The following is a 69176-nucleotide window of genomic DNA, read 5'->3' on the forward strand; positions in this document are numbered from 1 at the left end:
CTCAACGTAATAGCCCTCAGACTAGGTGCAAACACTTCATCATAGTCCTTGTCTGACTGAGCAAATCCTTGAGCAACTAAACGTGCCTTATGGGTAACAGTCCCTGATGCAGTTCCAAAAAAATCAGCTCCTTTTCATGTAGCTCTTGCAGAGTTTTCTTCATTAAGGTTAAATCAGCTAACATATCTCCACCTTTCAGAAGACGAGCTCTAAACAATCTACGTGTAAGGTGTATATGTGCACCCACACTATCACGAACATAGATACAGTACGTCTTAAAGTGTCCCAACACCTAGCAGTAGACTCCTCACCACGAATATGGACAAGCTGCTGGTCATTCAGTGTTAGTCCAATTATGCAAAGAGCTCTTTTGTTATCCCGGGTAAATTGTGCTACCTTCTTTGCGTCTTCGTCATTTGCTGGATCCCAAGCAGTCACATCCGGCGGATCATGAACTACAGCCCATAGCCCTTCCTTTCGCAGAAGTAAGCAACATTTCGTAGAGCAGGAAACATAGTTTGTTCCGTCTAACCAGGTAATCATGGAGATACTGTTTGACTGTTCATGTGCCATTTTCAGTTGAACAGATAACACAAACCCAGCTATCTGAATATGGTACTGTGTACACTAACTCTCAATATGTCCTGGGCCCATAACCAATGACAAGGATGAGCAACCTTATTTTCTTGTAGGTGTTTGCAGATCTGTTGCCTGATTATTTTTCCCAAGATCTCCCCAGGTATGCCAGGATGATTGGGCTGTAATTTCCTGGCTCTCTTCCCCCCCACTTTTTTTTTTTGAAGATGGGGACAACATCAGCTCTTTTCCTGTCCTCAGGTAGTTCCTTGGTGTTCCAAGAACTTTGAACTATTATGTTTTAATGGTTCTGAGATTACATCTGCCAGCTGCTTCAGAACTCTGGAATGTGGTCTGTCAGGATCCAGTGATCTGAATCTGTCTAGAGCTGACAGATTATTTTTGCATCTTTTAACTTGGATTTTTAACCTGTCATTTACAGTTCTGTTTCGGTTAAGTATTGTTTTCTTTTTGTGTGGAGACATGCAAAGTATGAGTTTAGCAGTCCTGCTTACTCTCTACTGCCTGTTGCTTCTTTGTCCTCTTTTCCCATTAGTGGACCAATTGTTTCTTCGACTTTTGTTTACTCTTGCCCAGGTAATAGCTTTTACTATTTACCAGTTGATTGTTTAGTGAAGATTAGCAACAATCTTTGTTAAAATGTATGTATTTGATTACAACACAATTTCTTGCCCTTATTTGTTATAGATGGCTTTGGGGCAGTGGGAAAGAATCACTAAGGCCGTGATTATTCCCACCCGCTTCTCTTTCTTCTGAGGAATCCCACCAGTCTCCTCTGCTGTCAGGCCCAGCAAGAGTTGCATAAAGGTGATTCCGTTTCCCCTTCTCTGACATGGGCCCCTGCGCCCTGCCTGGCTTGCCCTGGTGCGGTTCCCCACCTAATCTGCACAGGTGTTTCTGCCTCCCATCAGCTTTCAGAGCTGAGGCTGGAAACCCCTCCGTTTCCTGCAGAAAGCCCGGCTGCTCAGACAGCGGACTTCAGCGCAGAGGCTCTTTGCTGGCCTGACCTGTGAGAGGTAGGTAAGGAAAATAGAATAGGAAAAAATAGAATAGAGTAGAGCTGGAAGGGACCTTGGAAGTCTTCTAGTCCAGCTCCCTGACCAAGCAGGAGAACCTGTACCATTTCAGGTAAGTCTCTTCTTAGAAAACCTCCGGTGATGGAGTGCCCACAATTTCTGAAGGCAACTTCTGTTCCACTGGTTAATTGTCCTCACTCTTAGGAAGTTTCTCCTTAATTCCAGGTTGCTTCTCTCCTTGATTAGTTTCCATCCATTGTTTCTCGTCCTTCCCTCTGGTTCCTTGGAGAGAATAACGTGACTCCCTCTTCTTTGCAGCAGACCCTCAAATACTAGAATACTGCTATCGTGTCACCCCTATTTCTTCTTTTCTTTAGACTAGCCAAACCCAAATCCTGCATCCGTTCTTCATATGTTTTAGCCTCCAGGCCTTTGTGTGTATTCTAAGATGTGTATTCTGAGCAGGAGACCCAGGAAGGGAGGTTGTATGGGGTGGGTAGGGGTGGGGCAGAGGGCATCAAGAGGATATGCTGTTGGGGGTGTGTGTGTCCATCTCTGGATCTGACCAGGAGAATGTCAGATCTGCCTTCAAAGTACTTCAGCCCTTCTTCACTTCACTTTGATGGCAGCCTGCCATAAAAAGTGAAGAGAGGGAATGGGAGGATAGGAGGGGGGGGGGAGAGAATGACAGGAACCAGAGATGCGTTTGAGGAACAACTGAACGATCCAAGGACCCGAGTCTTGTGTACTGGGTTCTTTTCTTGAAGCAAGAGACAAGGCAAGAGAGTTCAGGCAGGAACATGCTTTATTGGAATGCAGGAACTGAACTGAGAACCAGGGCTGCAACGCAGCTATTTATACTCTGGCCACTAGGTGGCGGCCAATAGATTTAAAGCAACCTATTGCCGCCCTAGAGCCAACCAATGGTGGTCCTCGAGAATGACTGACTGAGGAGCTGACGACCGTTACCTAGCTCCCTGCCTAAGCAATCTCACAGCAACCAAACCCATGTGGTACAACTCAGTTAAGCTAGGTCCAATACATTACACCAAGCCTGGGAATGGAATGTGGAAGGCCCATCCAAACAGGTGCCAAAATGAGGAACTGTTATCAAAAGACCTAATTTGAACCTTATTGGACACCACCAAGATGACCAAGGGGGGAGGGCTTGGGAGAAGGGAAAACTACTGGGGTTACATGGAAAATCCTCAGATCTGGCTTTGCTTGGCTGTAACTGCTGGCCTTTAGTAAAAATGGAGCAGGGGATCTTCACTGCAAATGGAGTCGAGGGTCTTTCTTTCCTGAGGGCCCAAGCTGGGACAGAGCTGACAGAGAGACTGATTGGGGAAGAGATTTTCGGCTAACGGTAAACAGTCAAGGAAGCTATAGACACAAAGAGCATCTTTGTTCCTATGTATATACCCTTCTCACTTGTGGCCTCACACTTCCTCCCAGAAAGCCTGGGCCTTGGCCTTTGATGCTGGATCCTGGAGCATCTGGCAGACCCAGGTCCGGTCCAGCTCTGCCTCTGTCCTGGGAGTTGGCCCTGGGCCCTGCTGACCTGCATTCCTTGAGGAGTTCACACAAGGTGCCTTCTGTCTGGGTCACTGCCCCGTCTCACTCCACTCTTCACTTCTTCCAGACCAGAGAGGCTCATGGCCAAGAGCCCCACTACCAGCTTGACGGCCATTTGGCAAAACAGCGGTGCTCCTAGATCTCCCTCCTAGAGGCATTGGATTCCAGTATCTATAATTCCCAGCCAGCAGGAGGACGCGCCAGCAAATCAGAGGCAATTGCCAGGGGCCAGGAAGGACAGAGAGGCTATGAAGGCCATTTGCCCTATTTAGAACCTGGAGGGGCTTTGCTACAGATGGGGGCCGAGATCACCGAAGAGCGTCAGAAGGATCTTCTGGTCTTGTGGGTGAAGTTACAGGGCCTGTGATGGGGCGGTTGATGGTGAAAACAGGGAGGGGACAAACTAGAGATCAGCTTCCAGTTCCTGTCTTGGTCTGACTGTACTGTGCTTTCTTGACCAATGGGGCAAACTCTGCTCAAAAGACTTAACAGAATCAGGTTTGGCACCAGGACTTTGAACAAGAACCTCTTAGGTGCTCTGAGCTTTGCCTCCTTCCATCCTGAAGGAGAAGCTGCTCAGGCATTCCAGGTCACCCCAGAAGGTCCCGGCAAGCATGAAGGCCTCCGAACACACTTCCCTCCTTGTTGGACCGATTTATTGGATTCGCGGGGCTGGAAGCTTACAGGAATGGCCTGTGGAGGCCTGCCAGCCCTCGTATCTCTGACCAAGACAGCAGCAGCCCCAGGAGAAAGCAGACACAAGCATCTTCAAGGGCAGATCCACACGAGGCATTTTGCAGTAATCCAACTTCGAGGTTACCGCTGCATTTATCTTTGGAGCCAGGCATTTCTCTCCTCTGGGTAAAGCCGAGGAGCTACCTACAAGGGCCATGAACCATGTCAAAATAGTGAGCATGAGCAGAACTGCAAGGCATGTTGCATGCTCCCAAGCAAATAACAAGGGGTGGGACTTTGACTCCCCCCCCCGGTCAAAGTGATGCCCACCATTTTGACATGGTTGACAGCCCCGTGGATGCCTCTGCCATCCACTCTGCCATGGTCAGTTCTGGAAGAGGAAGATCCTGGCTGTGACCCACTCCCTTAGTGGAGGCATCTACCTCTTTGAAAGAGGGCTTCATCCGAGCTCTGGAGCTGGCAGCCGGGATCAGCCACAGCTTCGAATAGTGCAAACTCAATTTCAGTTTGTTCTCCCACATCTGGCCGTTTGTGGTCCAGAGCCTCTCAAAAGTCACTCCACAACCTTGAAGGAAGAAAGCAGAAATGTTGTCAGTGGGAGGGAAACGATGTGAGGGAGACCACTCTGAGCAGCTGGACTGAATAGGACATGCTGTATATGAAAAGGGTCTGGGGTCTCAGTGGATCACAGGCTGAGCATGAGCCGGTGGTGTGATGCAGCAGCAAGAAGGGCAAGGACAGTTTCAGGCTGGATTGAGAGAAGCAGAATATCAGAGTCAAAAGACGTCTTTGCTCTTCTCTGTTCTGCATTGGGCAAACCGCTCCAGAATGCTGCAGCCCCGTTTTAGGAAGGATTTGGGCAAATTGGGGGGGTGGGGGGTGGGGAGAGATAACAAAAGCAGTAGAGATTGGGGGGACACATAGAGTGGCTGAGTCTGGAGAGAGAAGCCTGAGAAGGCCTGAAGGAGCAGAGACTGAAGCTAGGAACAGAAATTTTGGGCTTCAGTTTCAAGGGAGCAGATTTTGGCTGAACATCAGGAAGAATTTCTAAGGGTAGAAATTGGTCCTGTTGGGCCAGACGGAGCTCAGGAGAGGGAGAGAGACTCTCCTTCCAGAGGGACTCTGACCAGAGGGTGGATGACCATCTGCCAGGAGGTTCCCAGGTGGATTTTCCTCTGCAGCCGCCTAATGGAGGGGGGCGGGGGCGGGAAATGAACCAGAGTCCTTATGTCACCTTCTGTAATGTGCTTATTATCCTGGCTATGAAATTAACCCATGTTCTGAGTTCACAAGGTACCCTGAGTTAAAAACTGACCGAAGGGGCTGAGCCCACAACGCACATTAAACCATGAGAAACCAACTAAAGTTAAAACTAACCAAGTTTGGCATGCTCAATCTTAGTTAGCTTAAAATCAGAATTCCCAGATCCCTGATGAGGGTTAGGAGTGTGCACAAAACATCACCCATTTTGTCCTTTGCAGGGAGCCGTCCCATTCTAGACTGATCTGGTTCAGGCAGGTCACGATCCGGCCCAAATGAGCCCCAGATTTAGGGGATCGGCTGACCTCTCTTTGGGCCAAGACAAATGCAAAGGAGTCTTAAGTCAGGGGAGGCTGGTGCCTCTCTTTCTGTCCTCTCCCTGCCCCCACATCATGGCTGTGTGTCAGCTGCCCCCCTACTCCCCCTATGCCTTCCTCCCCTCTCCCCATTCTGGTTCCCCCAACTCTTCCACCTCACATTTCTATTTATTTATTTTTATTTATTTAATTTAATTTGTATACCGCCCTTCTCCCGAAGGACTCAGGGCGGTGTACAGGGCAATAAATACCAAAAATACAAAATACAAAAATGAAAAACAAATTAAACAATTGTGGCCGAATACAATAAATTAATTAAAAACAGTAATTAAAACCCCAAACCCATCAGACCCCAAACCCATCAGACTGCATGCCACCAGCCCACCTTTTCTCCATGGGACTCCTGTACCAGAACATCCATCATGCTTGTGGTGGGGGGGCAGGGGTGTCTCCTGCAGGCTTTGGTCAACAACCCTCCACCACCACCACAAGGGCTGCCTGATTTCTGCATGGAACATTCAGTCGCTCCCTAGAATGTGCCTGTTGGTTTTCTTAAGGGGGTTGCGTACCCATCGCTCGGCGGGGGCTTTTCAGGACTGGCTGCTGTCTCGCAGATGAATCTGAACTTCCATGAAGATCCCTTTCGTGACAGTTGTCCATTGCGCATGAATGCATAGTAGTCATAGTCTCTACCAAGCAGAGTTTCACTGGAATGTTCAAAAGACACTATTGAAGAAACTCCAAAGTCAACATCTGCACAGATTGCTTTCTTTCTTGTGAAACACAAACCCTGCTGCTGCTGAATTTCCAAAGTGGACTAAACCACCAGCAGATAAATGACATCAGAAACAGGGCAAGAGAGTTTGATGCTGCTGAGCAATCGCAAAGACAAGAGTGGGGATCCTCGTGCCACGCAAACGTGGGACTTGTGTTAAAAGGCGTGCAACGGCAACCCCCTCTATGGGCATTGTTTCCCTCAAAATATGATGACGAGCTTTTCACTGAACCCCTGTTGTGGTGCCTTTGAGCCACTCTTGACACCTTCCTCTGTTGCAGTTTCAGAGGGGCCCTGCTCTGCCCTCCCCCCTCCCCAGTACCAGCCCCGGGTCACCTGAAGCAAGACTGGGACTTACATTCTCCCAGTCTGAGGCCTTGAACCAGTGCAACACACTGGCTCTCTCACCTGGGAAATAAAGGTAAAAGTTTCCCCTGTCCAGTCATGTCTAACTCCAAGGGCTGCTGCTCAACTCTGTTTCTTAGCTGAGAGAGACAGCGTTGTCCAAAGATGCTTCCATGGGTCATTGGCCAGCATGGCTATACTCCGTGGCCCATGGAACGCTGTTCCATTCCCACCGAAGTAGCACCTATTTATCTACTGCTAAGTGGGCAGCACCTATTTTTCAAACTGCTAAGTGGGCAGGACCTGGGGCAGGTAATGGGCACTGACCCCATCACGCGGCACTCAGATCTTGAACCTGGGCTGTCAGCTTTCTAGCTGACAAGCTCAGCGTTTTTAACCACTGAGCCCTGGCAGTAGAGCAATATAAAACCACAGTAAACAAATTAAATAAGAAAAAAGCAAACAGGTATTCCATCGGTCCCAGAGAGAATTGGGGCACTGACAGCTGTTGAAAGCCTTATTGCAAGAGAAACAAAAGGTAAGAAAGGACAAATGAGGTTCCAAGAAAGAGCAGTACAGCAGTTGGCATATGTTTCAGTGCATAAGGTAAAGGTAAAGGTTCCCCCGCACATGCGTGCTAGTCGTTTCCGACTCTAGGGGCCGGTGCTCATCTCCGTTTCAAAGCCGAAGAGCCAGCGCTTGTCCGAGGACATCTCCGTGGTCATGTGGCCGGCATGACTAGACGCCAAAGGCGCACGGAACGCTGTTACCTTCCCACCGGAGTGGTCCCTATTTTTCTACTTGCATTTTTACATGCTTTCGAACTGCTAGGTGGGCAGAAGCTGGGACGAGTAACAGGCGCTCACTCTGTTACGCGGCACTCGGGATTCGACCCGCCAAACTGCCGACCTTCTGATCGACAAGCTCAGCGTCCTAACCCACTGAGCCACCGCGTGCATAAAACAGGTTAAATCTGATCTCTCCAGGGAGATCCAGATAAAATGCTCCTCCCCCCCTCCCCAGTAAGTTGTGCAAAGCAGCCTAGGCAAGAGCCCTGGGCTAGGAAATGCAAAACTGGGCTGGGTGGGTGGGGGCATCAGGGCCCAAAAGTCTCCCTGCAGAGCTGATGTGTTGTGATTCAGCGTCAGCCTGTGGTTCTGGCAGCTGAGTCTGATGATTCTAAAGAGGAGGAGGGTTTGGAGATCCTTTGATGTCAGAGGAAGGTTCTGATGCACTGCAGGACTCTCAGCCTGGCCCCTCCAGTCATGTTCCTCATGAGGCTCAGCCGTGTGAGTACGATGGATTGGAAGAAGACGATCCACAGCTGGTTCTGTTCAGGGATGCTAGGAGCAGGAGGCAATCTAGCAGAGCAGAACAGAGGAAGGCAATGAGGCAACTTGGGAGAAGGCAATGAGAAGCCACGCCTTGGGACTGCTGATAAAAGGGTAAGGTGTGGGAGGTGCTGGTTGCTGAAGGCAACCATTTGAAGATCTTCTGCTAGAGTCCTGGTCTGTTATTCTTGTTTAACTCTTGTTTGAACGTTTGGTTTAACTCTTGTTTGAACTTTTTGTTTAACTTTTGTTTGAACTCTGTAAATAAATTTGGTTGGGTTTTTTTCCAGCCTGTTGACTATAAAAAGGGGTTGTCCCTGACATTCAAACAGGGCTGGTCGTAGGCTGGAACAGAACATGATGCTTCTCTATGCCAGGGAGAGTCTCTGCCCTGGTTAACCAGGGAAGGTCCTTAGAGCAACACTTGGAAAGAGACATGGCAACCAGGTGAGTCTTTGCTGGTCACCTGCTCTGGGGATTCCAGCTCTCACCTGAACTTGAACCCTTGAAGAGGCAACAGGCAAAGACATCTTGACCACGTCCAACCCCAATCCCCTCGAAGGACTCTTCCTCCAAGGGCTAATTGGTTAGCTAAGGTGTGTAGGAAGCACACACCATGATTGTAAGGGGGGACTTGAGCTACCCTGCCATCAACTGGGAGATGAGCTCTCCATTCAAGTGGAAGATTGAACAGGTTTCTGATGAACCCGGCAAACAACTTTGTCTCCTAAACGGTAGAGAAGGGAACTAGAGGGTCAAACAGACTTAATTCTCGCTAACAGAGATGAAATGATAGAAGGTGCCAAAGTTACAGGAAATTTAAGGGACAGTGAGCATGCAATATAGGAATTCAAGGTTATGCAAGCACAAGGAATAGACAAAGTCAAACTAGAGTCGGGTTTTAAGGGAGCTGATTTCAACAAACTTATAGAGGGCTTGGGAAGGATTCATGGATGAGAATCCTTAAGGGGAAAACAACCCAGGACGCTTGGGAAACTTTGAAAAGTGACATAATAAAAGCCCAGTCTACTACATCACTGAAGAATAAAAATAAGACATCCAGGTGATGAACAGGTGTAGGAACTGAGTAAGGCTAGTCTAGTGAAGGACTGACATCTTCTTCCAATATCTGAGGGGCTTCCACAGACAGGAAGGGGTTAGCCAGTTCTCCAAAGCACCAGAGGGCAGGACAAAAAGTTACAAGTGGAAACTAATCAAGGAGAAAAGCAACCTAAAACCAAGAATGAATTTCCTGAAAGTGAGAACAATTAATCAATGGAACAGAAATTGCTTCCAGAAGTTGTGGGTGTTCCGTCACTGGAGGTTTTTAAGAAGAGACAGGACAGTCGCTAGTCTGGGAAGGTTATAGGGTCTCCTGCTTGAGCAGGGGGCTGGACTAGAAGACCTCCAAGGTATCTTTCAACTCTTTTTATTCTATAAGGCTGGCAGCTGGACAGGCTTTGCTTCCTCAGGCTGGCGCTCACCTCAAAGTGGCCTCCCTCCTTCAAAGCCCTCCAAAGGGTGGTGTGCAGGAGCCTGAAACCCCCTCCTGGGTACCATCCTACTCCCCTCAGCTGATGAGGAGCTGCTTCTACATCTAGGGAGAAGATGCCCCCCCTCTTTTACTTCCAGCCAAAGAACAGACCCTGAGGAAGCACCAGTGTCTCCAGTGGCCAGCAGAGTGGCCACCAGCTTCTCCAGGACAGCCTCCTCTGCCATTCCCCCCAGCCTCCACAGGCGCCGATGGATGGAAGCCCAGCAAAGGCCTGTCAGCCACACTCACCCTTTGTAGTGGGAGCCATCCACCCACTTCCACATCCAGCTCGTTTCCCTGTCCTTCCAAAGACCAACCCAAAATGACTCCGCGTCCCAGGGATTCTGCAGGGTTTGAAGAGGCAAATTTCTGCTCATGCATTCTAAGCATAGATCGGTGCTACTCCGCTGAGGCTGGGTATGTGTGTGGGGGGAGGGAAATTTTATGGAGAGAACACATCCACCCTCCCAAGAGGTGCCTTGCACCCCCTTTCTCACCTCAGAGAACCGCTGGCCAATGACCTCCCAGAGCTCTCCTGCCGTCCAGGGCGCTGGGAGGACCAGCAGCCGTGTGGACCTCCACTCACAGTGCCCACTGCTTTCCTTCCAGGTCTTCTGCTCACTTGACACCCTGAGGCACTTCCAGCGGAAGAGGATCCATCCGGGGGGGCAGCATCCTAGAGCAGTGATGGTGAAACTTTTAGAGACCAAGTGCCCCCAAACCACCCCTATCTCCCCGCCCACCCCCGCTCTGCACCCCACCTCCCCACCGACCCCCACTGTGCAGCCTCCGCCTCCACGGCCCACCGCAGCAGATCGCCCAGGCAGCCCGGCAGCACCATGGCGGCCACACCCTCTGCCCATGCCCTGCAGCATCATCTGCATGTGACAGGGGGTGAGGGCACAGTCTTGTCCCCTGCTGCCTGGCTGCCATGCCTTTGGCTGTGCTGCTCTGCGAGGACCGTGCTCAGGGGCAACTCTCCTCCAGGGGGGCTGCTGGTGAGGAGGAGGGGGCCACAGGGGAAAGTGGAGCTGGGGGGATGGTGCATGTGCCCACAGAGATGGCTCTGAGTGCCAGCCCTGGCACGCATGCCACAGGTTTGCCACCACTGTCCTAGAGAGAAGGCTCGGAGTAGGACATGTCGGGAATGGGTGAGCAGCATCTGCGGGAACTTCCTCAGGTCCGTCCAGCCCAGCCAAGGCCAGCACAGACGCCCCACCCGAGGTCAGTGATGGCCAAAAGGGGAGGGGGCTCAGGAAGGGTTGGTGCCACTCCAGGACCCACCCCCGCCCCCAGTCCATGCCCCTGTTTCCTGAAGCGCCACTCGCAGCTTGTGAGAAGTTTTATATCAAAATGCATTTTACTCTTTATAGTGTTTCCATTTCCCCTTAAAATATTAACAGAATCCACATGTGTGTGTGTGTGTGTGTGTGTGTGTGTGTGTGTCTGAGAATCATTCTCTCCACTAGATAATTGATGGTCAAACTGAAATTAACTTAATCAAGTCAAAGAGCAAACAGGGGGAAACCCCTTTCTCAAACTTCCTCAAACCCCAAAATAATTTACTCAGACCCAATCCACATATCGAAGGAGAAGGTCTGCAAACACAAAGTGAGATAATTAAATTAGGTCTCCCTAACTGCATGTTCAGAAAAATAAACCTGTCCACACACACACACACACACACACACACATACAGGTGACATCCTGGACAAGCTCCCTCCCCATATAAAAATCTCCTACTGTACCCCATTTCTCTGCAGCCTGCCCCTAGAGGCGAACTGTTTTGCTTTTAGGAATAAATATTTCTTCTTTCCTCACAGCTGTCTGGATCTCATTTTTATTCTCCTGACAACCGGTAAATTGTGGAGGGGGTGGGGGTGCAACCAGCATCTCTGGGGAGCCCCATGAGAAGAAGGAAGAGGCATTTGCAACACCTTCAGAGGAAGCTGGTCATGCTCAAGTCACCTGGCTCAGCCAGAGGAACTGATACTTATTTGGGGGGTGGGTGGGATGGTGCTCAGTGACACCAGAGTCAACACTTGGGGAGAGCTCATCCCAGGAGGTTAGCAAATGTGGAGAAGCAAGCCCACCCCCACAAATGTGGGATTTGCCAGCCCAGACCCTGCTGCCTGCTCAGGGAAGCCCCCCCCCCCCCCCGGCAGTTATCCCCAGCCATGCAGACTGTTCCACTGAAAGAAGCAGGCAGAGGGGAGCCCAGACGGAGCCCGGAACGTACCAATCTGCTGGCAGGAGGTGGCCTGGCTAAGGTTGGCCTCCAGGCTCACCCTCTGGCTCCGCAGGAGAGCCAAGCTGTGGTTGGCTTGATCCAGCAGGAGCTCCTGGTGCCGCAGCTGCCGCTGGGTCCGGTTCTCAGCCACCTGGCTCTGCCAAAGGGCCACCAGGGTGGAGCGGAGCTCCTTCTTGGTGGAGTTGTGCTCCTCCTCGATCAGGCGCAGCAGTTGCCGGCTCTCTTCCAGGCTGGCTTGCAGGAGGTGGATTCTTTCTCCCATGAAGTGGTTCCTGGTTGCGTGGTCGTGAGATGCTTGCTGGAGTTGCTTGGTGGCCTGCAAGTCTGGAAACAAAGTGGCTGTGGATGAAGGTCCAGGATTCTGGGCTGCGAGGTGAGAGGCAGCCCCCAGCTCAGCAGCCCTGCCTCTCCTGGTGGTGCCCTGGCCTCTGTGGTGATGAGCAGGAGGTGGGGGGGGACCCAGAGCAGGAGTCCTGCTATTCCACAGTGGGGAGGCTGAGCCACAGTGTGGCTTGTCTTGGCCTGGGTGAGGACTTTACCTCCCTCGGGTGCAGAGCGGGACATGACACCTCCAGAAGTCCCTTCCTCTCCCCCCTCCCAAGAATTGGGGGGTCTGCCCCCTTATTCCTGGGAGACTGTTGGGGTGCAGGTGCTACTCACACTGGAAGCCAAGCGCGATGTTGGTGGCCAGAAGGAAGAGGAAAATAACCAGGGCTCCCAGCTTTGGCCGGTTTGTCACTGAAAGAAAAATCCAGATTCCTTCTTGATGCATCCTCAAAATTCTTTCTTCCATGATGTGGAATGGAGGAGGGGGTCACCTGGGGTCCTACTTTCCACTTTTATTCTGCTGCTACTAAAACAATTGCTGCGCTTATCCCGCAGCTGAATAAAGCTGAAATAACGTCCAGATGATAGGATGTGATAGAAAAATAATAAATCAGGAAACTCTTCTCCACCCCCCCCTTTTTTCCTTACTTCTCTTTCCCCCCCCCTTCCTGTTCCAAATTCTTTCCCCATTTGCCTCTGCTGTCTTTGCCCCCCCACTTGCACACCTAAACTGGACCAGCCACAGAATAACGCCCATCCCACACACGGTTATGTTTCTGCTGCCAAAATAGCCTTTTCATCCTTTCTCAAGAAGAACAATGCAAAACGCTCCCCTAAAAAAAAGTTTACTTAGGAAGCAGGAGGTGAGAAATCGGAGATATTCCCTCCCCATCAAGTGTGCCAGCTTGGGGTGTGTGTGTCTCAGTATCCCCTCCTTTTAATGGTGGAATCCGCAGCAGCTTTGCTTTAAAGACTTTTCCCCTTTCCTTTGACCAACTTCTCTCACTTGCTCAAAATATCCCCAGGAATCAGCAGATTTCTCACCCTCAAGCCCAAAATATGAAAAGATCTCTGCCTTTTTATTGTCCAGGATCCCCTTTTCTTTCTCACTTTCTAGCCGACCCAATGATGCTTGAACAAAGTTTCTCCTCAGCATCGTGATCCTTTCTTTGGCAGGGGAAAAAAAATCCAGGACAGGGCATTCTTGAATTAAATATTCTTTCTTTCACCTTTTGTGTGAATCTATCCGTCTGTCTTTCCCTTTATTGTCTCTCTGCCTCTGCCTCTGCCCCCTCCCTCTCCTTTTCCCTGCTTTTTCTCCTGTTTTGCCTCTTTTAGTCCTTGCTGGTGTCTAAGCATCCAGCTCCTTTTTCTCAGCTGAACCGAGCGTGTGGCTCTGCCTTGGAAAGAGAGACTGGCTGGGCAGCTGCAGCCTCCTTCTAGCTGTGCAGCCATTGGCAGGAGAGGCTTCAGCCAGCCTGGGGCATTGGGAGGGGGCACAGCTACTCACCAAGTCTCCAGTGGTGACAGCAGGTGGACCACCAGGGCAGTTCTGGGGTATTCTGTAGGGAGCCACACACTGCCACCTCTTTCTCTGGGCCCCGGGGTCCTTGGAGGTTCTCATAGGTGAGTTCCCCCTCATTGGGCTCTGGAAGACAAAGGGGGTCAGGCAAGAGAGGGAAGAGGGGAGCCCAGAAGGACCCTAAGCAGGCTGACCCCTACCTTCCCATTGGTTTTTCTCCGGAGGGCTTCTTGCAAACCTCAGGTCAGCGTAGGTGATGTCCCCAGCCATCAGAACATGCCTAGGGCAGCCCTGGAGCAGCAGAGTCAAAGGAACTGCAGCCAGCTGGCAGAGTCTACTCAATGCTCTCCTGGGGCGGCAGAAAGCAGAAGTAACTCTCTGGTGGGTGGGGAGCAGCCAGCCAAGCCCAGCCCCAAATTTCTGCAACTCTGGCCCTGCAGGGCACCCAAAAGCTTCGTCTCCAGGGACTGAGCCGGCCACCTACTGCGGACTTTCCCAGCCCAGCGAGACACGAGTATTTGACTTCCCCACAGTGAATGCATCTCTTTGCTGCCTCAATGGCAGTGAGCCATAGGTTCTGGGAGGGGATTGCTTGATTCTGCTGCGCCATCATCAGCTCTTAGTGACCACATTGACCCCTCTGCAAAGACCACTGTCCCTCCCTGGTCCTCCAATCTCCCTATGGTGCTTTCATCATCCACAACCCCCCCCCCCCAGTTTGCTGGCCCTCCTCTTCTCTTTCTTAGCCTCAGAGCCCTCTCCGAAGAGCTGGGTCTTTGCAAAACAGGTCTAAACTATGGCAATTTAAGCCTGAATATTTGTGCCTTGTCAGAACTCAGGACTGATTTGTTCCAGGATCCATTCTTTTACTTGGCTGTCCACCATATAATCAGAAATCTTCTCCAGCACCAAAGTTCAAAGTCATCCATGCTTCTGCTTCTTCCGAGTCCAATTTCTGCTTCCATAGAGGGTGCCGGAAGATACTGTGGCTCTCACGATTCTGATTTTCGGACTGAGCCTGTTCTTTCCCAGGCACATTCTTGCCACTGTTCGTGATGTTTGTAGGTAGAGACAATCATAATATCCGAGGATCTTTTCCAAGTCCTTCAGGGTTGACCCTAGGAAACAGCTTCATGGCCAGTTCTAAGGCTGTTGCCGTTTGTTTCGTCTTAGTCCCGTTTTTACTCTGCTCCGTGCAGAGCTTGCAGATCACTTGATGGTTTCAGCCCTCAGAGTAACGTCCTCGGCATAGTTATTGATCTCCCTTCCTCCAGTTTTAAACCCTGCTAATCTTGCTCCAGTTCAGCATCCCTCAATCCCCATTCTGCGTCTAAATTAGGGGAGAGTATTCAGCCTCGTCTTTTTTGCTGTTAAAATGAAGGCATCCTAGAGGGTCCTCCACACAGAAGAAGTACCCCCTCCCTCCCAACCTCAACCTGGCACTGGGAGTGCAACTCAAACTACAGAAACAATCAGCATGCTCTGCCCCACTCCCACCCTTTGCTATCAAGTTTGATGAAATGTGCTTGGTGTTAATTAGAGAACAAAAAGTCTCCAAAATACCAGCAGTCTCCTGGATAGCATTTGCCAGCCCAGCCTCTGCCTCCTCGGAAGGCCAGTGTTACTAGAGCCTTGAACCGTTCCACACTGGGCTTGGTTTCCAGGCCTTCTGTCAGGTCTGCCATTTTCAGCTTGGTGCCATGTTGGCATCCTGCCATTAAAGGCTAAGGGGAGAGTAAGCAAGACAAGAGGTTGCAAACAGTAACATTGCTTTATTGAGGCAAACAGGAAGAGAACTGAAACAGTGGTTGCTGCGCAGCTACTTATACGGTTGGCCACTAGGCGGCGGCCAATAGGTTTAAAGGAACCCCTTCCCGCCCCAAATCATCCAATGATCTTCTTGGAGACAGCAAGTCTGGCTAGTCAGTGACCGTTACACAGACACACCACTTGAGCAACCTTAAGCAGCATTCAAACAGACACGTGAACACAGTTCAAGTAGAATCCCAATACGTTACAGGAAGCACGGGGGAAATAGTGGGCAACAAAACTGTATTAGTTGTGCTGGTACAAAGGAATGGGAGGAAGTGACAGCTTGACGAAGGCTAGAGGAGTTTGGACTCAGTTTGTGCCAGCATCCAAGGCCAGGCACCCTGAGAAAGTATGCGGACTACCCCAAACATCTCAGCACTCTCAAACCACCCAAGCAGATCTTCATTGGCTGAAGACAACCTGGTCATGGGGAGAAGGCTGGGTTGAGGGGAACCTTTTTTGTATCCTTTTAGCACAGGAAAATCCAGTTCTAGCCTGACTTTACTGCAGCCAGCATCTTTTAGCAAAAAAGACCCTGACCACTTCAACCAAATGGAGTCGAGGGTCTTTCTTTCCAAAGAGATCAGACTGGGGCAAGCCTGACACCTTCACCCTCTTGGTGGTGGTCCTCCTCCTCTGAACGTGCTTCCATTTGTTACAGTCCCTTTCAAACTGGGGTGCCCATGGCTTCCAATTCCTGAAGCGCTGCCACAAGGAATCCAGGGGGCGGGGGGGGGCAGGGTGTCAACTTATTTACCAAAGCACCAGGACAAGAAACTATGGATGGAAACTAACCGAGAGAAGCAACCTAAAGCTAAGGAGAAATTTCCTAACAGTGAGAACAATTAATCAAATGGCCTGCAGAAATTACGGGTGCCCCAACACCGAAGGCTTTTAAGACTGGACAGCCATCTATCTGAAATAGCATAGGTCTCCTATGAGAGCAGGGGGTTTGACTAGATGACCTTCAAGGTCCCTTCCAACTCTATTACTGTTACTGTTACATCCCAGGTCCACAACTGTGAATAGAGATGCAGTGGAAACGCTGGCCAGGACAGCCAGGTTCTGCTCATGAAAATCTCTCTGGAGGAAGACAAGGTTATTGGCATTGCCCTTGGAGACCATAGGAAGTGAGTGTGTTGTGCTTGATTATGAGTTGAGTGGTTTGGGAGCTGAGGTTTTTCAAGGCTGACCCTTCATGGGCATCTCACTTGCAAGAGCCTCACTTTTTTAACCAGCTTTGGACTGAATTACTTTGCAACCTAAGAGAGAGATTCCAAATGGCAGTGAAGAACAAAGATCTCAATGAGTGCTTTCTTTGTGATATTAGAAAGAGGAAAAATTTAAAAGATTTTAACTTAAGACTTTAACTTAAAAAAATGACAGGATTGTGAGTTAAGAAAGTTTTAAACTGATTAAGGTGATAGTTTTTTTTTTAAGAAGACATTTTTTCTGACAAAAGTGCCTTGAAAATAGCAATAGAATTTAGATAAACATACCAGGGCTTGGTGGGAATATTGCCTGTTTATCATTAAGGAGAGCAGGGAGTTGGTGAAGAGAATTAAGAGGGACTAAAGTGCTAGAGATAAAAAGAAGCAAAACATAAGAAGGAGGTTTTTTTTATTTCACCAAAGTAACTGCTATACTTTTACTTTCTCACAATGGCAACCACAAGAAAAGCTGCTGAATTAAAATAAGGGGTTTGCTAGAATCTTAACACATAAAGGCATTTCACCAGATTTACTGCACAAAATGTTTGACTAATTTGGCAAAACAGTGACAGAAACCATTAAAAAAACGGAAGAAAGATGCACAGGGATGAAAAAAAAATATGTACAAGTTGAGAAAATTGAAGAATTTGTAGAGGAACTAGATGCAGACTTAAAACAATTTGCTTCCCCTTCCTCAGAAGAGACACTGATGTTATCACTAAAACACACACAGACAAAAACTGGGCTGCCCAGAATTGCACAAGACAGACAGACACACACACACACATACACACGCAGACTGCTTTTCTTCCGGCAAGCCTCCCAGGGGCAGTCCAGAGAGAGTAACAGGATTCCTGGCTGGACTGCTGGGGGGCAAGGCTGGGCAGGACCTGGGGTCCCTCTTAAGTTGTGAGGCAGCCCAAGGCAAGCAGCCAGATGATCCTTGCACCTTCAGCCCCCTTTTCTCCATTGCAGAATCTGCTCTGGAGTGGGGGGGGGTTTCCAAAGGCCTCCTATGCTTTTGCATGTGGTGCCCCATGGCTGACCAGTGGCACAATCGTGCCCAAGCTGGAAACCTCTGGCCCCAAGCAGGAAGGCTTGGTCCGCTGAGATTTATAGGGGTCTTCCATCCCTGGGGGGGGGGGGGCAAGTGGCTCTGAGGTTCAAGTTACAAATGGGAGGAAGCCCCCATTTGCTCATTCCCAGCCAGAAACTTTCAAGGGCATCCTGGCACAGGTTTTCCCTGTGTTTCCCCAGGTGGGGATGGTGCTTCTGCTTGGCAGAGTGGGTGCTTGCTAGCGGGTGCAGCTCAGTCCGTTCAGCCAAAATGCCCACATAAGCATCTTCTCCCCAGGATGGGGTGGACATGCTTACCAGCCCACAGGTTCCCCACGGCAGCATCCAGGGGAAGGAGACAGTCAGTGTTGCTGGCATAGGGAGGGCACAGCCATGCCTCAAAATGCACCACTGGCTGCTGGGCTGCCAGTTGCCTCTTCAGTTCTGCCAGGAAAAGTGAGGCCTTTTCCATGGTAGCCCCTGACCTGTGGGGGAACTCCCTTTCCCTGAGTCCACAGGCCTCCACCCTCCCAGCCTTCTGGAAATCCCTGAAGACCCAGCTGGCACAGGGCCAGGCGTACAAGAGGCTTCAGAGAGGAACTGCAAGTGGAAACTTTGGTGCCAGCCTTTTAACCTAGCTCAGGGGTAGGCAACCTTAATAATAATAATAACAATAATGATAATAATGTTGGAAGGGACCTTGGAGGTCATTTTTTATTTTTATTTTTATTTTAATTCCATTTATATCCCGCCCTTCTCCAAAGACTCAGGGCGGCTTACAAGCTTAGCAGTAGCCTTCATTCTGTGTATATGCCTGCTTATTAGGGCTTTCACACACACACACCCAAGCGGCATTATTACAAAGTCAGCTTAATTGCCCCCAACAATCTGGGTCCTCATTTGACCTACCTGGGAAGGATGGAAGGCTGAGTCAACCTTGAGCCTGGTGGGATGCGAACCTGCACTAATTGCAGGCAGCTGGTGTTACTTAAGGAGGCATCAGCCCACTGCTCCACCAAGGCTCATCTAGTCCAACCCCCTGCTCAGGCAGGAAACCCTATACCATTTCAGACAAGTGGCTCGCCAGTCTCTTCTTAAAAACTTCCAGTGTTGGAGCATTTACCACTTCTGGAGGCAGGTTGTTCCACTGGTTAATTGTTCTCACTGTCAGGAAGTTTCTCCTTAGTTCTAGGTTGCTTCTCTCCTTGACTAGCTTCCATCCATTGCTTCTTGTCCTGCCTTCAGGTGCTTTGGAGAATAGCTTGACTCCCTCTTCTTTGTGGCAGCCCTTTGGCTCTTTTATGACTCGTGGACTTCATCTCCCAGAATCCCTGAGCCAGCATGGCTCAGCTTGGAAACCTCTCCCTTTCCCCTCAGCATGGCTGGCTCAGGAATTCTGGGAGTCCACGAGTCATAAAAGAGCCAAGGTTGCCTACCTCTGACCTAGATGGTTTTAGTAAATACATGTGTTGTTTTATTATTGTTTTACCAGTCCGGTTTCAGACCCGGCTACAGCACGGAAACGGCATTGGTTGCACTGGTGGATGATCTCTGGCGGGCCCGGGACAGGGGATGCTCCTCTGTCCTGGTCCTACTTGACCTCTCAGCAGCTTTTGCACAGGTTTGCCTGGTACGCCAGTTGCGCCCCTTTTTGGACCGAGATGCCCTATGCACAGTCACCCATGCCCTTGTCACCTCTCGCCTGGATTACTGCAATGCTCTCTACATGGGGCTGCCCTTGAAGTGCGCCCAGAGGCTTCAACTGGTGCAAAATGCGGCCACGCGGGTGCTTATGGGAGTATCTCGATACTCCCATGTTACACCACTCCTGCGCGAGCTGCATTGGCTTCCGGTTGCCCTCTGGGTGCGATTCAAGGTGCTGATAATCACCTTTAAAGCCCTACATGGCTTAGGCCCGCGGTACTTGCGAGACCACCTGCTGCCATTGTCAACCTCCCATCGCCCGGTCCGCTCCCACAGAGTTGGCCTTCTCAGGGGGCCGTCGGCCAGGCAATGCTGGCCGGCGACCCCCAGGGGGAGAGCCTTCTCTGTGGGCGCACCGACCCTCTGGAACGAACCGCCCCCGGAGCTGCGGATGGCCCCTGACCTTCGGTCCTTCCACCGTGACCTAAAGACCTGGTTATTCCAACAAGCGGGCCTGGACTGATCATAGTTTTTAAATTTGGTTTTTATTGGTTTAAATTGTTCTTCTTGTATTGTTTAATCCTCTTTTAATTTTTGTATTTATATCTTTTAACTTTTATTGTTGTGAGCCGCCCTGAGTCCTCAGGGAGAAGGGTGGCATATAAATTTAATAAACCTAAACCTAAACCTAATTCTGGAGTGGGAGCTGCTCAGAGTTTGACCGTCAGTTCTGTGTTTTAAATTATTTAACTTAACAGACTATTTTTAAAAAAAAAGAAAAGAAAAGAAAAAGAAAAAGAAAAGGGAACCAGCACAGAGGCCACTCCTGAGGGCTTTTCCCTGGCCGGGAACTTGGGGAAAACACTCTGGGTTGACAAAGTTCTTGTAAATCATTTTGAGGATGTAGCTGGGCTGCCACTTCTGAGCAGCCCGTGAGGGGCCACAGCAGTTCCCTACCAGGATGTCTCCCTCAACCCTCCTGGGAAAAACCAGACGGGAAATTTGATTAGATAAGCCAATTCCACTTTTATTGTAAGGCTACCTTGACAGACTCTTTTAACTATCTGACCCATTAGGGCGGGTCCTTCATTTCTTCCTCTGGCCGTTGAGGCACTGGGGGCCCCTGCCTCTCTTCTCTGAGGGTTCCCTCAGCAGCCTCTCTTCCCTGGGCGGGGGCGACCCAAGAGAAGGGGGTTCCTTTGGCAACCTGAACAGGCAAGGCCGAAATGGGGGAAAAGACAGGCTCCTGATCCCAAGCCAGGCGTGGGTAGCAACCTGTGAGCCACGAGGCAATCACAGCCCTGAATGGAACACATCACGCCAGGGTTCAAACTCGGCACTCCTGATTCTGGCAGCCCCCCCGAGACCCGTGGCTGGCACTGAGGGGTGAAAGCCTGAGCACTGTGTCAACGCTGCTAACATTGAATGTTATTGCTTGACAAGAGATGAAGAAGTAGCTATTTCATGTGTTAAACTTGTGTATTGCTTTAAGACTTGTGTATTGCATTAGTTTAAAGTTGGGAGGAGGGATGAATAGGAATGCACCTTCAAGGCCATCTCTCTAACTAAAGAAGATAAGGCCTCGGGTCTAATGGAAGGGAAACTGATTCTTTAAATTAATTGGCGAATATGATTAATGACAAAATTAGAAAGGTGGAGAATTGTGTTTTCATATATTGTGCAAGGGGCGGAGATTTCAGATTCCAGCTTCCTCCGAGCAAGCATTTGCCGGTGTATTAGGCTAATAAAGGACTTTTAAGGTAAACAATGCCTCAGAGTCACTTGAAAAGGCCATACGTCGGAAACTTGACACACTGAGCCTGTGCAATAGGACAGGAAGTGCACCTCCGGCTTCCAGAGGTGCCAGAGGGTGATGGTCCATTCCTTGGTAGACTGCTCCTGCAAGGAAGGCTCTTCTGCACTGGCCTAGCCTTCCTCTACATGGAGCCACCTTCCATAGTTTTTGTGCCTTGAGGGCAACTGAGTGGGAGGACAGGGGAGCTGTGGGCAGAGACCATGGAGGAGGGGGGGGGGATTCTGCCAATGCCACCATGCTTGCAAGGAAGTTCTGGCCTGAAGCAGCCTGTGTTTCACTTGTCCACTCGCCCCCACCCCACCCCCAGCGTTTGTGCTGGTCACTGGCTCCGTAGATGCCTTTGCCAGGACAGCAGCCAATCCTGGTGCTGAGCTTGGGGGTTTCCACAGGGCATCCTCAGGCAGGGTGCTGGTCCCTGTGGCTGCAACCATAGCAACCCTACCCATCTCCATGGCAACCCAGCATCCTGCTCTGCAGCTGCACGGCCTGCATAGCAACCACTTTGGCACCATATCCACAGCAGCCCTGAGGGTGGGATGGCCAAAACTGGAGGCTGGCTGCCACCCAGCACACCTGGAATGGACGAGGGCTTCACTCCCAGAGGCTGTGCGCCCGTAGCCACAGCTCAGAACAAGGCAGTGGCATTCACACAACCGACTAAACTAAGACTAACTTGGCTAGGGATATTTTATTCTTTAAGCTCAGGATGTTGAGGGGGGGGGCTTGCTGAATCCCGGTGCCTGCTCTCCGAGACTCCACACACAGTACCCCTGCTCCTGCCTTTTCTTGTGAGGAATGCCCCTCCCCTGCTAATTTAAAAAAGAAAACCTTCCCATCAGGGAATAAAACTCACATTTGGTTCTTCAGCTGGCATCAAGGCTGCAGGATCAAGGACCACCGTCTCCCTCCCTCTTTCTTTCTCTCTCTCTCTCTCTCTCTCTCTCTCTCCTCTAGCCAAGAAGGGTGGGGGCATCTATCTCCTCCCCCTCACAGGCTGCTCTGCTGCCCCCCTGTGGCACATCAGACACATGGCTTGCTGCTTGAACTACTAACTCCTTAAAGGTAAAGGTAAAGGTTCTGCCGCACATGCATGCTAGTCATTTCTGACTCTAGGGGCCGGTGCTCATCTCCGTTTCAAAGCCGAAGAGCCAGCGCTTGTCCGAGGACGTCTCCGTGGTCACGTGGCCAGCATGACTAGACACCAAAGGCGCACGGAACGCTGTTACCTTCCCACCGTAGTGGTCCCTATTTTTATACTTGCATTTTTACATGCTTTCGAACTGCTAGGTTGGCAGAAGCTGGGACGAGTAACAGGCGCTCACTCTGCTACGCGGCACTCGGGATTCGACCCGCCAAACTGTCAACCTTCTGATCGACAAGCTCAACATCCTAACCCACTGAGCCACCGCGTCCCTTACTCAACTCCTTACTCCTTACTCCACCAGAATTCCCCTGAAGACTTTCTGGGCAAGCCAGCCCAGGAAGGGCACCGAGGGTTCAAAAACACGGCACATGGCAGAGACAAGATGGTTATCTGGAATCTAGGAGGAGCAACAAACCACGGCAGGACTTACTGAAGGAGGAGACAGAAAAGGGAAAAATAAGGATAGGATCCAATAGACCTAAAATTGACAATGCAGCGAAATGAAAGCAGTTTGATTCTAAAAGGGTTAATATGTACCTTGGCCAGCATGAATTAACCAGGTCAGCTAAATGTTTATGGAGATTCTCAGTCATCCAGATCACTGTTATCCCAAAGATGCTTTTTTACGAGGCAACTGGAGTTGGTTTTTCCTCAAAGATGTTTCGCTTCTTGGAGGAGAAGCGAAACGTCCTCAAAGAAAAAAGAAAATCCAGTTCCTTTGTGAAAAAGCATCTTTGGGATCACCAGGTCAGCCTTTTTCAACCTTTTACCTTGGAAGAACCCTGGAAATAATTGAAAAGAGGAGTCAAAGGCACCATCTGGGGAAGAAACATCCTGAGTTGATGGGAGAGAGGAAGCGAAAGAGCTGAACCAGGACAGCCTTTGCCACTTCAGGAAAAATGTCTGTCCCGAGTCTGTGCTAGGAGTATGCATACCTGTTCACATGTGCACCTGGGTAAGGAATGAAGAGAAAGCTGAAAGCATGGTTGACTTTTATTGTTCAGAGTTGAAATCCAAGGATACTGACCATGGAAGTGACCGCTTTTTTTGGCAGTGCCAAGGGAGGGCCGTGGAAATGCTGGACGTGGAAGGGGAAAAAGCTGAGAACGAAGCGCCTGTGGAGAGATGGGACGAATCCTGCATGAAAAGTGGGCAGGCAGGTGACAGGAGGCTGCAGAGGAGGCTGGGAAAAGAGGGAGGCTACGGTTGCACCCAGGGGGAGCATAAAAAAAAAGAGACCGCGGGATGAGGAAAAGGCTGTTGATAAGCAAAAACGCATGTATTTTTCTACTTGCCTTTTTATGCGCTTTCGAACTGCTAGGTTGGCAGAAGCTGGGATGAGTAACAGGCGTTCACTCTGTTACGCGGCACTCGGGATTCGACCCGCCAAACTGCCGACCTTCTGATCAACAAGCTCAGCGTCCTAACCCACTGAGCCACCTCTTACATTACGGCCTCCCAATAACAGAAAATCAACACAAAACAGCGCAGGGTGTGGCAGGGGTACATTTATGCAATGATCACAAGCATTTCCTCCTCTGAACTTGTTTTTACACCCTCGACCACAAGTCAATCAAAATCATGGTGACGCTATTCAAATCCCTAAAAGCCTACTGTCCATTCCTCGGTCTTCCTCCAGCATGGAGCCCCCCCACCTTTCTGCTTACAGCCCCCTTCCAAATTGACCAAGGTGACCAGCTGACGTTCTGAGTGGCCCCATTTCCCTTTGCTCGGGGCTGCTGCAATCCAACCAAGAGGCCCCAGGGACCTGTGCAGAGGTTGTTGCCCTTTTCGGCTTTAAAGCAATGGATGTCAGAAAGTCACGGCAGCCCAAGGAACAAATTGATGGAGCCTCGACAACAGAGGCTTCCAGCTCAGGTGGAGACGGGTCCAGCAGGGATTTCCGAAGAGGGCTGCATTTTTATTAGCACAGGTGGTGAACCCTTGAACAAGAACACCGGACCCGCCACATCCATCCATTCCAGTCATCGGCAGGGAATCTTTGCCTTGAACAGGTTTTTGCATTCGGAAGCTCTTAAGCTCTTAAGTACCTCCAGGGTGGCATCGGGATTTAAACTTTTACCAGGAAAAGAATCCAAATTGTTAGGAAAGATCTGCAGCAGAACGTCCAGTAATATATACATTTCAGGACTGAATTATGACCAGTGTGCAGAGCAGAGGAAGCTTCAGAGTTCATTGTGCTGAAGGCCTCTAGAAATTCTGCTGGACAAATCTTGCAAGTGTTTCTTGACCTGGAAGGACAAAATAGATTTTATTCAACCTAAATAGATTTGACATATTAGTCATAATTTAACTTAATTTATTTAGTTTAAGTCTTCCAATTTCAAACAACTCTGCTGTTTCACTTTTTAAAAAATGTGTAACATTTCTGCTTCAGGATTTTAAAACTACAGGGTATAAATTTATAAAGTAAGAAAATAAACAGATTTTCCACTGAAGTCCACACTCAGTTTTTAGTTTCTGAATAAAAACATAAAACTTCTTTTCTTGCTTTTAAACTGGGTATTTTTAAACTTTACAAATCCCAACTATGAAGCCATTATTGCGATGAACTCAGCTGCAACTCGAAAGAGGCAGCAAGTCCTCTGAACCAGGGGATGCCGGCACCACTGCCAACCTGACAAAAGAATCTCCCAACATCAGCACCCTGAACTTGGCTTGGAGCTAACCAGACCAGCTGCCTGTCCAGAAATTAAAACAGCTCCATGAAAACCATACATCCAATTGGTGCTTTGCAGGCAGGCTGAGTGGCCAGGCAGCCTTGCCCCTCGCAGGCTTTTCTACCAGATGAGGCCCAGCAAGCTTGGCTGCTGTGCGTTTCAGGTAAATAACCTTCTAATTCTGGCTCCTTTGCTCTGAAGGTCCACGCAGGTGCTCTGAGGAAACATACTCCTGCTGAAGGGCAGGTGGGAAGGGGAACTTTCTGTCCTCTGCAGGGCTTCATGGAAGATGCTGAATTCAGTAACTGCCAGGGGGCCCTCAGTCGGTCCCCCAAGGGCCACATTCCTTCTGCTGCCATGGTTTCGCTCTTGTTGCAGCCCTTCCCCGGGACTTCCAGCTCAGGCTCAAAGCCTACTTGCCACATTGGGGTGGAGGGAAAGGGCTTCCCCTAGCTTGGGGCAGTCACAGAGGGGCTCTGGCCCAAGATGGAAGGGGCTTGGAACCACCTTGCCCCAGACCAGCGTAGCTGCTCGACCCTCTCAATACATTTCAATGATAGTTTAGTGATACCCATTTTAATTCGTGATTTCAGTTATAATGATTTTGTGGTTTGAGATTTTTTTTTCCCCTTCGGCTTGAACCCCGGCAAGAGACCCAGTCAAGAGCAGACAGGGGAGGACGCAGCAGCAGCTCCTTGGTCCCCGAGGAGGGGCAGAAGGCCACGGCAGAAGCCTCCCTGCTGCCCACCTTGTAGCCCAGCTCTTTCGTCTTCTCTTCCAGCATGGCGTATTTCTCTTTGTTTTGGCTGAGGTGCTCCTTGTCCCCCGTTCCTTCCACGTGCTTCAGTTTCTGGTGGGAGATCTCCAGTTGTTTCTGATAATGGTGGTGCTTTTCCACTTTGGCTTCAAAATGTTTCAGTTCTTCCTAGAATACAAAATATGCCCTCATCAAAACGGACACTCGGCAAGCAGCCACCAAAACGAAGCCAGGTCAGAACAGCTGTCGGGGCTGCCATTCAGCTACTCTATGCATTGCCTGCCGACAGCCGGCCATAGCAACGGGGCGGGAGGCGATAAAGGGAGGGTTAGCATGAGGAATCAAAACTAAGCTTTGGACCATCCCAAGCTGCCCACCCATTCCAAGGACACACTAAGGAATGCAGAACCAACCAGCCTGCGAAGACAGGGACTGTTACCCTGGACACGTGTTGATAACCTGGGGGAAGGTGGGAACAAGGGGATGTTAACTATATGCTTTGGGCATGAAAACCTCAGATCCAGCTTTGCTTCATCTGTAACCACTTGGCTTTAGTAAGGTGTACTTTTGCCTAACCACGGGCCTGAGAGTCTTCTAACTGACCAATTTGGGACAGTCAACACCAGCACTTGCCATCTTCCACGTGCACAGCAATACAACCCCACAAACTGTCTCAGGTACAAACAGACCAACCGCGAAAGCCCTTTTCAAAGAGTGCAAGGGGGGGGGGAGGCATGCTGGGGCAGGCAGAAGACAGCCGATCTAGTTATGGGTTCGACTTCCTAACCACGCCAGAGAAAATACATTAGTAAGTCAGCTGAGATCACCCCAAATGTGCAAACTTACAAGTTCCAGAACTTTCATCGGACATTGTCTGGACATCCACCTGTTGGGGACACCTCCAGTGGGACTGTGCACTGAACAGGGGGGGGAAGGTGGGGGGGGGCTGGATTCAATGGCCCCTTTCCATTCTATGAGCCAGCCACAAGTCTGCAGGCACTTTCAGGACCCGTGGGAAGAGGAAAGAGCAGACCCCCCTTGGGACAACTACGCCTGCCCTGTGTCTGAGGCAAAGGGCCCTGGGGGCACCACTGGTGTCTCTGGCAATAAGCAGCCCTGGTCTGTGAGAGAACTGCCCTATTCGAAGGGCAGAGGTCCGGGCAGGGGGCTGGCATCTCACTCCAAAGACTGAGGATGAGCAAACAGAGGTTATAAATACGCCCAGGCTGCCTACCCGAAGTGATTCAAGCTCTTTCTCTGTGAAATTAGTTGACTGAGCCAAATCCCACAAGTCAATCACACGGGGCTCTTCGAATTCTGGAGGAGGAAAGAAAGGCACATTTTCAGGAAGGAACACATCATCAGCTGACTCTACTTATCTGTGTGCATCGAAGCTCACTGGCAGTTCCCTCCCTCCCATCCGGGACATAGCACAGAAGCGTTGCTTGAGCAAGATTGTCTGGGACACGACACATCCTCTTCACGACCTGTTTTCCTTGCTACCTTCTGGGAGGAGGGGGCTTCGTGGTATCCGAAGCAGAACATCCAGATTCAACCATAGTTTCATTCCATACAGCATTAAACGTGTGAACTCTCAGGCTTCCTCCTTCCGTTATATATTCAAGATGGACAGTATTTTAATATTTGTTCGTTATGTATATGTAGGGGTACGGGTCTATACGTATTTTGTATATAGGATGTTTAGATGCGTGTCACGTATATGTTCACTTTGAGAGCGGGCAACTAAATTTCATTTTTGATGTGTGCCGTTGTGCCCACAGTAAAAAAAAATGACAATAAAGGTTATCTTATCTTATCTGGGAAAGATTTCTGCAAGATGCATTTGCGATGGGACATTGGAAGAGGCGGCCAAAAAAAGTAAGACCTCTCTGTGAAAAAAGGTAGAGAAAGAGCACAAGGCCCCTTGGGCACCGGGCAGGGGCGTTTAGAACTGGCTTGGGAGAAGGGCTAAGACCCTCTCGCCTTTCCCGGCCAATCAGAGGTCCTCCCAAGGATGTTCAACCCGGCAGACTCTCCTTGGGGCTGGGGCTCCTCTCACTGCCTGCCTCCTTGCCCAGGCACAGTTCCTCGGGGCCCCTCCTGCAATGCAGTGGACCTCCAGACCAAGTCTTTTCAACCAGTGGTACGGGTACCACCTGTGGTACATTGGCACTTGGCAGGTGGTACCCGACCATTCTAGAAAAGTGGTAGCGGGGAAGGGGAATGAGCTGAACTGGTGGCAGCACTGCACAAGCCTGAGCGAGAGACGGCTGGAGCTGCAGGGCTGAGCGGAAGCACCAGGATCAGCGCCAGGCTCCAGCTGGAGCTCAGCACTGATCCTGGCGCTTATGCGCCCAGAAGAAATGCCAATCAGCTGGAATGTTGCAGCATCTCCAGGATCTTGCGATTTACATTCAGATGCTTGGCAACATATTTATGACGGTCACAGTGTCCCAGGGTCATGTGAAGTGACTAAAACCTGCTGCAACCATCCAGCAGAGGGGGGGAATAAAAACCAAACACCCCCCCACCCCACCCCCGCTGCCAATCCTCAACAATGAAAACCTCGGACAGGAGGAAGAGCCCCGCTGGGTGGGCAGGCAGGTGTCTTGCTCGGCTGTGGCTTGGGGGGCACTTTTTTCACTGCCATTGCAACTTCGAACAGTCACTAAGCGAACAGTTGTAAGTTGAGGACTACCTGTACTTCATCACTTTTTTCCTTTTTTTTGGTCATCAAGTTTTTGACACCTTGCTAGGCGACTGGTGGTACTTGGATATTGCCATATCCTAAAAGTGGTACAGTGGGTGAAAAGGTTGAAAAGCCCTGGACTAGACAGCCGGTGCCACCTGTTCTGTACCAGCCTGCTACCGGCCTTGCAGAAAGGCAACCCCTGTACAAACGGCAGAGGCTGGAATACGCCTGCCAAATTTATTACACAAACAAACAAAACATGAAACAAGATACCGGAGCTTTGATCCTCTATCGGAGCGGTTGCTTTCAGCAAACCAGCCCTCCCCCAAACACTCCCTTTATAAGAGTTCAGGGCGTGGCCTCTCTTTGCCTCCTTCCGAGAAGTCCCACAGCCTTTCTCTGCTTGCTCCTACTTGACTGCCTCCTGCGTCGGGCGTCCTTGAACAGGGCCAGCTGTGGGTCATCTTCATCCACACTGTCGAGCTCACACAGCTGGGTCTCCACCAAGTAAGAGGGGCCTGGCTGAGGGCTCTGCGGAGCCTCCAAGCCATCATCAGCAAGTTCTTCTTCAACACCCCCTTCCTCCCCCTCGTCTGAGTCATCCGAGTCATCCGACCCAACTGCCGAACCCACAGGCTGACCCTGAATCACAACACCACCTTCTAGCCTCAGAGCAGCTGTAGACCTGCTGCTACCTTGGCTTCCTTTGAGAGCCTCCAGGCAGCAAGTCCCACACATTTGGACCTTATGTCAACTTAAGAGGGAGTCCCTGCGCCTGGTGCTTGGCCACCTTCCCCTCCCCACCGCCTGGTTAGCCTGAGGGAGCCCCGGGGGGGGGGAGGGAGCACTTACCGCTGGAGGAATCGTAGCCCTGGTGGCTGACTTTGCGTAGGCGCTCGAAGCCCTGGTTGATGCTGTGCAGCTGCTCCTTGAGCTCTGAGTGCTTGCGATGCAGCAGCTCTGTCTTGGCTATGCTCTCATCCTCCACCGGGTTGATCATGTTTTTGTGGACATCTGCAAGGAGAGGAAATGGCACCAACCTGAGGCCCACCCAGGGCCTAGACAACCGGTCTCACAGCACGGGTGGATACCTCGCTAACCCCACTTGGATAAACATTCACAAAGCTAAGAGGAGAAAACGCAGGCCTCTCCGGTTCAGAATCAGAAAGGGAGAAACACCTGACAATTCGTCAGAGAAAGACCCCGCCTGGGTTGCCTGAATCTTCAGCAAACAGGGCTGTCAACGCTGCTAACATCAAATGTTATTGCTTGACAAGAGATGAAGAAGTAGCCGTCTCATGTTAAACTTGTGTATTGCTTTAAGAGATTTAGTTTAAGGTTGGGAGGGGGGATGAGTAGGATTGCACCTTCAAAGCCATCTCTCTAACTAAAGAAGATAAGGCCTTGGCAGGTTTTCTAAGGAAGGGAAACTGATTCTTTAAATTAATTGGAGAATATGATTAATGACAAAATTAGAAAGGTGAATTGCGTTTTAGTATATTGTGCGAGGGGCGGAGATTTCAGATTCCAGCTTCCTCCGAGCAAGCATTTGCCTGTGTATTAGGCTAATAAAGGGCTTTTAAGGTAAACAATGCCTTAGAGTCACTTGAAAAGGCCATACGTCGGAAACTTGACAAGGGTGAGGACAGGAAGGAGAACAGTGGCTCCCTTGTGCCTTCATGCCAGGTCTTCTTCCCACTGGGCAGCAACCTTGAAGCCAAAAGGGCAAGACTGATTCATCTTGTCAGGCTGGAAAGCAGCCCCAGTCACTGGCTTCCAACTTAAGAGAATGCTTCATGTAATGACAGAACTGCAAGTAACAACTGTAACTAAACGAGGACCACCTGTGTGTTCTAATGTGAGACTCAGCCTGCCTATCAACAGCTCAGGGGGCCTTGCTGCCCCCCCCCGCCCCCCCCCCCCCGGCCAGCTCTTAAGCTCACCGAGGGCTCCTCTCCGTACCTTCTGTCCGGCTCACGGTCTCCAGCAGAATGTTATATTCGTGGACTTTCTCTTTGTGGTGCTGAAATTCCCTCCACAACTTCTCCAGTTCCTCCTCCGAAAACTTCCCGGAGCTTTTGGCCTTGAAGGGAGATAAAAGGGAAAAACAGAAAGGCCACTCCCACAATGCTAAAAACAAACAAACAAAGGTCTCTCCCTGCTCGGTGGAATAATCACTCCCCAAAATTATTCAATAGGATATTGGAAGATACATTTTCTGGGGGAATCTAAAATTAGACATTTAATATTTTAGCGATAATTAATATGAAAATTAAATATTAACATGAATACTTTAATATTTAAATTTTTCTACTGGGCCTCACTCCTGCCCCTAATTGCAACGGAAGGAGCTGCTGGGGAAGGCAATTCTTCGGGGCCAGCAGGAGGCAACATTCCAGCAGCGGGCAGCCCAACAGGGTCTCCCAGAGCGGCCCAAAGGGACTCTGCGAAAGGCAAGACCGGCTCCCACTGGCCCCATGGCCAAAGTCCCAGCGGGACACAAAGGACAGGAAGTGGCCGGATCAGGAATAGGCAGCCAATCTCTACCAAACGGGCCTCTGGGGAGCATAAAACTGGGGTGTATGTGTGTGGGGGGAGGGAGAGGGGAAGAGTATCCTTGTAGTACCATAAGCTCCTAAAAAATGGAGGCCTTAACATCCCACCCAACCGGGTTTTAGCGTGAAAAAAGATCTTTCTTCTCCCTGCTATGAAGCTGGGTGTCTAGTCCCCCGAAGTATGATTTTTTAAAATTCCAACTTTTAGGGAAATAGTAAAGAAAACTCTGAAGCAATTAAAATCGAAAGCCCTCCTCTAAGCTCCTCCACACCTCCCCCCCTTCCATCCCTGCTTTGTGGCTCCAGACAGACCTTGTTCCAGAGTTTCTCCAGCCGGGGGTCATCCAGGTCATCCTTCGCAAAGCCTTCCTTGATGTGGTTGGTCTCCCGCTGCTGCCCCTCCTTCTTCCCACTCAAGCCGTATTTGGTCATAATTACTGGAGGGATCAAAAGAAGAACAAGGTGGTGATTTGGGCACGGGTCGCTAACATTTTGATTTCATGGTTTTGCGAAAGTGGGAGTGAGCAGCCACTAGACCATTTAGGGATGTCAGGAGGATCTAGTCCAGTGTTTTCTGTATTTTGGGAAATTCCACCCAACCAATCGTAAGAGTGGACTGACCTTTAGTCTGATTCAGCAAAACAACATGCATATTTTTTGACAAAAAAATGCACACTCAGGACCATTTTAGTTAGACATTAATTGCTACAATTGTCAGCTGCCACCTCAAGCTTGCTTGCGCCTCGCTACCATGGGTGGCAGTCTGCCATGGACTCAGTGGATGGGAGGAAGGGATACTTGGGGAAAGCAAAAGCAACTGCGGTATCTCCCCGAGACACTGCTTCAAGGTTACTTGGCTGAGTGACCATTGTGAAAACATCTTGCTTCATCCAGATTTGGGGGGAAGCGGGGGGAATCAGTGATGGGAGGCAGTTTAAGGGAGTGAAAAGCTGAACTCAGGGATTTGGGCACGTGATTCTCAGTTCTGGCTAGACTTCTATTAAACTATATCTTTCTCAACAAACGGAGCCAAGGATCGGTTCTAATGTTTAAGCGGTGGCAGGTCCGACAACAATTAAAGATCAACAGGTTCATGCTTTTTAAAAAAGTGCAGTTTCTCTGATCACACGGTAATACTGAGGAGAGGCTTGCAGGTTCAGGAGGATTTTGACCAGCTGGGAAAATGGGACAGATGCAGCCGGGTAAATTGCAGGAACAAATGCAAAACTCTTGATTTGAGCAAGAAGTATCAAGGGAGTGAGCATAAATAAATGGAATTCATCCAGAATGGCAGTGTGTAAAACGGACCCGGGCGCCTTTGGGATCAAAAGCCATACAGAAGCCAACAGCGAATGCACAAGCATATAAAAAAACACAAAGTGACCCCTGATGTGTCCAAATAAGTAGAATGCAAAGACCCCGGGAAGGCACAGTAGAAGCTGGAGCCAGTTCTGGGAGGACCTTGGCAAACTGAAGCACCCAAAACAGAGGTCCCACCTGAACAAGGGGCCAGGAAGGAAAAACGGAAAAGCAAAATAACTGGTTTCAATCCAGTTGTACATTTAGAGTGGAGAAGAGGGCAGACAAGGTGTGTGTCTGTGGGGGGGAACTGCTGCCTTTGGGTATCAGAAGAGCCATCATGCAGAAGTGTTTAGGCTCCTCCAGAAGATTAAAAAAAAGAAACAATGACTTTAAATCGCAGACATCAGGACAAAAATTCCTGACAGCCAGAGCTGCTCCCAGAGGTACAAGGGTCACAGTTTGCCCAGATGGTCACCTGATTTTAATTTCAGAGCACAAGACATTTTTAAAAAGACATAGGGAAATTTCCTAACTTTCTTAAGAACACCACATCTCTAACAATTAATACAGTGAGAGAATTTTTTTTTGATTCCCCTGCTGATTTTGAACGTTTGCCCACCGGCAGAGAAATGACCAGTCTGTAATTGTAATGGTGACCCCCAAGAACACCATCCCCACCACCAAACATGGAAGTGGAAAACATTATGCTTTGGGGGTGTTTTTCTGCTAAGAGGACAGGACTTCACCACATCAAAGGGATGATGGGCAGGGCCATGTACCGTCAAATCTTGGGTGAGAACCTCCTTCCCTCAGCCAGGGCATTGAAAATGGGTCGTGGATAGGTATTCCAGCATGGCAATGACTCAAAAGACTCAACCAAGGCAACAACGAAGCGGTTCAAAAAGAAGCACCTTAAGGTCCTGGAGTGGCTTAGCCAGTCTCCAGACCTTAATCCCATAGAAAATCTGTGGAGCTGACAAACGTCAGCCTCAAAACCTTAACGACTTGGAGAGGATCTGCAAAGAGGAGTGAGGCAAAATCCTTCCTGAGATGTGTGCAAACCTGATGACCAGCTACAAGAAACCTCTGATCTCTGTGCCAACAAGGGTTTTGCCACCAAGTACTAAGTCACGTTTTACTAAAGGGACAAATACTTATTTCACTCATTAAAATGCAAGTCAATTTATAACTTTTTTGAAATGCGTTTTTCTGGATTTTTTTGTTGTTATTTTGTCTGTTAAAATAAACCTACCATTAAAATTATAGACTAATCATTTCTTTGTCAGTGGACAAATGTACAAAATCAGCAGAGGATCAAATACTTTTCCCCTCACTGTACATCATAATCTTCATAAACGATTTGGATGAGGGGATAGAAGGAGAACTCATCAAATTTGCAATGACACTAAGCTGGCAGGAATAGCCAACACCCCAGAAGACAAGCTCAGAATCCAAAATGATCTTGACAGACTTGAACAGTGGGTCCTATCCAACAAAATGTAATCTAATGTGGAGAAAAGCAAGGTTTTACACTTAGGTAAGAAAAATCAATTGTACAGACTAGGTGAAACATGGCTCAATGCCAGTAACTGTAAAAGGGACCTTGGAGTCCAAAGGGACAATCACTTAAATATGAGCTAACAGTGTGCAGCAGCAGCAGCCAAAAAAGCCAACACAATTTTGTGCACTTAGTCTGCATCAATAGAAGTATAGAATCAAGACCACATAAAGTATTAGTACCACCTTACAAAACCTTAGTAAGCCCACACTTGGAATATTTTTTTTATCCCATTTATATCCCGCCCTTCTCCAAAGACTCAGGGCGGCTTACACTCTAAGCACAAATCAATGTGCTTAGCAATATTGCATGCAGCACAATGTAAAAAAGATGTTGAGACTCTAGAAAGAGTACAAAGAAGAGCAAGAAAGATGATTAGGGGACTGGAGGCTAAAATACATAAAAGAAAGGTTGCAGGAACTGGGTGTGTCTAGTTGAATGAAGAGAAGGACTAGGGGTAACATGATAAGTGTTCCAATATCTCAGGGACTACCACAAAGAAGAGGGAGTCAAGCTATTCTCCAAAGCGCCCGAAGGCAGGACAAGAAGCAATGAATGGAATCTAATCAAAGAGAGAAGCAACCTAGAACTAAGAAGAAATTTCCTGACAGTTAGATCAATCAGTGGAACAGCTTCCTTTCAGAAGTTGTGGCTACTCCATCACTGGAGGTTTTTAAGAAGAGATTGAACAGTCATTTGTCCAGAATGGTATAGGATCTCCTGCTTGAGCAGAGGGTTGGACTAGATATCCCCAAGGTCCCCTCCAACTCTGTTTTTCTGTTATTTAACAAAACAAGTATTGTGACAAATATCTACGGAGATTCTCAGTCATCCAGGTCATGGCTGTCCCAAAGGTGCTTTCTCAAGAGGCTTAGAAACCTGGAACTGCCAGATGGGAAAAGGCGAAATGGGAGAATTTTGCCCGTGAAAAAAGATTCAGGCCTTTGGATGGGTTAGGACTTCGAGACAAACCACCACCTTTCCACCGGCTCAGTACATTCTAGTCACCCAGTTAACATGTAACTAGGTCCTCAAACCCACAAACTAAGCTGGAGTTGATATATTAACTAAGCTGGATTTGATATATTAACTAAGCTGGAGTTGATATATTAACGCCGGTAACGTATTAACTGGAAGATGGAGCCCACCTCACAGGAAATAACGAGGATAACCAAACGGCGAATAAGTAAATAAATGACCCAGGATCCTCTTTATCTCGGCTTCACCTGATTTCAGGCGGGATCCTGCACTCTGTCCCCAGCCCCCTTTTTCCCCTCTGCAAGAGCAGCTCGCCCAGCAAAGGGGGGGGAATCGAGGGGGGGGGCGCCGCGATCTGAAAACATACTTGTTCGAGCAAGCCGGCCTGGCCTGAGGGGGGATTGGTGGGGGTTTTTATCATTCTTATTGGGGTTTTTTACTATGTATCAATTGTATTTTAATCGGGCATGCATTTAATTATCTTTTAATTTTTGTAAATTTCTGTGTTTTATTCTTGCCCTGTACACCGCCCTGAGTCCTTCGGGAGAAGGGCGGTATAGAAATGATAATAAATTAAATTAAATTAAATTAAGGGAGTCCAGTGTCCAGGCCGGGGGGGGGGGAGCGAGAGGGGGAGGGGCGGGGAAAGAGGGGAGCGGGGGAGGGGAGGGGAAAACAGCATCAGAAACGAGGCTGGGCGGGCTCCCCCTCCCGCCCCTCCTCACCCTCCAGGCGGCGTCTCAGGCGGGCCTCCCGCTCCCCGTCCTCGTCCAGCCCGGCGGCCTTCTGCTTCTTCCAGCTCAGCTCGTCCTTCTCCTGCAGCCGCAGGTCGCTGTGCAGCTCGGCCAGGCGCACCGCCGGCAGCCCCACCTGCGGGGGAGGGTGGGGTGGAGGGAGAAGAGGGAGGGATGAGGAGGCCGCCCAACCCGCCCGTCGCCTCGCCCGTCCTCGGCCATCCCGGGCCCGCCACACTCACGCGCTGCGCCTTCTCCCACAGCTGGTTCAGGCGCACCAGGCGGAACTCGGCGGGCGGCGCGGCGGCGGAGGAGGAAGAGGAGGAGGCGGCCTGGTTGGCTTCCCGCGAGTAGAGCCCGCCGCCCGCCTCCGCCCTCGCCAGCATCACCACCAGCAGCAGCAGCAGCAGCGGCAGCATCGGGGCCGCCATGGCGCTCCTCGGACTACGACTCCCAGCAGGCACCCCGTTCGCTCTCTCTCTCTCTCTCTCTCTCTCTCTCTCTCTCTCTCTCGGGAGCGCCGCCGGACCAAGCTCCGCCCCTGCGCCTGGGCGGGGCCTCGGCGGGGCGCCACTTCCGGGAGGGCCGAGCGAGCCGGCGCCCGTTCTTCCGGTGGGGGAGGGGTCTGCTGCGTCTCTTGCGAGCGGCTGTGTCCTCGCAGAGCAGACATGGCAAACACAAGGCCCGGCCCGCGAAGTAGTTTCATGTGGCCCGCGAAGCCATCCTGCTAAGCTTGTAAGCCGCCCTGAGTCTTCGGAGAAGGGCGGGATATAAATGGAATTAAAATAAAAAAAAATAAAAAATTAAAAAATAAAAAAAATCCTGGAAACAGTGAGGGAACGGCCTTGGCCCTGGCGCAGAGACCCTCCTTCCGCCAGAGACCCTCAGATCTGTCCCACTCCTGCCGAGGCCCCCATAGGCACCCTTCATGCAACGATGTAGAGCTGGCCACGCCTACCCAGTAGGCCAGGGGGTCTTCAAACTTGGCCCTTTTATGACTTGTGGACTTCAACTCCCAGAATTCCTCAGCCAGCAAAGCTGGCTGAGGAATTCTGGGAGTTGAAGTCCACAAGTCATAAAAGGGCCAAGTTTGAAAAACCCTGCAGTAGGCCATACGCACTCTAGCCACGCCCACCCAGTAGGCCATACCCACCCGGCCCCCTGAGGGCAACCGCAATGCTGATGTGGCCCTCAATGAAATTGAGTTTGACACCCCTGCCACAGGCTGCCAGGAAGCGGTGGGCGGCCTGGCCGGGAGCTGCCGTGGGGCAGCGATGCCAGCGTGAGCGGGGAAGGAAGGGGCCGGGATCCCGGAAAGACGCCGCCCCCGTTGGGAGAAGTGCCTTTAAGAGAACCCGAGGTGGGCGGGCGGGTGGTCAGGGAGGCCGCGGAAGGGAGCGGGCAAAGCAGGGGGCTGTAGGGGTGGGCAGACCTGCTCTGCTTCCTGCAGCAAGCCCGGTTGGGGGTGGGGGGGGGGCTGGGCCGGGCTGCCTTGACTGTCCCGCCGTGGAAGGGTCGCGGCTTTGGGCGCTGCCAAGGGCGGCGTGGAGAGCGAATAAATCGACTCTGAAGTCCCCCTGAGGCGCCTCCCCGGAATTTCCAGCTGGAGACGGTGCCCCGTCGCCTAGATCGGGCGCAGCGGCCTCGGGCTGGCCTCCCCATCAGCCACAGCCGGTGCAACCGGCCGCCCTGGTGGAACCGGGATCTCCCAGGCAAGAGCTGCCCCTCCGCTCGAAGGCGTCGGGGCCCTGTACCCCAAAACGCGGGCGGAGCCGGAGCAAAAACACATTGATGTGCATTTCAATTTTAATTCAAATTAAATACAGCGAGTGCAGTTTTCTCTCGTGTATTGGCTAACTTTCTTCCTACATTAAAAATGAAGATTTGCTGGCACCTTTTGGCGGGCCTCTGGGACACTCCCTCCCCTGCTGCCCCGGAGCCCCTCTTGTAGAGTCCTGTCTAGGCCGGGGAGGATCAAGCGCCCTGGTTTCCGGCCTTCGCTGACCCCTTAGGGAGGTGCTTTTCTTCCCAGCCCCTCTCTGTGGGGCTCCGGGGGAAAGAAGCCACAGTTAATACTGGACGTGGCCCTTTTGTTTCCCCTGCAGCAGCGTGAAAGGCCTGGAAAAGTTGCCAAGCCTGGAACTTGGTGGCCCCCTGCCCAGATAAAGACTAGCCAGCTTAGAAGGCTCCTCCCGCTCCAGGCAGTTGGAGCTGGTTCCTTGGAGGGCTGTGTCAGGTTTGGCTGGGAGGTGGGGAAAGGAGGGTGCCCAGGAGACTTTTCAGGTGTGGGCAGGAGCTGGCTAGCCCAGCATCTGGATCTCAGTGAGTAGGGCAGCTCTCCGCAGGTCAGGGATGACCTCTGGGGAAAACTCACCGTCTGCATATGTGTCTCGGGGGAGCAGATGCTAGCTCAACATGCCTGAAGCGAGGAACTTTTATCAGGGCCTGCCCAGGGCCCCAGCCCAGCCAAAAATCAGAGGCGCTGATGTTCCGGCCGGAGTGCATGATGGGTTTCCCCTGCCATCTGGAATGGGGACACTGTTCCCCACAGACAGGCAGGCAGGGGGCCACCGGCAGCAGCCTGGCCTTCCTGTGCGGATCTGGCCAGACCAGGCAGGGCTTGGGCTTCCCTATCCAGCTCTGCAGGCCGCCCCAGACTTCAGAAGCTGGAAGCAGCAGCTTCTTTGCCCCAGTTTGTTATTCCTTCCCCTCTGAGGATGCGAAGGCCTTCAGCTTGCAGGAGTGGGGGGCTGTTCCGCCTCCCTCCAGAAATGATCTTGCAGTGCAGTGTGTGCATATGGGGGATGGGGAAGCAGAAGGGAAGGGTGTTGTGGGGGAGCCTCGTGATCTGGGAGGAAGACTCTTCTCCATCATCCCTGGGCAGGTAGGCACGTGACAGTCTCCCCTCCCCCGGCTATTGGAGGTCCTTGGGCCAAGGGGGAGGGGTGTTTCATGGTTGGCACAGAGGCCAGAGCAAGAGTGGTCCGGCCGGGGGGCTCTGCATCCTGGCCGCCCGTCTGTCTAAAGGCCCCTAGGCCGCTGCTCTGCATCAGCTGGTGCAGACACTGGTGATGGAGACGCCAGTGCCAGCAGTGCCGGGGTCCACCAGGCCAAGCTCCTCCTGCTCATTGATGCAGAGCTGGTAGCCGCAACCCTTCCGGCGAGGCAGGGGTCCCGCCAGCCTGGATGCCTCCGCCTTGGCCCGAGGGGGCAGCAAGAAGCCCACGCTGCCGGCGATCAGCATGTGCCAGATGCTGTGGATGTAGAAGTAGTTCTCCTCCGTCTCCACGAAAGCGTAGAGCAGCACGGCTGAGGCGGCGATCAGGGCCCCGGGTAGCAGGTAGAAGGTCCAGCGCTGCCAGGTGGGAGGGTAGCAATGGCGCCGGTGGATGCTGCGAACCGTCTGCAGGGGGAAGAAGGTGGCAGCCAGTCTGGGAGGCAGCCTGGCTGAGGAGAAGCTGCTCATGCCCCTCGGCCATTCTGGGGAGCTCCAGCCACCCCTGCCCTGCCGTCGGTACTCCCTGCCACAGGAGCCTGGCCAGAATAGTTGCTGGAAAGCAAGTCCTCCCACCCCCCCCCCCATGTTTGGGGGCCAGGCATGGGCAGCTTGGCTCAGGGAGACGCAGGTGCCTTGTGCTCAGCCCCTCTTTCCTGCAGAGCAAGGAAGGGGCTGTCCCCCAGAAGCCAGGCTGCCTCTTGAAGGGGCTCTCCACTTCACTGGACATGTTTGAGGCCCTTGCTCGGCACCCAAAGGTCTTTCCGCCTGGAAGCACCACAACGAGGCTGGGCAGCCCAGCCGGGGCCTCAGGGGAGGGGAGGGAATCAAGGGCCTAAGGTCCTTACCCAAGCAATGGCCATGACACCCACGGCGAAGAGGCTGGGCCCCAGCAGGTTCCAGAGGCCATGCCGGTCCAGCTGCAGGGCCATGGAGAGGAGCATGGCTCCCAGCAGGTACAGCACCTGCTCAGGGGAAAAACACAGAGAGTTCTTCATGGGTGGGGTGTGTGTCAGTCTGCTGGGTCAGAGGCCACAGGACAGCCAGGCTGAGTGGTCCCCGTACTCTGCCTGTTCTGGCCTCCAGCTGTCCCCAATCGGCGTTCTCCCCAACCCTCGCTGCAGCAGAAGAGTTAGCCCAGCAAGCGAGCCCTGAGCCCCACAAGTGGCCAGCAGCAGCACCCCTGGATCTTCTCTGGAGCTACCTTTCCGGTATGCCAGGCTTACCGCTCCTCCTCGCCTGCCTGAGCCTTATGGATGCTGGGGCTCTCCTGAGCCTTCAGGAAGGGGAGGAGGGCCCCACAGCACCTTTCCCTTCTGATCCTGAGTGAAGGTGGGGCCTATTCCCCACAACAGCGCAGGGAGAGGGCGATTCCCCAGTGCATTCATTTACTCTCGGGGGTTGGGGGGGGGGGAAAGGTGGGAGTCAAAGTTGAGGTGGTGACAATTTCTTGCCTTTCCTACGTGAGCCAGGGCAGCATCCTTAAGGATCCCTCTTTCCTGTACAACAACCCTGTGAGGGAGGCTGATCTGAGAGGACCTCGTTGAACCTTTCTAGGAAGCAGTCTCTGGCCTCCCCGCCTGCCTCTGGGCCAGAGGGCAGCCCTGGCACCCTGATGTTTTGCCGAGCTGGTCTCTATTTCCATGGGTGAGACGTCATCCTGCAGGGCATTGTGTACCTTTTGTTGTGTTGTCTGCCCAGAATCTGCCAGGATTGGGCTGGGATACACCCGTGGGGAGGAGTCAGGGGTTGCTGCTGCCCCAGACTCTTTCAGGCTCCTGCCCGCTATCTCCCCTGCTCAGGGATCAGTAGTGCACTGCCAGCTCATCTCCCAGGGCCCGCCTTTTTCCAGCCTGGGGTCCGAGCTGCTTCTCTCTCTCTACCTGTTTGATGACGGGCTGTAGGCGGGCCATGGCGATGACGGTGACCCAGACAGACATGAGGGAGCCCAAGAAGTCACAGAACTGCAGCACGTCATAGTCCATGATGCAGAACACCACGATGCCCGGCTGGTCACAGGCATGGTAGAACTGGCAGAGACAGAAGGGGTCACTCCATCAGGAGAAGGACTGATAGCTTGCCTCCATCCGGGCCAGCCCTTCCAGCAGCCTGGCTTCCCCTCCTCGCCCTGCAATGCGGCCAGGTGGTCTAACCCTTGGTGGCTCCCTTCAGGGCGAGACCCCCATAGACCGCATCAAGCAGGAGGCTCCAGCTCAGGGCGGGGCTGAGGCCTTGCAGGAGAATCTGGCTTCTTCATCGCTGACCCACTGGATCTTGGGCCAGGTGGAGGGAGGGAAGATAGATCCTCCCCAGGACTCAAGAGTTGCACCACGGGGGAGAAGGAAGCACCTTTTCTGGCACGTTGGGCAGCCGGACTGTCCGTTGTGGCTGTTTGGGGGAGGGTTGCTGGGGAGACTTTCCACTTTGCCAGGAAGAGTCAAGTCTTTGGCCAAGAGGGCAACAGAGCTCCTTCGGAGCTCATCCAACTAAGTGGGTCACCGGGAACTAGAAAGGCTAGGCGGCCCCTCTTCTTCCACCCAGGAGCCTGAGTGGCTGGCCAATCCCAGGCGTAAAGCCACTGCGACAGCAACCCGCTTTAGATAGGTTTGCACATCAGAGCGGGCAGCATGAGGGACAGCAGGCCTTTTTTTCTCATAGAATGCTCAGAACGGAGTTCCGGCACCTTTTTTGGGATGGAACCTTGTAGGGTAGGCAAGGTGGGTTGTATGACATGGGTGAGTTCTGGCACCTTTTTATTTTACAAAAAAAGCACTGAGGGACAGTCAAAACTTCCTTCCACCCCGGGTGAAGCCAGACTCCAGGCGGCCTTCATGCCCTCCCCCTCCCACCTCTCTCTTGCAGGGGGGGGGTTCCATCCTGGCAGCGCTCACCGTGGAGAAGAACATGGTGAAGATGTAGATGGCTGCCTCCAGCAGATAGCCGGTCCGCACCGCAATGGCCACCGGTGGGACGAACATGAGGTTGCTCAGGCACAGCAGGAGGGTGGAGAGCAACTGAAAGCCGTAGGAGAAGGCGGCTGCGTTGTCGGTGCAGCCCCAGCCGCTCCAGCCTGAGGGCAAGAACTGGCATCAGGGTCAACCCCCCCCCCGAGGGTGTACTCTCCCCACCGTATTTCAAGTCAGAAGAGTAGCAGCCTGGAGATGGAGAAAAGTGGGAACAGAGCCCCCCTGCCCCGGACAGCCAGTCCACTGCCCACTCACCTGCTTTGCACTCGCAGGCCGCATATAGGTAGTTGTTGGTGCGCAGAAGCTTGCACTGGCCATAGGGGCCGCAGTCATTGATGCAGGGGGAGAGGAAGGCGCGCAGGTACACTTCAGCAGTCAGGTTCCCACAAGACGAGGGCCTGCAGGGAGGCAGGCCAGGTCAGGAGGAAGCCTCCTGGCAGCATCCCATCTGCCACTTGAGACCAGGTGCCCGGCCCCAGCCACATGGAAGTGAGAAAGTGCCCAGCCATTTGGTGGAAGAGGAGCCGAGCCAATCCTGAGCTTGTGGGGCTGGGCCTATTGAGGGGGGCACAAACAGCTAGCTGGGGGGGGGATCCAGAGTCTCTTCCTGGTATTGGGGGGGGGGTCACCCAAGAACTACCAGACTCTCACTGATGGGTGTGAAAAAGAGGCCTCTTTGGGTAATAAGCAGTGCCCTTGATTAATCATCGCCCAGTGCGCTCACACAGAGAGGGCCTCCTCAGGGTGCCGTCGGCTAGACAATGTCGGCTGGCGACCCCCAGGGGGAGGGCCTTCTCTGTGGGAGCGCCAGCCCTTTGGAACCAACTCCCCCTTGAGCTTCGGATGGCCCCGGATCTCCGGTCCTTTCACCGCGGCCTCAAAACATTCCTCTTCCATCAGGCTGACCTGGACTGACAGGGACTTTAATTATGTTTTTAATTTTTAACTTAATTTTAATTTTAATTTATTCTACTGAGGCTATTAATTTAATTTCTTTTTAACTTTTGTATTATTGTATTTTATTGTTGTTAGCCGCCCTGAGTCCTTTGGGAGATAAGGCGGCATATAAGTCCCAATAATAAATAAATAAATAAATAAATAAATAAATAAATAAATAAATAAATAAATAAATAAATAAATAAATAAATAATATTTTCAGTTTCTTTAAAGAAAGAAGAAATTGTTTGTGTGGAATATAGAACTTGGATAATTGTGTAGAAAAGTGAACTCTAGTAACTCAAAAATTCATTATAATGGCGAAATCACACCTCTTGAGTAGTCAATTAGTTATTAACGAGCCCTTGCTAAGAATATTATGGGATAGTATGAATTGTTGCACGATACATATATAGTTGCTGGGCATGCTAGTGGATGCTTGATGATTGAAATGGTGCTGTTCCAATTGAAGAGCGCATTCCAAACCCAATATGTTTGGAAGTGTATATAAAGTGATTTTCCCCCTTTCCTAAGGGTCTTTCCACCTTGTACCTGTGGGAGACCTAGCCCTTGCTTATGCATAAATAAAAGGTATTAATCTACCTTTCTGACTCGGTTGCTATTTTGACCAGGGGTGCACCAGCCTAACACCCTTACTGTGTGAGAGCTCCCAGCAGCTTCTCCTGACTCCACCTGGCTGTCTCCTGCTAGACGAGGGCATCCAGCTCTCCCCCCACAGCTGAACCCCTCCCTGGTAGCCCCACAGAGAGGCCCATAGGAAATGGGCCACCTCCCACCTTGACTGTCACATCACCCACATCATAGTGGGGTGTTCTGGAAAGTTTCTGTGACGCAGATTCCGTCACTCCTTCAAAACGGTCTGCATCCTTTCATTTTAGCCATTTAGCCATTTTAACTGGCATAATATAAATGGCAAACAACCTCTCGGATTGTCTCTCCTTTACTGAGAGTAGTTTTCTCCCAGCTGCCAGGCATGTGGGTGGCCCTCCCAGCCGTTTTCCCAGACCGGGAGGGTCCTTCACCACCAGCACCGAGTGTGGACTGGGACCATCCCAAGCAGCAGGCCCACACGGAACTGTGGTTACCTTCTCTATGTTCTGCTGCTCCTTGGGGGGATGCCCGGCCAGGCTGACTTACCTTCGGTCCGTGGTGCAGAGTGAGCGCAGACTCAGGTACCAGCTGCCTGTCTGGGGGTAGGGAATCCGCAGTCGGGTGAAGGGAGAGGCGGCATTTATGGACAGCAGGAACCCAGCCAGCAGTTCTGTCAAGTAGAAGCAGTGGCTGAGGCCAGCTCACCTGCCTTGCAAGGGCCGCCCCACCGGTTGTGCAGCAAAAGCCCTCTGCAAGGAGAGTCCCTGCTGGTCAGTGCAGATGCAGGGGAGGTGCTGGCCTTACCTGTCTGGCAGGTCACTGAGGAGTCCCCTTCTGAGGCCAAAGGCACCTCGTGGTTCAGACACGCAAAGATGGTGGCATTCTCCCCGCGCAGAGAAGACTAAGGGAAGAGACACGAGTCTGCATTATTATCCTGTACAATGTCTCCTCTTGTTCCCACATTCAGGTCTGCCCCTTTGTAGCCTTGGGGGTCCCGTTTGGGGCAGCGGGTGGTTGGAAGAAGTCAATCACGGAGGCCGTCTCTCCAGGCCTGCCTGCACCCAGGCACCAGGCCCCCACCCCCTGGCCACCCAGCTTCTGCATCTCTGCCCCACAGCCACTGACCACTGTTGAGCCGCCCCCCCTTACACATGCTGAAAGATCTGGCCTGGACGCACCACGTTCAGCTTCAGCTCCAGGTTGAGGATCCCTCCGCTGTCCAGCACAGGCAGGAGGTTGATGGCAAAGACAGCTGGCCGGTCAGGGGGCACTGACACATTGGGGCCAAAAAAGATGTAGAAGTGCACTGAGAAGGTGTCCAACTCGTTGCGCAGAGTGGGCCGGGTGGGCCAGCAGTGCTCCCCCCCTCTGGGAGGCCTGGGGGGTGTGGGGGTGGCTGGAGGCTGGAAGCTGCTGGGGAGGGAGGGGGGCAGGATGTCTGTCAGGTCCAGCCCTCCCGTGGAGCCGAAGGAGTGAGGCATGTTCAGGTGGGAGGCAGGTAGCTGGGCTTCACCCAAGCCAGTCCGGGAGCAGTCTGCAAAGACAGGAAGGGGGGCATTTAGATCGTGGCCCATCCAACAGCCCCTCCCCCCCTCGATAGGACAGCCTTGAGCCTCCCTTGTTCTCCTCCAGGAGACCCTCTTTGGGTTCCCGGATCCAGTCCCAGTGGAACTTTCTGTTGAGGGGTCTTCTTCACATAAGGGGCAGAGGTCTCTGGGACTTCGGGGCTCCCCTCCCTCCCCATCAGGCACCCCCACTTGAAGCTGTTTGGACTGACCTGGGAGGTGAGGGGTAGTCAGTGCTTTCCCACTTGGCACTGCCAGAGAAGCAGCACCCCTCCCCCACTGCTCAGGCCTTTTCTGCCCACCTCTGCCTCTGAAGGAGACAAGGGCGGTCAGTCACACACACACACACACACACACACACACACCGGTTTCTCATAGCAGAAGAAAGAATGAGATGCCACCCTCAAGCTCACCTTGATTTTCACCCCTGACTGTGGGTGGGGGGGGCAGAGAGAATGGATGAGCCCTAGATGACATGACCTGGGAACATGAGCTCAGGGGACCTTAGTTTAGGAAACGCTTCCCGCTAGGTGGGCTTGCTCAGTTCCACGAAGTCTCCCAAGACCAATTCTGCACAGCCACCTCTGCCCATTCCCTGCCACATTCCTAGGTGTCACTCGAGGCATGAAGACGGGGCTTTCCACCCCAGGAGCTCCGTCTCTTGTGGGCCAACTCACCTTTCAGCTGCACCACCAGCTGGAAACCGATCCGGTCTGGCAGCGGCAGAAGCTTCTCCACCAGGATGAAGTACCAGTTTTGCCAGAAGGGGTGCTCCAGCACAAGGCGGCAGGGCAGCTGCTCCCAGCAGTCCACAGCTGTGGAGTTGTGCAGAGGGGGGGCCTTGCCACGCACTTTCAGCCCCAGTGGGCAGCCTGGCGCACTCTGGTTGCCTCTGTGACAGTTTCGCAGCTGCACAAGCACCCTGGAGGTGTAGCTGGGAACGAAGACCCTACGGGCAAAGGAAGCTCATTGCCCCATGTCTTCCGTGGCTCCTATAAGGATGGGCAACTGGCCATCTCTAGCATTTGGCTGCCCCTCCCAGAGGAGACCCAGGGTGGGCTAGCCAATCTTTCAGCTGGCCTTTTCTGCAAATTGGAGCACTGGGGGAAGGGACGGCTCCCTCTTCTTTGACCTTCATTCTTTCCAAAGCCCCCTGGTCTCCTCCCCCACCCAGTAATACCATGACTTTCCCAGCATGCCTCCTGCTGCCTACAAAGTGGAGCCTGGACCCAAAACAGTTTTCTTCCCAGGCGAGCATTTTTGAACTGGGAGCCATGTGTGAACTTGGTGCCCTCACTGGGGTCTGTGGGGGCACGACTGGGGACTCTGGCTAGACCAGTGGGGGCCTCCATTCAAGCTTCTTGGAAACATCTCCCGAGCCCCCTCAGCCAAAGGCACATGGGGAAGAGTCGAAGAAGGACATTTTATGGGGTGGGAAGGAGCAGATCCTGCGGCCCTTACTTCGCAGAAAAGGTGTTCTTTCTACAAACTGCATCATGGAGGCTTCCCTCTTCCATGGTCCCTTTGTGTGATTTTATGTTGCCTTGGAAATACCTGGGACACCTCATTATTCCCTTCTGCTACCTCCGCCCGCAGAATGCCCGCCTCCCACACCACAAGAGAATCCCCGTTCCTTGGCCATGACACTCACTTGTAGAGCAGGGACCGATTGTGGGAGGAGATGACGTGGTCAGTCTCATAGCCTGGGTGCAGCACACCAATGCCCACCAGGCGCTGGACGATGAGCTGGGGCTGGAAGAGATACTGGCAGTCCTCTGCAAGTCCCTGTGGGGGGAAGCGGGCCCTGTCAGAAGCCCTAGCCCAATGCAGCTGTTCCCCATCCATATATCCAGCCTTGCAGGAAGGACTGAGGCTCTCGCATGAGCCTCACCCAAGAGAAAGGGGCCGGTGCTGCCGGTGCTGCCCTCGAGACAGGTGTGATGCAAATGCCCTCCATGAGGCTTCTTCCCACACAAGGAACCCTTTACATAATAACCCCTTCTGGGCTGTCCCCATGGAGGGGTGAATTGAGTGCACCAGGGAGTTCAGCTATGTACCAACTGCCCCTGCCCTGATCAAGGCTTCTTCCCACAGAAGAGTCAACCCAGCCATCTCCTGGGACTTACCCCTCCCCAAGGATTTTTAATGGAGAGGGGTTTACAAGCCTTGCATCTTCTTTGGCCTTTTTCATTCCTCAGTGGGCATGAATTAGGCTACAACCCCCATCATCCCTCCCCCAGTGCAGCAGATTATCTGCCATTGGGACTGGCTCCCCCAGATCCCCCAGGGATCTGCCACTCTCCTGCAGCCAGAGAGCCCGCACTCACCTTGACAGAGATCTTGCCCTGTTCTCTGGGCAAATGGGCAGCCAGGAACCAGTCCCCAGGCAGGGGGCTGGTGATGTTGAAGACCCCAGTGGTCCTGTTGGGCAGCGTCCAGGTGAGCGTGAGGGCAAAGGAGCCGGGCACAGCTGTGTCCCTAGGGAAGTGCATGCCCAGTGGGTTAATGACTGGTGGCGCTCCTGAGCGGAAATACCTGCCCAGAGAGACAAAGGCAAGAGTCAGAGACAGGAGGGCCTGGGCGCTGAGTTGGGGGAGTGGGGGCTCATGGGAAGGGGCTGCAAGAGGAGGAGGGAGCTGGGGAGCTCACATTTGTCTGTCAGGATGGGAATCCAAGCCTCTACTTTGAGACTGGGAAGCTTTCCCTTGCCCAATAATCCTGGCAATTCATGAGGCTGCAGATGATGGCAGGGCTGGATCTGCCTTCATCTAATCTGCCCCACAAATGAACAAATTATTAATTAAAAAAACACCCCTCCCCTCCCCCCAGCACAAAGTTTTCAGTTTCCCACGAGTCTTCTTCAGTCTCAAAGTGACTAGCAACGCTCAGAGCCTAAAGCTTTGTGCGACCAATGAACCTTGCAAAGGCCGGCCCACCCATTCCTCTGAAGGCGGGAAGAGCGGTTAAAGGAACAGCCCCCTCCACCAGAAACAGGAGTGTTACAGCCCTGCCTCAACTCACACGGTGATGCTCCGGTCCGGGCATCGGTCGCCTAGGGTGCCACCCTGCTCTTTGAAGGTGACCAGGTTCCAGACGGCCACCGCAGTGTCCTCTGGGATGCGGAAATGGAAGAGCTCCAGGCTGGTGAAGGAGCGGAAGGCATTCAGCTTGCGAGGCGTCCGGGTAAAGTAGTCGGTCACGAACAGCCCAGCTGGGGAAAGAGAGGCAGGATGAACGGTGGTTGGAGGCTGCTGGGCAGGGCAGGGGTGCGAAGCCAGTCCAAGCCATGAGGGAGCAGCTGTCACCCGATTCCCCAATGGGCCAGGATTGCTCCGCAGAGACACCCCCCTACACACGCTCTCTGCATCCCTGTTCCAGATCGACACCCACCCACCTATCCCCAGCTGCCTTCCTTACACCCACCCATCCCCCAGGCCTGGAGAGCCTCTGGTAACTGAAGGTCAGCCAGGCATCTCCCAAGCGCGGGCCCAAGATGCAGCTAGGTGCTTTCCGCCCCTGCGAAATGGATTTGCCTCGCTTCCAAAGGAGAACCAACAGAAAGTTCTGTGTGGGGAAGTCTCCATCCCAGGAGGCTCAGCTGGCCTAAGGTCGGAGAAGCTTCTGTCTCCAAACAACCCCCTTGCCGTCGCCCCCCAGCAAGCACACATGCCCTCCCCACAAGAAATGACTCTTCCCCCTACTAGGCCTGCCTTGTAGAAGAGGTTCCAGGGCCCTTGCGCACCGTATTTGCAGCAAGAAGTGCTCAGCTACCAATCCTGGAAATAGCCTTTCTGAGGATGCAGCCTACAGTTGCAGAGTGGGGTGGGTGGGGACTCCTGGCCTGCCATCTTCTGGGGTGGCCAAGCACTTGCTCAACTGAGGGTGAAGGTTCTCTCTCATGCTCGGAGAACGAACCTTCACCCTCATCCTACACCCGAGCTATAGATATTACAGATATTCACCACCATTGCAAACCTACTCAACTCCTCTGAGCTGTCTATTCCCTCCCCACCCTGGAACACTTCCACACAACACTAGCTGCCCCAGATTATCTGGGTGGGAGGCAGGGCCTGTTCCTTTCTGACAGACACAGCATGGATGACATCACCAGCCTAGCAGGCAGAAGACCAAAGCCAAGGTTGGGAGGGCGAGTGGGCTTTCTGCATCCTCTGCCAGTCTTGTGCATGCACATGTGCACACACACACCCTCCGGCAAGCTCTTTCTGCCTTTGGTCCCTCTGCCAGTCTTCGCAGAGGGATGAAGGGCAGAAACAGCCTGCTGGAAGGGGTGTGTGTGTGTGTGTGTCCATGCACACCCTGTCTCATGGCAAACTGGAAGAGACCTGTGTAGAGAGAAGCATTGGGCAGGTCAATGTGCAAGGGCTATGCTATCTTTGCCTCTGTGAGGTTCTCCATCCAGAAGCCCCTCCTTGGAGCTAGAGGGAGGTGCCTGCTCAGAAGCCCTGCTCCACCAGAGAAGAGCGTTCTGCCTCCTCCATATGTTTTTCCCCAAAGGGCCAAGGTCCCTTCTGGGCCTGGGTAAAAGCCACAACTAGGATTGTGGTATCTAATTAATACATCCGGAATTCAATCTGAAACTTGCTTCCCTGTAATTGGAATCCATTGCTTTCTGGAGCCAGAGGGAGCAGGCACGCGCCGCCTTCTGTATAGCAATCTGGGTGAATTTGGGGTGGGGGTGGTGGCTTTTAAGCTGTGTTTTAATTATTGGTTTTGGTCTGGGGTGGGGAAGCTGAAAGGATCCTTCACAGTCACATCCTTAGTGCTCTCTGAGCTTGGTTGTGTGCAGGCTCGCTTGCAGATATTCCATGACCCGATTAGGAAACATCACCAGGGCACGCTTGTGTGCACAGAGTAATGGTGATGCGACCTCATGAAATGTCTGCAAGCAAACAGCCAAGCAGCAAGGATCCCACAGCTAGGGAGATTCTCCTTTGAGGCAGATTTATACTGGGCAAACTAGAAGAAAAGACAGTCTGTCCTCAGATCGCCTTTTGCTTTGAGCTTCACATGCCTGGCTGAGACTCAGGCCCACAACATTCAGCTACAATAGGTCGGAGCCCCCTGGGACCGGCAAAAACACTCTTCATGGGAAGCACAAAGCAGCCAGAACAACTGGGCCTCTCTGTTTCTACTATTGCTTCCTGGAGCAAGGTTTGATTTCTTTACACCTGTCTGGCCCACGGTTCAATCAAAAAAAGTGTCAACATTCAAATAATGCGGACAGAACTAACTGGCTGGCTGAAGTGACATATACATGAGTAACTAAAATCAGGCTAATGAGACCCCATTCCAACAGTCATACAGCATATGTTTTTGATTTGCAAACAAAAAGGATTCCGACATAATAAGAGGGTTTGGATCACACCAGGCTGGATTCCAACAAATTCCCCAACACCATTTTAACCTGAAACAAAAGAATGAGGAACAGCCACAGCGCAACCAAGCCTGATCTTTAAGCTCAGTGTTGCAATGTGCCCTGACAGGGAGACAGCCTGGTCCTGAATTCTGCAGGGTCACTCAGGCCTGGTTGGTGCTGCCGTCAGGTTTAGCCTAAAGAACACTTGGGACATGGGAAGTCTGTCCACACCTGATGGGGAGTGGGAAGAAGCACAGACAGGGAGGCTCTGGGGTACTAGAGGGTTCCCCTTTCCACTCCCAGCCATCAGCCAAAGCATAGAACAGGTGAGCCACCAGCATCACTTCTCAAGGTGCCCCTCCTTTCTTGAGGTGCTCTAGAAAAAGCACATAATAATGGAATAGCTCGCACATAGGCTGGAAGGGAAGCATAGAACATAGAATCCTAAGGCTGGAAAGGACATCAGAGGTCTTCTAGTTCAACCCCCTGCTCAAGGCAGGAGACCCTATACTATCTCAGTCAAATGGTTTTTGAAAACTTTGAAAGCTATTCTATTGATTGTTCTCACTGTCAAAAAAAATTCTCCTTACTCCTAGGTTGGATCTCTTTAACAAGTTTCCACCCATTACTTCTGGTGCCTTAGAGAGTAAGTCAATCCCCTCTTCTTTGTGAAGCCCCTCAAGTATCAGAAGACAGCTATCGTGTCCCCCGCCCAATCTTTCTCTTTGATAGGCTAAACCAGACATGTCAAACTCATGACGTCGCGCAACATATCAGAGCTTTTTCCCCATTGCCGGCAATGGGGTGGGCGCGGTTTCGTTGCAACGCATCCAGCCCGTGGGCCGGCAGTTTGACACCCCTGGGCTGAACATACCCAGCTCCCTCAACTGTTCATCGTCTGATTTAGCCTCCATACCTTTTATCATCTTTGCACGCTTTCTACGGACTCAGCATCCTTTTTGTGACTGGAACTGTATGGAGTCTTTCAAGTGTGGCCTCACCAGTGTAGTATAGATTGGTACTATCATTTTTCATGATTTTGAGGCTATTCCACGGATGCATCCCACGACTGCATTGGCTTTTTCAGCAGATGCCGCACACTGCTGGCTCATACGTAAGGGATGGTCCTCTAGGACTCCAAGATAGTTGCTACTGTTGAGCTCTATTCTGTACCTATGCATTTGGGTTTTCCTACCTAAGTGCAGCAGCTTACTTTTCTCACCACTGAACTGCATCCTCATGCTCAAGTCTGTCAAGACTCTTCTGAATGTTGAGTCTATCTTCTAAAGTATTAGCAATTCCCACCAGCTTTGGTGTCATCTGCAAATCTGATGAGCTTCAATCTCCTCATCTAGATAATTTGTTAAGATGTTGAACAGTACTGGGCCTAAGACAGAACCTTGAAGTACCCCACTGCATAGTCCCCTCCTTGTGGATATAGTTCCCTTAAGGACTGCACACTGCTTGCACTGCTTCTGTCTTAGGCCCAGTACTTGAACCAACTGCCTGCAGCCAATTGTGAATTCATCTGGCGGTGATGCTATGTCTATCCCACATTGTTCTATCTTGCCAAGAAGTAGGCTGTGGTCTACTTTGTCATATGCCTTACTGAAATCCAAGTATACTTTGTCCACAGAATTTTGCTGGTCCATTAATTTAGTCTCCTTATCAAAGAAGGATATAATTTTTGTCTGGCATAACCTGTTTTTAAGAAACCCATGCTGGCTTCTAGCAGGCTGAGTCCTTTTCATTGGTTGGCAGGCAGGCAGTAAAAACTCCTGGCCTGTGAAGCTGAAGACAAGGAGGGCAATGCCAAAGGGGAATGGTGCCCCCTGAGGTACCAGATAACTGCCTGACGAGTTGGCAGGATTCAGGCACGGTGGGTGGAAAAGCACAGGGCCTCCTTGCCCTCGTTTAAGGCCCCGCGCCAGGACCGTTTGGCCTCGGAGGAGTGATTCTCGCTACCACCACGACCCCATCTCCGCTGTCCTTCCACTGCTGCTTCCTACCCTCTCCCTGTTTGGCACCGCAAGGTCTTTGGCTGGACTCGCCATACAGGGAAGAAGGCAATTCTGCCTGCAGGCGCGGGGCCGCTGGGAGGCAAAATGGCCAGCCCGTTCTAGAGAGGCGCGCGATCTTCTGCGAAGCTAGGTGGAAGATGTTGCTGAGCCCCCGGAGCGCCACGGCTTTCCTTGTCTTTCCCCATCGGCGCGGCTCGCGTTCAGCACCACGGCGGGGAACAGCTCCAAACGCCGGGCCGAAGGTGCTCCCGGCGGCCCCTCTACGCGGCTCCTTCAGCACCAGGCGCCCCGGACAGCTCCCGCCGGGCCCGGGCCCCCCGCCCAAGGGCTGCCTCCCCGCCCGCCGCGCACTCACCGGCCGGGGGCCCCAGGCGGAGCCAGGCCAGCAGCTGGAGCAGCAGCTGGAGCCGCCCGAGAGCCGCGCAGCCCATACCGAGAAGGCCGCGCCGGGACGGGCCGCCGCCGCGCTCGGGCACCCGCAGAAGTGGCCGCAGCCATGACGTCGTCGGGGCCAGCTGCAGCCCGGGCGCCGCGCCTTCCCGATTGGCCCGGCTCGAGAGGCTGCCCGGGGAGGCTGCGGATGCCCATTGGCCGGCACAGCCGCCGCTCACTCACCCGCGGAGGAGGAAGGCTCCGCCCCTGCCAAGGAATGGGGGGCCGCCGGTTGTGCGCTTGCCCGGCGAGGAGGAGGAGGAGGAGGATCGTGGAGGCGGCGGCGGCGACGACGCAGGTTGCAGGCCCGGAAAGCCGCGATTTCACCAGCGAGGAGCCGTTGGCAGCCGGAACGGCGGTGCCTCGGAATAAGGAACGGGTCGGCGCAGGAGCATGGGGGTCGCCTTCCAGGTCTCCGGAGGGTCCCGCAGGAAAGCCTGCAGGTGGAGAAGCACCCGATCTGGCTACAGCGGGGGCGCGGCCGGTCGGGGCAATGGCTGCCCGGAGTTGGCCGTACCTTATAGCTTAAAACACCATCTCCAGAAGTGAGATGTCTCCCTCCACAAGGGTTTCCCTGAAACTGGTAGCTGCCAAGGAGTTGGAGACTTCCCTTGGCAGAGTTTGACTTCGTGTTCACCAATGCTGGGGGGTCTGAACCTCAGTCACATTCTTCCTGCATCCCATTGGCTACAAACCACTTGATGTTTTAGCATAAACAATGATGTAATGCCAACTCATGATGCGGTCGATCACACTGCCTTAATGGACAGCAGAGAAACACGGATTTCGTAGAGCTGCCAGAGAAGGGAAGCCTCCATCTCCAGTATCAATCTTATTGTGAGTAAATTAGTGGACCGAGAAAATGCGGTGAATATAGTATGGTTAGATTTTAGTATGGGACTTGATGATGTAGACCACAGCCTATGTCTTGGTAAGACAGGACAATGTAGGACAGACAGTGCAACCACCTAATGACCCTGCAGTTGACTGACCAGCTGCACTCACCCTCTGGCCCTTAAAGGAACCTGCACCTACATGGAGGAAAATTTGCAATGGGATTCCTCAAGATGCAGCTCAGTGGTGAGAAAAGGAACGTCCTGCACTCAGGCAGGAAAAATCACAGGACGACAGGAAATACAGGAAAAGTCTTCATTGGGTGAGTTTATCTTCAGCTCTTAACAAAAGAACAATTACACACCTAGAAAGTAAAAGAATTTGAAATAAACCGTAAAAGTCTAAATAAGATGTTGATCTAGGTAAGTTATAAGAGGCTTAAGAATCCAGATAAATTTGAAATGTTGACTATTGCAACTCTAAATTTTGGAATTAACTTCCCCCCCAAAAATAAGCAACTTTTCATGGGAAATATTTTTGTTATCGTGACAATTGCTTTTGCTTTTGTTATGAGGATTTTGGAAACTGGACACCTTCTAAGCAGAAGGAAAAAAAATACAATTCCTGGCTTAGGAATTCTGGGAGTTGAAGTCCATGAGTCATAAAAGAGCCAAGGTTGCCTACCCCTGCACTAGTGGTTTGCCCTGCACTGGTGGGAGTGGTTTGGTGGTTACTTGATTGGGGTATTGTTGACTGGTGGTCTAATGTTTATCTTAGTTTTAATCTCTGCTCATCTGGGTGTTGATTGCCGGTGGGGAGGTGTTTGGGTCTTTTGTTTCATGTGTGTGTGTGTTGTTTATATATTGTTTGTTGTTTATCTCTATGTACCATATCATGAATGATTGAAAGACCGAGGTATGTCTAGTCTAACAAAGAGGGTGACTGTGATATGGGAGTACTAGAGGGGCTGTCACAGAAAAAAGAGGCTCAACTTATTCTCCAAAGCTTCTGAAGGCAGGAAAAGAAGTAACATGTGGAAACTTATCAAAGTGAGAGCCAACCTGGAATAAGAAGAAATTTCCTGGCAGTGAGAACAATTAACCAGTGGAATGGCTGGCTTCCAGAGGTTGTGGCTGCTCCATCATTGGAGGCTTTTAAGAAGAGATTGGACAACCATTTGTCTGAAATGGTATAGGGTTCCCTGCTTCAGCAGGAGATTGGACCAAGACCTCCAAGGTCCCTTCCAATAATTATTCTATACCTGTTGTTACCCGATTTGTCAGAGGGCCAGGCCAGGAAGCAACACATTTTATCATGTATGAAGGTATAGGTATCCCAGGATAATGTTGCAGGACCCAATCTGAGTCGGTCATTGGGACCAAAAGTTGATTCTTCCAAGCTTTCAGGCTCATGCTGGAGCCCATGCTCAGAGAACTCTCTCTCCAGAATATGTACCCTGGACTGTTCTACACATTGTATTTATATGGTTGCTGGTTGTGTGTAGCTTTTAGTTATTAATTAGGGTCTTGGTGGCTTGTTATTAAGTCACGGTTTCCTTGTGACTCCTTACTGGTAGGCCAATGGCAAATCAGCACCCCTATTCACTGACAAGAAGCCCATTTCCCAAGCTTCAATAATTTATCTGGTTATTTTTGTTCCTGCTTGGCCAACAATCATAGCAGCTGTGAAACTGAATGCATGTCTTTGTTCATTGCAATGTGAGGCTACCAATGAGTTCAGGTCTCCTCATCTAACCACTGGCTGGTGTTCTTGCAATCTGGTGGTTAGCTTCCTCCCCACCTGTCCTACATAATCACAGGAGCACTACATGCAGGGAATCTGGTAAACTACCTTCAAAGTTTCTCCCACTTCCAAACAACCTTTGTAGTGCACGATTTGTCATCCTATGGTTAGCCTCTGGGTGTTTAGAGAAGCCCACTTGCACAGCGGTCCCCAACCTTTCTGGCTCCAGGGATCAATTTCAAAAGAAAAATTGTCTTCCACAGATTAGCAGTAGCAGGGGGGGGGGAGCTGGGAATGGCTTCTTCTGCACAACCCACACATGCCCAGATGAACCTTCGCACACTTGCACAGCCCTGTTCACAACAGGCTACAGACTGTTGGGCCCCCCAAAACATGCAGATCTTAGAAACTACATTCTGCGGCTTCTGTAATGTTTTTAATGTATGGCAGGGTGTGCCATATAGTTCGCTTTGTACCTTTGTTTCTTCCTTTCTCTCCCCAGCATATTGTGCAGGCATCTTGTGATAAATCCTTGTGGGACCCATGCTGCTTGAATTGTTCACATAGGTACCTGCTCTCCAGTTGTTTTGCTTGCAGGTTACTGCAGTGTGTGTTCTCACCCAGCCGTATAGTGTTTTGACACAATTTTTTATGTGGCAGTGGATGCTTACTGTTGAAGCTCAGAATGTGTGGAGTCCTGGTGGCCTTGCAATAAATCGTGGTTTCTAGACTTCCATCTTCCTGTCTGTTGATAAGTGCATCGCAAACTGGCAATTGTACAAGCTGCTTAGTCTTCCATTGTGACATACAACTCACAGTGGAGGAAGAAATGGCCCGACAGAGGAAATAGAGAATATGGAACTACTGATGACAGACCAAGGGAATGATTTGGAAAAGGATGTCTTACTGGATATTTGATTTATTTATTAAATTTATAGGCTGCCCATCTCACTGTCAAGTGACTCTGGGTGCTAGTCAAAACAACCGGGCTGAAGTTTTAAAAAGTAAAAAGAAAATACAATCGATAAATCAAGAGAATGACCTGGGAAATGTATTTTTTAACTGAATCTACAAAAAGCCTTATTGTCAAAGCCAAACCCAGAGTGCCGAGGGGGGGAGGGGTCCTTGGCTAAATCCTCAGAGATCCAGAGCCAGGCACGTTTATTTTAATTTTATTTTATTTTATTTTAATTCCATTTATATCCCGCCCTTCTCCAAAGACTCAGGGCGGCTTACAAGCTTAGCAGTTTAGCGGAAAGAAGAGAAGGCCGAGGGAGGGAGAGGGTTAGGGTTCCTCGCCTTCCTGCTCTGCTCCCTCTGCCCGGCCTGCCCTGTGAGAACCTGGCCAGAGGGCAGAGGAAAAATGGGGGGGAGGGGGGAGCCAGCAGTCTGCTGTGCTTGGTGGCTCCTGGAACAATGCCGAGGAGAAGTGGCTACTCAAGGGTCCTTGGGTGTCTGCTCGGCAAGCAAGAAACAACGGAGAGATCTTTATACTTTTGGGGGTCGAGGGTGAGAGATATGAAGGAGCCGATTCCTGGGACGTTTTGAGCAACTGAGAGAAGACGGTCAAACGAAAGGAAAGTGTCTTTAAAGCGAGGCTGCTGCGGATTCCGACGTTAAGAGGAGGGGAGGCTGAGACCCTCAACCGGCACACCTGATGAGGAGGGAATATCTCCGCTTTCTCACCTCCCGCTTCCAGGCCAACTTCCTTCAGCGGAGCGCTTTGCATTCTGTTCTTCAGGCAGTCTCAACTGCGGAGGGTGGGAAGGATTCGCCTCCCTCCGGGAAGGGCGAGGAGTAAGGCGGCCAACGCACCCGGGGATGGGGAGCCGGGCTTGGCGGGGAGCGGATTCTCTCAGCGCAGCAGCCCCGCCCTTCGCCCCGCAGAGCGGCGGTTTTCGCCAGAACCGGAGAAATATTTCCCCGGCCGGAATGGAACCCCTGAACCCGGCTGCCTTCACGTCCTCACTTCTTCTCGCTCGGCTGGGTCGCTCCCGGCGCTCCTCCCCCGCCATTGGTCAGCCAGCGCTCTAGCCCCGCCCCTCTCCTGGGCGTTTTCCTGGGCTGTTTGGCTTGTTGTTGTTGTTAGCTGCGAAGTCGTGTCCGACCCATCCCGACCCTATGGACAACGTTCCTCCAGGCCTTCCTGTCCTCTACCATCTTCTGGAGTCCATCTAAGCTCACACCTACTGCTTCAGTGACTCCATCCAGCCACCTCATTCTCTGTCGTCCCCTTCTTCTATTGCCCTCCACCTTTCCCAGCATTAGGCTCTTCTCCATTGAGTCCTTCCTTCTCATTAGGTGGCCAAAGTATTTGAGTTTCAGCTTCAGGATCTGGCCTTCTAAAGAGCAGTCAGGGTTGATCTCCTGTAGGACTGACTGGTTTGATCGCCTTGCAGTCCAAGGGACTCGCAGGAGTCTTCTCCAGCACCATAGTTCAAAGGCCTCGATTCTTTGGCGCTCAGCCTTTCTTATGGTCCAACTTTCACTGCCATACATTGCAAATGGGAAGACCATAGCCTTGACTATACACACTTTTGTTGACAGGGTGATGTCTCTGCTTTTTAGTGTGCTGTCTAGATTTGCCATGGCTTTCCTCCCCAGGAGCAAGCGTCTTTTAATTTCTTGGCTACAGTCCCCATCTGCAGTGATCTTGGAGCCCAGGAAAATAAAATCTGTCACTACCTCCATTTCTTCCCCATCTATTTGCCAGGAATTGAGAGGGCCAGATGCCATGATCTTGGTTTTCTTAATGTTAAGTTTCAACCCAAGTTTTGCACTCTCCTTCTCCACCTGCAACAAGAGGCTCTTTAGTTCTTCTTCACTTTCTGCCATTAGAGTGGTATCATCTGCATATCTTCGCTCCTTCCGGCGCGGGTTAAAGACCCATTTATTCGAACAAGCTGGCCTGGCCTGATGGGGGAACCTTAGGGTTTTAATGGGTTTTACATTTTGATTGTTTTAATTGGGCAATTATTTAATCTTTTTTAACTTTTGTATTTCTATTTATATGCCCTGTTCACCACCCTGAGTCCTTCGGGAGAAGGGCGGTATAAAAATTCAATAAATAATAATAATAATAATAATAATAATAATAATAATAATAATAATAATAATAATAATAATAATAATAATAATAATAATAATAATAATAATAATAATAATAATAATAATAATATCTTAGGTTGTTGATATTTCTTCCAGCAATCTTAATTCCAACTTTTGGCTGCAGGGGACATTTAAACACCCATCCTGGCAGCCAATCCGCACAGGGAGACCTAGGCTGCCTCGGGTAGAGGAAGGCGGGGGACGTTGCTTTGATGTGCACGGAAGGAGAGGAGAGGAAAAAAGCCGCCCTTCCCACCCTTTTAGGGGCGGTGTCTTCTCCCCCCTCCCCTCCCCTCCCCATAACGACAAGGTTAATAACGAACCGGTCAGGCTTCGCTGAAGGGCTTGAAAATCCTGCAAGGCTTCCAAATATTAACGAGAAACAGCAATGCTGAAACAATGGTTGCTGATTCTCAATTCCTTCAAATGGCAGGTCTTTAAGGGGAGAATCTGCAATCAGACGGAGGCAAGACAGCGGGCAAAAAAGACCGGGTAGTTTTGAGTAAAGGTTTAGTTAGACCCTAACCCCTCCCCCTCCAAACCGGCTCTCCCAAAAACCCCGCAGGTGATTTACACCCACCCACACCCGCACGGAAACACAAGCGAAGACTTGCCCCTTGCAACCTTCGCACCCCATAAACCTCGGCAGTGGGGCAGATAGGTGAGAAACAGCAAGTATTTTGCCTCGTGGTGAACAAACGGGAAATTTGAATCTGGTCCCGCGGCAGGTTGGGCGAAAAGGGGGCAGAGGGCAAGGTCGTCCGAAAGTGAAAGGACACAAGGGAGCCTCCCCCTTCTCTCTCTCTCTCCCTCCCCCACACACACACACGTCTCTTTTTTTGAATCTCTTCCCACTCCACGTTTCGCTGGAGGGAAAGGGGAGAAGGGGGAGAAAGGGAGGCTTTTGAGTGAGTGTGTGTTTCAGAATGAGAGAGAAGAGACCAAGAGCGAGCCAAGAGGTAAAGGGAAGAGGAAGAGGAAGAGGAGGAAGGCGAGGTGCCGGCCAGCAAAAGTGTGGGGAACGGAGAGCCTCGCAGACCGAGCAAGCAAACTTACAAAAAGGGGAGCTTTCTCTCTCTCCCTCTCCATCTCTCTCTCTCTCTCTCTCTCTCTCTCTCTCTCTCTCTCTCTCTCTCTCTCTCTCTGTGGTGCGCGCACATACACACACCATGTTTTCTCCTCCTCCTCTCTCCAAAGGCACCTGGACAAAGTGGCTGGATGAGTACAGCCGTGCAGCGAAGCCTTATCGGATTGTTATTAAACATGTCATATTTATTTATTTATTTATTTATTTATTTATTTATTTATTTATTTATTAATTATTTAGATTTATATACCGCCCCTCTCCCGAAGGACTCGGGCGGTGTACAGGGCAATTAAAACACAATATACAGCACATAATATAGAAAAATTAAAATAAATTAAACCAAGTAGCCCAAGCAATAAAACATTCTAAGATTTAAAATTTGGAATTTAAAATCTAAAACCCTGAGGGATTGCCTCAGTTCAGGCCGGCAAGTTCAAATAACCAAGTCTTCAGAGCGAAGGTCGGGAGCCATCCGGAGCTCAACAGGGAGCTGATTCCAGAGGGCAGGCGCACCCACAGAGAATGCTCTCCCCCTGGGGGCCGCCAGTCGACATTCCCTGACCAACGGCACCCTGAGGAGGCCCTCTCTATGGGAGCGCACAGGACGATGGGAAGTTAAAGGTACTCCTGTAAATAATCCGGACCCATGCCATTATGGGGAGGGCAGCCTCCTGAAAGCCAGTGAAGGGAAAGGCCCTGATCCTGATTCCCCCCCTCCCACTGCTTTTTCCCCCTCTCCTCTCCTTGCGTGCACATCAAAGCAACGTCCCCGTCTTCCTGCCTCCCAGGCTCCCCATCCCTTGGCGTTGGGGTTGGCCGCCCGGCTGCGCGTTTAAATGTCCGACGCAGCCAAATAGCCTTAGAAAAATGTCCCTCTGTGAAACGGCCGGGAGGAAGGGGCGAGGTTGGAGCGCTGGAGGACCAATGGCGGGAGAGGAGCGCTGGTGGAGAGCCAGCCGAGTAAGAATGCCCCTGTTGGGTCAGCCGCGGTGGGGTGCCCGAGAAGAAGTGCCCCCCGCGCCCCCCCCTTGCTACCGAAAGCGCTGTTCAGCGCTCGCAGTAGGGCCAGCGATTTCGCAGAAGCGTCCGGCATGGGGATCCTGCCCCTCCCAGGCGCTGGGGTTGGTGGTGGAGGGAGGCGGCAGCTGAAAGGCGGGGAGAGCCGGTGCGAGCGGGGCTTTATAAGGGGCGTCCCTCCTGGGGCTGGCACGTCTAGATTCCTGCAGATCACCATGGCGATAGGCTTGGCAGCTCTGGTATTCCTCGCTTTCCTGCTCGGCTGTCCCGGAACATTTGCCGAACCACAAAACTCGGAGCGAGCGGCCAAGGTCAGATGCGGGGTAGCGGGCAGAGAGTCCCAGCCTCCCCCGAGAAAAACCCCCGCCACCTGCCTCTACTTGCGTGGGCGGCAGAAGCAGCTGGTGATAGCCGGCGGACTGCGCAGAGGGTGCCCTTTCCTCGGGGTTGAACGCACCCGATGCTGTCGCGCTGAGCGCCAGAGGCCCTGGGTCCTCGACGGCCGGACGGCCGAGCGTATCCTCCTCCGTGCTGGCCGCGCCTTTGGCAGCCTGCCGCCGGGCTGGTGCTCTCGCTCGGACTTGGGGATGGCCGCCTTTGCCAGCCCCACCCGGCATGAGCCGCCTTGGGGGTCGGGCACATGGACGGAGCGGGTGTTTTCAGATTCCCGGGAGAAAATTATTATTATTATTATTATTATTATTATTATTATTATTATTATTATTATTATTATTATTATTATTATTATTATTATTATTATTATTATTATTATTATTATTATTTGAATTTCTATACCGCCCTTCTCCCGAAGGACTCAGGGCGGTGTACAGGGGAATAAAATACAACGTACAAAAGTTAAAAGTAAAATTAAATTAATTTAGCCCTAACAATACATAGTTAAAAATAAACCCAATCCCTCAGTCCAGGCTGGCAAGTTCAAATAACCAAGTCTTCAGGCTGCAGCGAAAAGAGCGAAAAGAGCGAAGGTCGGGAGCCATCCGGAGCTCAACAGGCAATTGATTCCAAAGGGCAGGGAATGCTCTCCCCCTGGGGGCTGCCAGCCGGCAATCCCTGACCAACGGCACCCTGAGGAGGCCCTCTCTGTGGGAGCGCACAGGACGAAGGGAAGCAGCAGCCGGAGTCTCTACCTGTTGGACAGCTGGGCTTGGCTAGCACCGTGACCCATTTTCCTTCCACCTCCCGCTCTGCTTTAGTGCTCCCTGATCGGCACCTGGAAAAATGACCTCAACTCCACCATGAAGATCAACAGCGTCAGTAACACGGGGGTTTTCAGCGGCGTCTACAAAACGGCAGTCTCGGACTCCTACATGCCCATCCAGCCATCCCCGATTGTGGGCATCCAGCACCAGGGGCGCCAGCCCACCTTTGGCTTCGCCGTCAACTGGAGCTTCGATGGTAGAGCCACTCATTATTTGGTGTGGAAGCAAATCGAACGGGAGGAGGGATTCTAGTGGATCTCCCCTTCCTTAGATCTACCTCTTGCAGATTCTTGTAGTGACTGTTCCCTCCCCCCCCCCCCACATCAGCTGGAACTGCCCAAAGTTTTTCAAGCCCATAAAACTTTCCCAAACTAAAAGTAGCATCGGTGAGTTTGGGAAATATCCCCCCCACACACACAATCGGTACAACAACTTTGACCTGCCAGTGAGTCTCTGGCCGATTCCTCCCTCAGAATCCACTGCAGTCTTTGTGGGCCAGTGTCTGGTGGACAAGGAAGGAAAGCAGCAGCTGAAGACAACCTGGCTACTGCGTATGGAGATGGGATCCGTGGCAGAGGATTGGGGGGCGACCCGGTAAGGAAACTAAACTGCTGTGCCCCCTAACTGGAAGGGCCCTGGGCACCTCCTCTTTCTCTCTCTCTCTTCCCCCCCCAAAGTGGCTCTTGAAAGGACACCCCGACGGTTTACCCCTCTCGGGGATCTTTCCGCACCCAGGGCTGAGCAGCTCCTGCAGGAGAGGCTGGAGACTCCCACTTTCTCCCACTTCCCCCACAGAGAAACACAGCAAAGCTTTTCAGGAGCTTCCCCAGGTCATTCTCACTGACAAGTGTGATTTGGGTGGCACCACAGTCTGGGCCGCCCACAGCTGGCAACACTTGGAGAGTTGGCATAAATTGCTCTATTTAAATTAAAGAGCAGTAGCCCAGCACGGCCCCCATATTTGTATGGGGCAAAGAGACCACCTGGGTGCCTTCCCTGAGCTCAAGGCCTGCAGCTCTTCTGCTCCCCTCCAAAGAGGCCTCCCTCGTGGCCACCTGGATGGAGCTGCTTCAAGGGAAGCCCCCAAAGGCCGAGGAGAATTTGCCCAGCCTGCTTTGGGTCAGTGTCCTTCCCCTAATCAGACCTTGCCTGCAATTTGTGCTTGGGGATCTACCTGGCCCTGGCCACCCCTGAGAACCAGCAGCATCCATTTCCTTTGCCCCCCCTTTTCATTCTCACGTGAGTGGGTGGAAGGAGGGAATGGGGTGGGGGGTGGGATGCTCAGCCTGGGGGGGAACAACAATCCTGCCACCATGAATTTTGACATTTCCCTCCCTCTTGCTTCATTGTAGCATTGGCACGGACACCTTCTACCGCACCAAGTGAAGGTGAAGAGAGCAAGGCTTCCCCAATTCTGCCTTGGGGGGACCTCGGGGGAGGGGTTGCCCTTCCTACTGCTCCCATCAGCCGCTTTTCTCCAATAAAATGTTTGCCTGAGCAGCATCCTTCTCCCTGGTCTTTCAGAAGCTCTCTGGGTGGCAGTCTGCAGGTTTCCAAGAGAGGCTGGGTAGGACCCCCATCTGGAGGTGGGGCTCAAAGGTAACTCTGGGGTACAGAGTCTCTACTTGTCTTTACTCCTGCTCTACTATTGCTCTGCACTTTACACAGCCTTTGCCCTTGAAGACTTTGGAGACCTGCAGCCAATCCACTGACGATCCAACTTATTATTTTATTAGAAAGTCATTAAAGGGTTTTTGCAAAGAAGACATGAATTAGCTTCACCCAGAGCTGGTCCATCCTAATCACTTGGCCGAAGCTTTGCTTGATATAATCATTGTTAGAACCAGCAGTTAGCTAGAACCTATTTCGACACTTACCTGAAGAAGCCACAGAGGTTGGCCACAAAGGGTGAATGCTCCAACACTGGAGGTTTTTAAGAAGAGACTGGACAGCCATTTGCCTGAAATGGTATAAGGTTTCCTGCCTGAGCAGGGGGTTGGACTAGATGACCTCCAAGGTCCCTTCCAACTTCTTCTTCTTCTTCTTCTTCTTCTTCTTCTTCTTCTTCTTCTTCTTCTTCTTCTTCTTCTTCTTCTTCTTCTTCTTCTTCTTCTTCTTCTTCTTCTTCTTCTTATTATTATTATTATTATTATTATTATTATTATTATTATTATTATTATTAACAATTGGATTTGCAATCAAGAATTTTGCAAGTGGGGCAGTTAGAGGAACAAGAAAAAGTAATGTGGCATTTTTGCTTAAAGGTCCAGAGGCAAAAAGCTCCACCTTTCCATGTCAAAAAAAACACCCCCAGAATGTAATAACTTTTTATGCCACCCATCTCACTAATAAACCAACTTTGGGTGGCTTAAAATGTAATAAAAGTTAAAAAGTGCTAAATACAATTGAAACTAGAATAACAAGATTAAAAGTCAAGAATCAAGGTGATGGACAGCCAGAGGGTAAGAATCTTTCTACCCCATGAGACAGCCCCAAGGTACCCTACTCTGTCAGGGCCCCAGGCTGAGCAGCAGAGCCAAGTTTTCAGGCTCTTCTAGAAGGCCAGGATTTTGTGTGTGTGTGTGTGTGTGTGTGTGTGTGTGTGGTTGCGGGGGGGGGGGAATCTCAAGTGAGCCAGGCAAAGAGCAGAGCTGCTACTTCCCTAGGTCTTCTCCACCAAGAGTTGGGCAGAATCACCAGCAGGGACCAGGAGACAAGAGGGGGGGGGGAGACAGGGAGGGAGGGGGGGAGACGGAGACAGAGACAGAGAATGGCTGAGTTGAAGTCCAACTCAGGTTGTCCAGGAGTCTCGAAGGAGCTCTTGGGACCATCTCAGACCCATCATATTTTAGTGCTTAGCAGGAGCATCAAGGGTTTGGGGCTGACCCCAAATCAACGTGATATTTTTTAGCACACAATCTGATTTAGTTGATTATGGGAATGCAGTGGACATAATGTACCTTGACTTCAGCAAAACATTTGACAAATATCCATGAAATCCCGGTGAAGAAGAAGAAAAAGAAGGCAACCTGTGGCTGATCTACACTACCGTTAAATGGATAGAGCCGGTGGAGAGATCAAACCCAACAAGGGCGTATGGAAGGCTCCAGATCTGATTGAAAGGAAGTGGGGAATTGCAGGGCTCCATTTGAGGCCTTGTGCTGTTTGACATATTTATGATTAAGTTAGTGCGGGAGTTAGAAAACATTGTAATCAGTTTTGGACATGATACGGAAATGGGGGGATGTAAAATACTTCAGAGGGCAGAATGAAGATTTCAGAGGATCTTTAAAAGCTGGAATAATGGGCAAAAATCTGGAGGATTAATTTCAACAGGGATAAATGCAAAGTCCAACTTTTGTGTAGAAACAAAAATTGAAGGCATTAATGCAGGATGGCAGGTAGTAGAGAAAACCTATACGGGATCCTGGCGAAGGAGGTTACTAGGGACCCTCTGGGCAGGCAGAAGATACAGGCCAGGTTATTCTGCCTCAGATGAGCAGAGAGGCTATCAGAGAGGCGGGCAAGAGTGATGGGCTGGCTGGGTGGAATTATCCGGGCATCCTGGTCCTCCCTTGCTGACAACCTCATTTAGCGGAAGAAAGAGCAGGAGGAAACGCGATCCTGGAGCTAACCTAGAATCCCAGGCCGAGTTCAGCACCTCGGAGCTCCCTCTGGACCTTCTCAGGGCGGTCTCTGCTGCCCTCCCCAGGCTGGGCTCCTTTCCTCAAAGCTTCACAGAGCTGCTGTGGAGCGGGGGGGGGGGCGGGGGGGCAGGGCTGGTCCTTGCGAGCCTCCTCATTCCTGTGGGTTCCGTCTGTGCCCCAGCAAGAGCTGGATTCGGAAGGGTCCAGGCGGGGACCCTGGGTTCCGGCGGGAAAAGAGCCCGGAGGATCGGAGCAGTAACACCGGAACCCAGCTGGCGGCTTCTGTGCCAATAAAACAAGGCTTCTCCTCTTGCCCCAGACACGCTTCCCCCCACCCCCACCCCCGTCGGGGAATCCAGGCCTCCAGGTCGCAGCTTCTGTTCTGCCCGACCGGGAACCCCACGGGGGGGGGGGAGGGGGTGAGACCCCCGCTCAACCTCCCCTCCCGGCTGCCCCTGTCCCACTGCGCCCCTCCCGGCCCGCGAACTCGTCCTGCCCTCTCCTCCGCATCGGCAGGAAAAAAAAACCACCTCGGGGTGTTTTTTTTGAAAGAGTCCAATTGCTCCGCCGGCCGGCAGATCGCGAGGCCGCCGGGGGCTCGGGGCTCAATAGGCCGGCGGTCGTTTCGGGCAAGGCGGCGCTGGCGTTCGCACCAGGAGGCACGCAACCCAGCGACGGAAAGACTACCGGAGGGCTTTGCACGATCTGCTGGACGTAGAGCACCCAGAAGGAGGGGGTTCCCTCGACTCCCCCGTGGGAGAGCCCGGCTGCCAGGCTCGCGTGAGCCGTCTTGGCCTCTAACCGGCTCTCTTCCACCGAGCCCTCCCCGCGCCCTTGCCCGGGTCACACGGGCGCGCCCGATCGCCTCTCCTGCCTGCATCCAGCAGAACCAGTTGGTGCTTCCCTTTGGTCGCCGGCCTGGCCTTTGGCCGCGGAACAGAGGGGAGGCCGTCCAGGGCCCCAGCCCAGCAGAGGAGAAAAGGGCGCCCCCCCCCCCGCCGCCCCGGGCAGGAATCTTCGGGGACAGGGAAGGGAGGAGGCAGCCCCGGGGCAGAGACCAAAGCTGGGTAGCAGTTTCCACAGACCCCCCAGAAGCAGCAGCCAGGCAGGGAAAGGAGGAGAGGGAAGGCGGGGCTGGAGGGCAGCAGCGGGAGCCCAGCACGGAAGGCAGCGGACATAAAGCAAGGCTGGGAATCTTCTGAGGCCGGCTTCTCTCCCCACAGGCTACGCGGTGAGGAGCCGATGTCGGTAGCCAAGGCCATGAACCCAGAGAGAGTCGCCAAAAACACCAAGGAGCTCTTCCACCTGCAGAAGAAGGCGGCCCTGAAGTCCATCCAGACAGGTGGGGGGGAGCCTCCCTGCCGGCTCCTGGGAGGCCCCCTGGAGCCGCTGCAATGATGTCAGCCGCAAGGACCCTCAGCAAGGATTCTGGGCAGGTGGGCACTGCAATCAGGGGCTGCTTTCTGCAGCTTGGATGCTCCGCTTCCTTCTGGTGATGATGATGAGGACAGTGGGCAGAATCCAAGCTGTTTCCCAGTCTGGCATCTGGGATGCCCTCCTCCTCCCTCCAAGAGAGAGGAAGGAGTGTTGAGGCTGCTGGGTGGGATTTGAGCTAGCTGAGCCAGGGATTGGGCCCCTAATGGCCATCCAAACAGCCCCCCAGCCTTCTGCAAGCCCGCCCACTGAGCAGACCCCACTGTTCCTCTGCAGGTCTCTACATCGGCTGGCGCTGCCCAGGATACCTTTGGGATTGTTTCTGGGCAGGTGATGAGTCCACGTGCTTCTGTGGGCACCTGCTGAAGCTGCATCAGGTGAACGTGGGTGAGAGTGCAGGAGATGGGCAGGAGAGGGCCTGGCTGAGAGTGGTGCCTTGCATCCTGCATAAGACGTCAGCTGCCTTCTGGATGCCCAGATAGAGCAGGGGAGCCTTCCCTTGGCAAAGGGAAATCAGCACATTCTGCGGCAGTTGCCACATCTGTCCTTCTGGCATCTGCCACCCTCCTCACCAGAGCCCTTTGCCCACCCCAGCAGCTCCCACTTCCCAGGGTGTTTTTTCAACTGGGGAAATGAGGGAGGGGAGTGCCTGGGTTGCGGAGTTTGGCTGGCACAGATTTTCTGAGGTTGTGTAATACATGGAAGAAGCCTGAGCCACCAAATCAGCAGAAAGTCGGGAGGAATCTGGCAGCAACGTTTGACCCTTGTGCTCTTTTGCCACCAAAGATGAACACGGCTTTCCTTCAGCAGAATCCACGTTTTTGCTCTTGCTGTCTATTTTAATATCGTTTCACACTTAACAGGGCATATAAAAGGGACTCACTGCAAGTAGTCCTTGACTTACAATGACTTACATTGTACTTACATTGTACTTACATTGTAAGTCCTTGACTTACAATGACTTGACTTACACTGCTCCTTGGTGGAGCAGTGGGCTAATGCCTCCTTAAGTAACACCAGCTGCCTGCAATTAGTGCAGGTTCGCATCCCACCAGGCTCAAGGTTGACTCAGCCTTCCATCCTTCCGAGGTAGGTAAAATGAGGACCCAGATTGTTGGGGGCAATTAAGCTGACTTTGTAATAATGCCGCTTGGGTGTGTGTGTGAAAGCCCTAATAAGCAGGCATATACATAGAATGAAGGCTACTGCTAAGCTTGTAAGCCGCCCTGAGTCTTCGGAGAAGGGCGGGATATAAATGGAATTAAAATAAAAAAAATAAAAATAAAAAATGACTACTGCTTAACAGCGGCAATTCCAGAAATCCCAGTTTCGGTCATTAGGCCAGGACAGCACTGTTGGAAAGGCAGGACTTCGTGGCTCTGCTCTGCCACACACTCACCTTTGCTTCACCTCCCTCTCTGTCTTCTCCCATCTCTGCCCATCCCAAAGATTCTGGAGTCTTAAAAAAAAAAAGAGAGGCACCCAACCATGGCCTTAATGACACCTCCTCCCCATCTTCAATGCAGCGGTGGGGGGCTTTTAAGAGGACTTTACACACCGCCTCTTCTATCAAATACTGTACCGTGTCCAAAATAAAGCCAAATACGAGAACTCGAGGGTCCTTTGCCTTCCCGCTTGTGTGTGTGTGTCCTTCCTTTTGGATTCTCCCCCCCCCCCAAGATGTCCTATTCTTTGTTTCAGAGAAACAAGCCACTGTGCCCTGCACTGTGGCAGGCTGCCGATGCCTTCATGCCCTGAGGAGGTGGGTGAGTTCTGGCTTTGGAGAAGAACCGGCTTTGACCTGGCAGCCTGACGAGTAAAATGTTGATAAGCACATCCCTGGCAAGTGTATAGCTGGCAAGTGTATAGCTGCTTATTCTTCCATTATGACATACAACTCACAGTGGAAGGAGAAGCGGCTCGAGAGAGGAAATAGAGAGTGTGGCATTACCTATGACAGATCAGGGGAAAGATTTGGAAAAGGATGTCTTGCAGGATATTTGGTAATGACCTATAAAGCTCTCAATGGCTTGGGTCCGGATTATCTAAGGGAACACCTGCTGCCGGCATCAACTTCCCATCGTCCTGTGTGCTCCCACAGGGAGGGCCTTCTTAGGGTACCGCCGGTCAAGGAATGCCGGCGGGTTATCCCCAGGGGAAGGGCGTTCTCTGTGGGCGCGCCGGCCCTTTGGAACCATCTTCCCACGGAGTTTAGGACCGCCCCCAACCTTCGCTCATTTCGCAGGGATTTGAAAACTTGGCTTTTTGAGCTGTTTGGCCCAGACTGAGGGGTTTAATTATTTATTAATGGGGTTTTAGTTTAAATTCAGAGACTTAATTTAATTTTAGTTTTAATCGATTTTAACTTTGTATGTATGTATTTTTAATTTTTCCCTGTAAACCGCCCTGAGTCCTACGGGAATAGGGCGGTATACAAGTTTAAATAATAAATAATAAATAAAAAATAAATATTTTATTTACTTATTAAATTTATACACTGCCCATCTCACTGTCAAGTGACTCTGGCTGATATTCGAAAACAACCGGGCTGAAGTTTTAAAACTATACACTAAAAAGAAAATACAATCGATAAATGAAGGAAACGACCTGGGAAATGTATTTTTAATTGAATCTACAAAAAGCCTTCTTGTCAAACCCAAATCCAGAGTGCCGAGGAGACGGGGTGGGTGGTGGGG

At 51.7% G+C, this 69176-nt stretch overlaps 3 protein-coding genes across 5 annotated transcripts; all 3 read right to left on the reverse strand.

The window, feature by feature from the left end:
- Nucleotides 1-2400: 2400 nt before the first annotated feature.
- LOC308660926 (B-cell differentiation antigen CD72-like) lies at nt 2401-13878 on the reverse strand. Of its 2 annotated transcripts, XM_081315563.1 has the most exons (8): nt 13747-13878; nt 13535-13672; nt 12358-12435; nt 11686-12021; nt 9944-10122; nt 9696-9790; nt 6031-6168; nt 2401-4449 (listed from the first exon to the last, which is right to left on the reverse strand). In XM_081315563.1, the coding sequence occupies exons 1-8, from the start codon at nt 13814-13816 to the stop codon at nt 4431-4433; spliced, it is 1053 nt and encodes a 350-aa protein (XP_081171689.1). In that variant the 5' UTR covers nt 13817-13878; the 3' UTR covers nt 2401-4430. The 2 variants fall into 2 exon arrangements, with proteins under 2 accessions (XP_081171689.1, XP_081171690.1); XM_081315564.1 differs by lacking the exons at nt 2401-4449; nt 9696-9790 and having other exon boundaries at nt 6043-6168.
- Nucleotides 13879-23717: 9839 nt separating this feature from the next.
- LRPAP1 (LDL receptor related protein associated protein 1) lies at nt 23718-36812 on the reverse strand. Of its 2 annotated transcripts, none has more exons than XM_081317487.1 (8): nt 35729-36533; nt 35478-35622; nt 31227-31351; nt 30322-30442; nt 29212-29373; nt 26902-26984; nt 25659-25835; nt 23718-24481 (listed from the first exon to the last, which is right to left on the reverse strand). In XM_081317487.1, exons 1-8 carry the CDS (start codon nt 35915-35917, stop codon nt 24416-24418), a joined length of 1068 nt encoding a protein of 355 aa, XP_081173613.1. In that variant the 5' UTR covers nt 35918-36533; the 3' UTR covers nt 23718-24415. The 2 variants fall into 2 exon arrangements, with proteins under 2 accessions (XP_081173613.1, XP_081173614.1); XM_081317488.1 differs by lacking the exon at nt 23718-24481 and adding an exon at nt 26514-26553 and having other exon boundaries at nt 35729-36812.
- A 1723-nt stretch (nt 36813-38535) lies between these two features.
- On the reverse strand, nt 38536-56982 carry TMEM8B (transmembrane protein 8B; the record flags this gene model as incomplete). The annotated part of the gene is made up of 14 exons (XM_081316360.1): nt 38536-38889; nt 39330-39446; nt 40365-40511; nt 41373-41551; nt 41703-41845; nt 43542-43665; nt 43800-43896; nt 44174-44529; nt 45238-45509; nt 46212-46345; nt 46888-47095; nt 47582-47771; nt 52314-52519; nt 56783-56982. 14 exons carry the CDS (start codon nt 56980-56982, stop codon nt 38536-38538), a joined length of 2727 nt encoding a protein of 908 aa, XP_081172486.1.
- Between the last annotated feature and the right edge of the window lie 12194 nt (nt 56983-69176).

This window comes from Vipera berus (genome assembly GCF_964194415.1).
Source record: "Vipera berus genome assembly, chromosome: 2".
NCBI lineage: Eukaryota > Metazoa > Chordata > Lepidosauria > Squamata > Viperidae > Vipera > Vipera berus.

Coding starts and splice junctions, on each gene's coding strand:
- LOC308660926 (XM_081315563.1), bottom strand. CDS start 13,816: ATGGCTGGGGACATCACCTACGCTGACCTGAGGTTTGCAAGAAGCCCT. Junction 13,673..13,746: donor GGAGAAAAACCAATGGGAAG/GTAGGGGTCAGC, acceptor TTTGTCTTCCAG/AGCCCAATGAGGGGGAACTC. Junction 12,022..12,357: donor CATCGCGCTTGGCTTCCAGT/GTGAGTAGCACC, acceptor CTTTGTTTCCAG/ACTTGCAGGCCACCAAGCAA.
- LRPAP1 (XM_081317487.1), bottom strand. CDS start 35,917: ATGGCGGCCCCGATGCTGCCGCTGCTGCTGCTGCTGCTGGTGGTGATG. Junction 35,623..35,728: donor TGTGGGAGAAGGCGCAGCGC/GTGAGTGTGGCG, acceptor CCTCCCCCGCAG/GTGGGGCTGCCGGCGGTGCG. Junction 30,443..31,226: donor TGGAGAAACTCTGGAACAAG/GTCTGTCTGGAG, acceptor TCTCCCTTCAAG/GCCAAAAGCTCCGGGAAGTT.